This window comes from Furipterus horrens, unplaced genomic scaffold, assembly GCF_987537825.1.
Source record: "Furipterus horrens unplaced genomic scaffold, mFurHor1.1.pri manual_scaffold_13, whole genome shotgun sequence".
Taxonomy (NCBI): domain Eukaryota; kingdom Metazoa; phylum Chordata; class Mammalia; order Chiroptera; family Furipteridae; genus Furipterus; species Furipterus horrens.
In genome coordinates this window covers 58,062,083-58,126,631 of record NW_028327183.1, presented here as the reverse complement: position 1 = coordinate 58,126,631, position 64,549 = coordinate 58,062,083, and the positions used below count along the sequence as shown (strand labels likewise).

Genomic DNA, 64,549 nt, shown 5'->3' with positions numbered 1-64,549 from the left:
ACCCCCAACTGAGAGAACAAGATGTTCGCCAGGTGGGCCAGAGACTGGTCCTTCCTTCACCTGGGTTTATATTAGTTGCAGATGTGGGACGGCCTGAGCGTCCAATTACTTTCCAAGTTTCCGCCTGCTGAGTAGGGAACGGGGGCGGTCTACCCACGTCCAATCAATTCTTTTCCTCAGGATAGACTGACAGGCTAGTCTTCCTTACAGCAACTGCCCCGACCCCGTTCTGACCTCTTTGGTGCAAGTCTCTTTTTTCCTCGGATCCCAGCCCCAATCAGGATCAGAAAGGGATAGGAGGGTTTTCCCTTCACTCATCTTGCTCTCACTGCGCCCACTCAGTGCGATACTTTCTCCTGCTGCCCTATTGTCTGGCGCCGAGAATCTGCCTCCAGGAAAGGAAGCTCCATGTTCCAGGCAGAAGCTTGGTTACCAAGGCAATGCCCTCCCCACCCCAATTTGGCCATTGCTCAAGGCAGATGGAGATCTGCTCAGGTGGCCTCTCCTGATCTTGACCTTTCCTTCTGCCAGTGGTCCGGCCTCCCTATTTGTGTCCTTAAGACGTACAAACGGATTTAGTCCTGGCAACCAAGCCACTTTCCAGATGAGCACAGTGATACAGACAAGGTTGGTGACAGGAGAGAAAAGTGGGGGAGCTGCGGTGGGAAAGAGGACTCCACGCTGTGGCCATCTTACACCATGACCCACAAAGCCAAGTGCAAAAACATTCTCTGAATGTCTCAGTGACCACAAAATGCAACTGCAGTTGCCTTAGGTGGTGAGAATGACTTCTTTTCCTTTTTTTTTAAATCTCACCTGAAAATATGCTCATTGATTTCAGAGAGGAAGGCAGAGAGAGATCGATGTGAGAGAAACATCAATCTCTTGTGACCCACAACCCTTTGGTGCCCGGGACATTGCTTCATCTAAGCCCTCCCACGGTTGATTCCACTTTCAGATACATCTGTTCAAGCTGTCCAGCCAGGTCTGGTGAGCTGTCCATCCTACTGAACCCTTCCCTCCTCGAGAAGACGATGTTACTGAATGTCATCAGGACACCTTTACCTGGTGCTGAGTCAGACCAGTGGAGCTGTCCCTGATGAAACCTCTAAGTAGAATGCACAGCTCTCTCTAACTCTTCTTCAAGAACCCATTCAGCTGGGAATGAACCCTGCTGATGTCTGTAAACAGCTCTTCGTGCAGTGAGGAGCATGGGATGAAAAGAGATGTGGGGGAAAACTGTCAGGGCAGTCTTGCTCTGAGAAATCACCCGGAGGGAGACCCCTGTGGGATTAGGCAGTGGGTTTATTGAGGGAAAAGGGGGGGAGGGTGGAGCTCCAGGACCAACTCAAGGGCATGTAGGAGTAAGGGGAATGGGAGCTCTTGGTCCTCTTCGTGGATCAGTAGGAGTCCCACCTGTACTTCTGCAGGCACCTTTTTTATACTTGTCAACCACACATTTTGGTGAGGGTGAGTTTGTTTATCAACATATTTAGTAGATTATCTACATCTGATTGCTCAGCCGCCGCCCCCCCCCCCCACACCAGGTTAGTTAACATCGGGCTAGGTTCATTACCATTTCCCCTGAGAATTGTTTCAGGCCATCAACATATCTTTTGGGAACTGCTAAATCCAGGGCCACGTTGATTAGCATATATCAAAGTCCAGGTGCACATGATCTGAGAAAAACTGCAGTCATTTTAAGAGACATCAGTGTCTTTTAGGGTGGCAGGATCTGGCTACAACCTCATTGAAATTAACAGTTTCAAAAACATTTCTGTGGGAGAAAATGTACCCCCTAACATGAGAAAACAAGACAGATGTGCAAGGAATCTGGAGATGGTTTCTTGGCTTGGGCAAATGGGGGAGTGTTATATAGTTACATGTGACTTATTGGCAAGATTCTAGGTTTCACGTTATTGCGAGATAGAGTCAGAGAAGGATACTGTGTATTTTTAAATATACAGCATGGCTCTATTTTATGCTAAATTGAATGATAAACACTGTAAATCACGATATTTGAGTGGCATTTTGGGGGGGGGGATGACAAAGCCTTGCACCTTAAAATTTCTTTAAAATTCTTACTTTCTAATATGATCAGTTGTGTACACTGTACACTGTGTGTGGTAATTTGGTAGCACGTTAGTGGGTAAAGACACATGCTAAGCATTTTATCAAATTGGCCATGAATTGTGCAGGTTTTGAATGATCCCGAGTTAAAAATCTAGCCACTCTAGAACTGATGACTAAACAGATGGGCGTTAGTTCTTCCCTAAGATCTGGCCACGAGGGAAGCCTCAGTTGCCCCCATCACTCAAGACGAAGATATCATAACATTCACTATGTGATGAACTTTGCAAGATACACTTGAGGTGTGTCCATTTCCCCTAAGATAATTTCCACACGTTTTGAATGGGCAGGAAGCTCTCACTGGCTCATTTGAGCTTTTGATCACCTAGACCCACACAACTCTAGCTCTTCCCTGCTTTTCTAAAGGTGTTGTTGGCCCAGTGGGTTTTGATATTCCAAACTCTGAAGAAATTTGAAAGTATAATAAAAATCTTTCATTCCCTGGCTGGCATGGCTCAGTGGATTGAGTGCCAGCCTGTGAACCGCAGGATCACTGCTTTGGTTCCCCATCACAGCACATGCCTGGCCAGATCTCAGTTGGTGGCGTGTGAGAGCCAACAACAGGTCAGTGCTTCTCTTCCTTTCTTTCTCTCTCCTTTCCCCTGTAATAATAAATAAAACTTTTAAAAAATATTTTTTAGTAGTGTCTCCTTTGCTTTCTGTAATTTGGTCTCCATGATGGTAGGGACATAGATGTTTTTTTTTTAACTTGTATATTTAAGAAAAAATGTTATGCTATTACAGTTGTCCTAATATTTCCCCATCGCCCTGCCCCACACTCAACCCCACACTCTTGTTTATGTACATGGGAAATGGGGACTGTATTTTTGGGGGTTTTAAATTATATTTTATTGATTATGCTGTTACAGTTCTCCCTGTTTTTTTTACTGTTCACCTCAACCCAATAAACCCCTTCCATCTGAAAGTCCCACACCCCTTCGTTCACATACAGGGGTCATGCCTGTATGTTCTTTGGCTTCACCCTTTCCTATACTGTTCCTAATATCCCTGTGTATTTTGTACCTACCAGTTATGCTTCTTCGCCCTTGCACCATTTCTCCCCATTCCCCCTGCAAGTTTATAACCCTCCAAACGATCCCCATTCTTATTACTCACTCTATTTGTATTCTGGTAGTTTCCTTCATTTATTTTTGTTTTTGAGCTTCTGTTGTTGATAGTTGCCAGTTTGTTGTTATTTTAATGTTCATAGTTTTGATCTTTTTCTTAAATAAGACCCTTTCACATTTCATATACTAAGAGCTTGGTGCTGATGAATTCCTTTATCTTTACATTGTCTGGGGAGCACTTTATCTGCCCTTCCATTCTAAATGATAGTTTTGCAGGATAGAGTAGTCTTGGTTGTAGGTCCTTGCTTTTCATCATTTTGAATACTACTTGCCAGTTCCTTCTTACCTGTAAAGTTACTTTTGAGAAACCTGCTGATAGTATTATAGGAATCCCTTTGTGGGTAACTCTCTTTTCTCATTGCCTTTAAGAATTTCTGCTTATTTTTAACCTTTGGCATTTTAATTATTTTGTGGATTGGTGTGGTCCTCTTTGGGTGTAGGTTGTTTGGACCTCTGTGTTTCCTGGACTTGTATGTCTATTTCCTTTTCCAAATTAGGGAAGTTTTCCTTAATTATTTTTTCACATTGTTTTCAATTTCTCGTTCTTCCTCTTCTCCTTCCAGCACCCCTATGATTCAGATGTTGACACATTTAAAGTTGTCCCAGATGTTCCTAAGCCGCGCCTCATATTCTTTAATTCTTGTTTCTTCATTTTGTACTGACTGTTAGTTTTTCTTTATGTTACAGGTGATGGTTATGAACCCAGCTTCGTTCCCTTCACCATTGGTTTCATGTGGATTTTCTTTTGTTTTATTGAGCTTAGCCTTCATTTCTTCCCTTATGTGTTTGCTGTACTCAACCATGTGTCAAGTCTGTGAGCATAGTTATCAGCAGTATTTTGAACTCCGTGTCTGTCAGGTTGGTCATCTCCTTGTTTATTTATCCCACTGGAACCTTGTTCTGCTTAACATTTGTGCTATACCACCCTATCTCCTCAACTTGCTAGGCTTCTATGTTTGCCTCTGTGCTAGGCAGAGCTGTTACATCTGTTATGTTGTAAGGGGTGGGGCCTTATATATTCATTACTGTGGGGCAACATGTTTCACCACATTGTGGTGCTGTGTGTGGGGAAGGGAGTGGTCTGAGAGAATACAATCCTACTTGCCCAACTATCGCCCCCTTTCCAGTCATTTCTTCCTTTACCCGTATGAAACTGGTGCACCTCTCGCTGTTGCCCTGCTTGTGGTTTGGAGATTGGGTGGGTTCTAGGCCCACATGGGTCCTCTAAACAAAGACTCTGCTGAGAGACTGGAGGTCTATTCTGCTCCAAACCCCACTCGGTTTCAGTCATAATTAATGAGGCTTTGTTTTTCCCGGTGCTGGAACCGTGACCAGCACAGCTGATCTGGGGCTGGGATCGTTCCCATTGTTCCTCCTGACTTTTATAATATATGATTGTGCTTCCTGCTGGCTGACCACAGGCATGGCCTTCCTCCTGCTGCTGCCACCACTGCCACCAGTACCAGTACCAACACAGCCACACTACGCCTCCTTCACCCCTTAGCCACTCCTACCAGCCTGGATGAGTATTACTCCTTTTTATCTTTGTTGTGCTTCCATGCAGTTCAATTCTCTGATAGTTCTGGTTGTTTTTACTTTTGAGGTAGTCATATTTCCTCTTATTCTTGTGACAGGTGGCGAAATGTGTCTACCTATGCCTCCATCTTGCCTGGAAGTGCCTGGAACTGTATATTTATAATACACTCCTGGATCTCCACCTTACAAGTATTCTTGGCACATAAGAGATTTTTTTTTCTTTTAGAGAGTAGTGCAAAAAGAGGAGAGAAACAATGACATGTGAGAGAAACATCAATTGGTTTTCTTTTGCACACCTGTAATAGTGGACCTGGCCTGCAATCCAATTATTTCTCCAGACCAGAAATCGAACCAGCAACTTTTCATTTGAAGGCCAACACTCAAAGCACTTAGCCACATAAACCAGTGCATCCAGATAGTCTATGATTGTTTTTGTGAATGGTACATGAATAAAGTCTGATGTTTGTAAGTGTAAAATATTTCGATGACTTAAATTGGACACCACATTAAATTTAAAAAATAAAATTTGTGAACTGAATCAAGTCTATCCGTGTTCTGGGTGGCACCAAATGAAGACTCCTAAGCAAGGATCACCTCAAAAGGAGACTACTGACTTCACTTTTTAAAATATTTCTTCGTTTATTTGAGAGGGATGTATTGATAATTTTATTCCACACATTGAGGATTCATTGGTTTTCTTATATGTGCCCTCAGCAGCAATCAAACCCAAAACCTTGTCATATCCTGGAAGTGCTTTACCAACTGAGCCACTAGGAGGGTTCCATTTTCAGGTCAGGTGATAAGTACACTGTGATCCGTCTGTCCCACTGCAGCACATCAGTAAATTAGCAACTGCACTGAAATAGGAGCCAGTCTAGTATTAATCACCACCAGCTCACTACCATTTGGTGATGGAAGGAGGGGGCAAGGCAGCAGGGACCAAGGCAGGGCTTCAGGGGCCTTCGTAAGCAGCCATTTACCGAGGTTGCCAGAAGCATCTCTAAGAATTAAATATTGGGGTGGCTGGTGTTGCTCACTGGACTGAGTACAAGCCTGCAAATCAAAGGGTCACCGATTTAATTCTCAGGACACATGCCTGGGTTGCAAGGTAGGCCCCCCATTGGGGGCGTGCTAGAGATAAGCACATATACATGTTTCTGTCCCTCTTTTTCCCCTTTTCTTCCTTTCTAAAAATAATCTTTAAAAAAAATTTAACATGTTGTACCAAATAGTAACTTCCCATTTATTAATATGTGCTTTAGTATTTTTCAACACACCAACATTCTGATATTATTTGCTTTTTATTATTGGTAATAGATCACTATCATCACAACAATGAAATGTTAAGTAAAACATGACTAAGGCTGTGGGTGAGGAATATATCGGAGAATGTGTCCATTTGACCGAAAGTACTTTATTTTCACAAGAATTCCTGCACCCACGGTATGGGTGGGGACAGTCTGTGCAGTTAGAGGATTTTTCTCCGGTAACTGAAACAGCCCTGCTGAGAGGGGGTCCTTACGTAATCTCTGTTGGTGAAAGTCTAGGCTCACCCTTCTGGCCTGAACATTCCCAAGTCCGGAATGTAGGGCTTGAAGGGGCAAGTGGCCTCAAATCTTGGACAGGTTTGCTGGGTTCCTGTGGGTGATTTGTACTCCCACCCACCAACTTTTGACTCTCATTTTAACAGGACAACCTGTATATGTACCTTTTGCACGTGAGGAGTGTTACAAAGGACATTGGTCTCCCTTTATTACAACTTACATTTAAAAAAAATTAACAGTCCACTATGAGAAACTCTGACATCAGATACAATTACCATTACTGTTTAATGCTGGGAAAAAAAAAAGTGTTCCCATTACGAACCACTCAACTCTACTGCTGCAGGGAACCTGGGGGTTGGGTATCGGGAAAACCACACCCACAGATGGTGACAACCTGACATCTGGACTAGATCCAGGTGGTGTGACAAAGTGACAAGGTCCCCATGGAGCCCAGCTCCCCCTCTTCCTTTCACCTTCCCCTCCTTCACTTTACTATCACAGAGATGGAGACACAGATAATAAATTCGGTATCCAAGGTCATAAGACAGTTTACTGGTCTGCACATGCTCCCAGATACTAGACCTGTAGTGGGTCTTGCTTTCCACAGAGCCCTGCGGATACAGCAGAAGCAAATGGTGAGCACTGTGTGGCCTGCTCCCGGCACGCATGTTCCTAAGACCCATGTGGGCAAGACTTCGGTATTGTCCTACCGTTGAGCTCGCATGTCAAGTCTGGCACTGATTCCTTGGCTCAGAACTCATTTGTCAGGTGTGGATTCTGAGAATCATGCCCCTTTGCCAAGTGTGCACCCCCCTCTGGTGTCATATAAGGTTGAAGATCCTGCTGAAGGTTTTTGTGCACTTGCCACACTCATAGGACTTGTCTCTCATGAGGATCCTCCGGAGGACAAGGAGGAAGGTCCAGATGAACGCTTTGCCACACTGACCAGTTATATGGCTTCTCCAATGTGTGGTAAGTCAGGTGCTCCGACAGGGACAAGCGTGGCCTGAAGCTCTTCTGGCAGATGGAGTTCTAGGGCTACACCCTGGTATGCAAGCAACAGCGCTTCCTGATTCAGCAGCTTTCCCTAAAAGCCTTGACACACTGGCACATGTACGGCTTCTCCCGGGTGTGTGTGCTCTGGTGCAGTTTGAGGTTCACTTTCTGGCTGAAGGCATTTCCACTGTGCCCACATACATACAGCTTCTCTCCAGTGTGTGTCCTATGGTGTACGATGAGGCTATTTCTCCAGGGGAAGGCCTTCCTGTAGCTCCTACAAATGTATGGCTACTCTCCGGTGTGCGTCCTCTGATGTATTAAGAGTCTACAGTTGTGGCTGAAGGCCTTGCCACAACCACCACACACATATGGCTTCTCCCCAGTGTGCATCCTCTGGTGTACTTTGAAGTTCCATCTCTGGCTGAAGGCCTTGCCACAGTCCCTACATGTGTATGGCTTCTCCCCGGTGTGAGACCTCTGATGCACAATGAGGCTCATCTTTAGGCGGAAGGTCTTGCCACACTCCCCACAGAGGTATGGCTTTTCCCCGGTGTGCGTCCTTTGATGCACTATGAGTTTCCTCTTCTCACAGAAGGCCTTACCACAGTCCTGGCATGTGTATGGTTTCTCCCCGGTGTGTGTCATCTGGTGCTGAATTAGGTGGGCTTTCCGGGTGTAAGTCTTTCCGCAGTCCCAGCAGGCATACAGCCTCTCCCCAGTGTGTGTCCTTTGATGATTAATGAGGCTCCCATTGTGGTTGAAGGTCTTGCCACAGTCAGTGCACACAAAGGGCTTCTTGCCCGTATGTGACATCTGATGCACTCTGAGTTTCCTGTTGTCACTAAAGGCCTCACCACACTCCTGGCAGGCGTACGGCCTCTCTCCAGTGTGCATTCTCTGATGATTAATGAGGCTCTCTTTGTGGTTGAAGGCCTTACCACACTCACCACACACATATGGCTTTTCCCCAGTGTGCGTCCTCTGGTGTGCATTGAGCTTCGCTTTCTGGGTGTAGGCCTTCCCACACTCTGCACACACGTACGGCTTTTCCCCAGTGTGTGTCCTTTGATGCTCTAGGAGTTTCCTATTCTCACGGAAGGCCTTGCCACAGTCCTGGCAGGTGTACGGCCTCTCCCCAGTGTGTGTCCTCTGGTGATTGACGAGGCTCACTTTGAGGTTGAAGGCCTTACCACAGTCACTGCATACATACGGCTTCTCCCCGGTGTGCGTCCTCTGGTGTGTTTTGAGCTTCCATTTCTGGATAAAGGCCTTACCACACACCCCACACACATATGGCTTCTCCCCTGTGTGCGTCCTCTGATGTGTGTTGAGCTTCCCTTTCTCAGGGAAGGCCTTGCCGCATTCCCCACACACATATGGCTTCTCCCCAGTGTGTGACCGCTGATGCACAATGAGGCTCATCTTGCGGATGAAGGCCTTGCCACACTCCCCACACTTGTAGGACTTCTTCTCAGCAATGGGTTTGGAAGGTGTGCCAAGGCCTGAAGCACCTAAGTTCTTCCCACACATGGTGAACGGGTGTATCCCTGCTCTTCTCCATTCTTCCGATATTGGTAGGTCCGACATGAGGATTTGCTGGACAAATGCCTTATATTCACGACATTCAGGGATAAATGCTTGGGACGTGTCCAAATGCCATAGACTGTTCCCTCGCCCTCCCACCTGGTCACCCTGTGTCCCCGCTCCTTTATAGCCACAACCACAGGCATCATCTCTCATAGATCCTTCTGCCAGCACCAAAACAGAGGGTCTCTCGTCCCAAACATCCTCCTGTGGGTCCAGTTCTTTCAGGTCAGGTCTAGTCTCCAAGTCTGAGGGGAGAGGAAAGAGAGGACGACATCCATGTAGTTAACAACACAGGGAGGGAGGACATTTCCAAGACACAAAGCATAGCCTGAGAGCAGGGTACAGCCTGTCATGGGGACAGAAGGAGAAGGGAAGCGGTGAGCTGAGACGGTGAGGTTGAGGGAGGTGAGCAGAGAGCAAGAAAGGTCCCCTCGGAAGTGGGTGCAAGGGTGGCCAGCAGAGCTCAGAGCTGGGGGAAGACCCCTGGGTAGAGAGGAGGAAGGCAGATCCGAGGCTCCCGCAAACTAAATGAGGGTTCAGGGCACCAGGCTCCTTGCTTCCAGGCCTCATCGTGCACGACCCCCGCCCGCTGTGCTTCTCAAACAATTGACTCTAGTGAGAAATGATGAAGTGGAGCCGACTCACGTGTGGCTGTGCTGGTTGTCCCCTGTCTCCCCACCGCCCAGCCAAGCTCCCACCTTCCTACGCTGCTCGGGGGTGGCCTGGCCCTGGCTGCTGGCTCCTCACCGTCCTCTTCCACATTCGTACCTCCCCACTGACCACAATTGCTCCAACCCCCTCCCGTGTGTATCCGGTGGATTCCTCAGTCTCTGTTTCCAGCCTAGGGGCTGTCAGGTTTCTGGACTCTACGTGGACACCAGGATTCCTCCCAACATGTATTTTATTTTATTTTACAATAATTTACTTATTTGTTTGTTGGTTTATTTATTTGTAGAGAAAGGGAAAAGAAGAAAGAGAGGGAGAGAAACATTACTGTGTGGTTGCCTCTCACTCGCACCCCCAGCTGGGGACCTGATGTGCAACCTAGTCATGTGCCCTGACTGGGAATCGAACCAGCGACACTTGGCTTGCACGCCAATGCTCAGTACACTGAGCCACACCAGCTAGGGCCCCTCCCAACATTTAAAAGCTGATATCTTACACCAAAATCTCATTGAAAAATTTAATATCCAGCCACACAGAGCCCTCCTTCCTAGAAGGCAGCAGAAAAAGCGGGAATGGTAAGAAGTTGTCTCCATCCCACATTTATCCCCCAGTGGCTCCACAACATCTGAGTCTGAGACCCCTCCCCTGAGTCCTGAGAGCTGGAATTTCACTCTCCTCTCTGCTGACACCTTCCAAATGGATGCCCCTGTCCAGACCCCCGACTCAGAGCTCTGCTGAGAAATAATCCAAGAACTACTGAGCGCCCCTGCCCTGGCTGGTTTAGCTCAGTGGATTGAGCGTCGGCCTGCGAGCTAAGTGTCGCTGGTTCGATCTTCCAGTCAGGGTACATCAGAGAAGGAAAACTCTGACTCCAAGAAACCTCCGCTGCCTTGCGGCATACCTCTTCAGGGGAAGGGCTAAGGGAGTAAACCCTGACAGAAAATCCGGAGCTGGAGTCCCTAAGGCGGTTTGACGTTGTAGTCAACACCGGCAACTCCTGCGGCGCACCTGAAGCCAAGCTGTATTGACTCCGTCTTTCCCTTGGACCCTTCAGCTGCGAAGAGAGGGGGGGTCTGCTGCATGGGCAACAGCAGACCCTCCATATCACCCTGCCCAGGCTCTGTAGCTTCAGCGTCATCGCAAGATGTCGATTCAACATGGGAGGAGACAGATACCGTGTCACTCCCGAGTCGGACTGCACAGCCATTCTCAGCGGTGCAGATAGACTCTTAAGAAGCTACACCATCGTCTCTCGAGACGGACGGCTGCCGACGACGACGACTGAGCGCCCCTCTCTGGAACTGCAGCCTAACGCATTGGATGTGAAAATTGAGATTTTGAGACCTCCAGTCCCAAATGATATGAAGAAAAAAAGACCCATCAAACAGACTTAGGAAACTAAGTCACACATACAATGACTGACAGCATATAATTCCACTCATATGTGGCAACTAGACTCTTCAAATTGATAGAGAATGAAAATAGGATCTGAGTACCAGTATTCGAGGAGGGGGAGGGGAGCTCTTCTTTGGGGATGACAGATTGTCAGTTGGGGGCAATTAAGAATTCTGGAGGTGGATGGTGGTGATGGTTGAACAATAATGCGATTGTCCTTCATGGCACAGAACTGTGCATGTCAAAATAGTTAAATGGTCAAAAAATAGTTAAACTATTAATGTTATTTTATGTATGTTTTGCAACTATGAAGAAGAAACTTTGGCCTGGCTGGTGTGGCTTAGAAGACTGAGGGCCAGCCTATACATGGAAAGGTTGGCAAGTTCGAATTCCAGTCAGAGCACATGCCTGGGTTGCAGATCAAGTCCCAATTTGTGGGCTGTGCGAGAAGCAACCTATTGATGTTTCTCTCGCACATCAATGTTTCTCTCCTCTCTTTCTCTTGTCACCCTGTCTAAAAATAAATCAATATGAAAAAGAGAACGAAAATAAATATATAAAAAATTTTATTTTTAGATGAAAAAGAAGGGAGAAGGAGGAGAGAAACATCAAGATCCAAGAGAAACACAGCCTCTTTGTGCATTGCACACCCCCAACTGGGGACATGGCCCGCAACCCAGGAATGTGTCTTGACTAGGAATCGAATCTATAACCCTACCCTTCGCAGGCCAGCATTCAAAGCACTGAGCCACAGCAGCCAGGATGAAAAATAAAATGTTTTATAATTTAAATGTTTTATAATTCCACTGGTGTGGCTCAGTGGAATGAGTGCCAGCCTGTGACCAAAGGGTCACCGGTTCGATTCCATGTTAGGGCACATGCATGTGTCCCCAGTTGGTGGAGTGTGAGAGATAATCAAACATTGATATTTCTATCCTGCTTTTTTCCTTACTTGCCCACTCAACGAATTAAAAAATAAATGTTTAGAAAAACATAAAAAGAAAAAAATGAAAGAAAAGTAAATTTTAAAAAAGAGATTTAGCTCATTACAACGTTCTTTCAAGATCTACACACTGACAGCTCCCAGGGTGGGAGGTGATCTACATGAAGGCAAAGTCCTCACGGGTCCCACTCCCACACTCTCTGACTCACTGAAGGCACCTTATAAATCTTCCCTAAGTGTCGGCCAAGTGCTGCCATGGTACAAAGTTCTGGTTGGATCACACAGCTTTTACAGTTGGGAATATTGCAGCTTTAGAATGGAGCCACCCAAAAGGTCACCTACCACATTATATCACGTGATCCAATCCTTGAGTCACTATCCGGCCTCCTGTGACTATTTTATCCAGGAGAAAAAGTATGACAAGTACATATTTACTGGTATTGTGACCCTGAGGTCTGGGAGTGATGCCAGATGTCAGAGCAGGTAGTGGCCTGGGACATAGAGGCTGAGGGTAACATTACAGAGGGAAGAAAGCAGGATATTGATGGTGCGTGTGTTTGGGGCCCATGGGTGTGAGAAACGCTAGGGACATAACTGGCCTGTCACTGCACAGATGGGACAGAGAAGAGCCTGGTTTATGAATATGGTCTCATGTATAATCCCCAAAGAAAGTAATAGAAAAACTGGACTTGCTCAAATTACAAACCTCGACTCATCAAGAAATGCTGCTGGGCACCTAGATATGCACATTCAAAGGAGCGACCGATAAGTGGTGATTCAAGGAGATGTGCCTGTGGGTGGTGGGCACACAATGTGATACACAGATCATTTATCATACAAATGTACACTTAAACCTGTAAGATCTTATTACCCAATGTACACAAAATAATTTTCACTTAAAAAAAAAGAAAAACAGTGATGTCAGCTCCTTTTAAATCATTCACAGCAAATAACTCAAAATGGAACAAAGACCTAAATAGAGATCTAAAATTCTAAAACTTACAGACAAAATGGGAGTAAGAACCTTCATGGCCTTTAAATAGGCAACTGTTCTTCCATTTGTCACTGAAAGCACAGGCAACAACAAAAGAAATAAGTTGACCCCATCAACATTAAAAATATGTGTGTTGGAAATGATGCTACCAAGGAAGAGAAAAGACAACCCACAGAATGGAAGAAGTAGTTACATAGCACATCCCTCATTAAGGTAAAATTAACAACAAAAGAAAATGTAAGGAACATTCAAAAGTGAATGACAAGGAAGTATCAACACAATGAAAAGAAAACTTGAACCAGACATTTCACCAAAGAGAAGAGACGGCTGACAAATGAGCACCTGGAAAGCCCTCAGCACCAGCGGCCAGCTGGGCCGTGGTAAGACCACTCACCAACCAGAGTGGCTGCAGTGAGAAAGGTTGAGTGTATTCAGTTCTGACAAGCACTGCCCAGCGCCTACTGGTGGAAGTAAAAATGAGACAAGTGCTTTGGGGAAAGGTTGGCATTTCTGAAAAAGTTAAATATGCACCGTTGTATGACCAACCAATGCTCAACAGAAAGGACATCTATCTTGTGTCTCCAGGAAATTGTCCAGAACTGGACACAACCCATGTGTTCACCATTAAGTGAAGGGAAAAACACATGGCGGTTTCCATGAAGCAGAAGAAAACTCTGCAATGAAAACAACTCAGTTACGGCCCCAGCCAGAAGTGCCATTGACAGGAGCATCGTCGCGAGCACAAGACTATGGGTCAGATCCCAGTCAGGACCTGTATAGGAGTCAAGAGACTGATGTTTCATAGTCTCTCTCTCTTTCAAATCAATAAATATATCCTTGGGGTAGCATATCTTTTTTAAATGTAAAAAAAAAAAAAAAAAAAAAAGAGAAGGGAACTATTGAATCCTATAGACATAATGAATGAACCTCAAAAATATGATGCCAGGGATTTCCGACCAAGATGGAGGCCTAGACAGACACGGTGTGTCTCCTTCCACAACTAAGAAGGAATACAACTACCTGAAAACTAGAGACAACCAGAAGTTCCAGAAAATCAAGCTACATGGAAATCTAACAAAGATATAAAGAAGAAATACTCATCCAGACAGGTAGGAGGGGTGGAGAAGAGGCGGAGGAGGGGCGGAAAGGATGCAGTGTGATGGCGGAGGCAGCAGCGGTGGGAGCAGCAGCTATAGTAGCAGGCTGGTAGAAAGCACAGTCAACATTTAAAAAAATTTAGAGGGACAACTGAGGAGCACTCCCAGCACCAGACCACACCGCACAGCTTACAGTTCCAGCGCCAGGGACAATAAAGCCTCATTGAACTGACTGTGCAAAGCAGTGGGGGTTGGGGCATAGTCAGAAACTGCCAGTCTCTTAGCAGAGCCCACTTGTTTAAAGGGCCCCCACTGTCTTAGAACTTCTGCAGACCTACCCACCCTGCGAACAACGGTCAGGGCAATAGCTAAGGAGGCTCCAGGCCCATACGAAGTGGCAGAGGTGCCTGGAAAAGGGGCAAGTGCTAAGCAAGCGGCATTGTTCCCTCTCAGACCCCTCTCCCACACAAAGTGCCACAACATGGTGAAACCAGTCACCCTGCACTGATGAATACCTAAGGCCCCGCCCGTTACAATATAACAGATGCGACAGCTCTACTTAAAACACAGAAGCAAACAAACACAGGAGCCCGTCAAGATGAGGAGACAGAAAAGTATGGCCCAAAAGAGGGAATGGCTCAAGGTTCCAGTGGGAGAACTAAGTGACAAGGAGATAGCCAACATCACAGACAAGGAGATTGACGACCTAACAAATGCAAAATTCAAAATACTGGTGATAAAGATGCTCACAGGCCTCACAGATATGCTTAAGTATGGCAAATGCAAAAGGGAAGAAGAAAAGGCTATACTAAATAAAATGTTAGGAAATCCACACAAAACCAATGGTGTAGGGAAGGAAACAGGGGATCAAATCAATGATTTGGAATATATGAAAGGAAAAAACAGTCAACCAGTACAAAATGAGGAAACAAGAATTGAAAAACATGAGGAGAGACTTATGAACCTCTGGGACAACTTTAAACATGTCAACCTCTGAACCATAGGTGTGCCAGAAGAAGGGCAAGAAATCAAAAGCTTATGTGAAAAAATAATGAAGGAAAACTTCCCAAATTTGGCGAAGGAAATAGACATACAAGTGTAGGAAGTACAGAGTCCCAAACAAGCTAGACTCAAAGAGGACCACACCAAGAGACATCATAATTAAAATGCCAAAGGTTCAAGATAAATAGAGAATCTTAAAAGCAGCAAAATAAAAGCAGAAAGTTAACTACAAAGAGGTGCCTGTAAGACTATAGGCTGATTTCTCAAAAGAATCTTTGCAGGCAAGAATGGACTGACAAGAAGTATTCAATGTGATAAAAAGCAAAAACCTACAACCAAGATTACTCTGTCCAGCAAAGCTATCATTTAGAATGGAAGGGCAGAGAAAGTGCTTCCAAGACAAGGTAAAGCTAAAGGAATTCATCATCACCAAGCGACTATATATGAAATGTTAAAGGGACTTATTGAAGAAAAAGAAAATCAACGCTATGAACATGAAAATGACAACAAACTCATACCTATCAACAACTGAATGTAAAAAATAAAAACAAGATCCAACTAAGGAAACCAGAATATGAACAAAATCATAGATGTGGGGATCATCTGCAGGGTTCTCAGCTGGGAGGAAGATGGGAGAGAAATGAGGAAATGGTGCAGGGACAAAGAAGTACAATTGTAGGTACAAAACAGACAGGGGGAAGTTAAGAATAATATAGGAAAGGGTGAAGCCAAAGAACTTATATGCATGACCCATGGACATGAACAAAGGCGGGGGTGAGACTCCTGGAGGGAGGCAGGTACTGGGAAGAGAGGCGCAAAGGCAAAAGAAATGGGGAATAATGTAACAACTTAATCATTAAAATATACTTTAAAAAATTTAATTAAGTTAAAAAAAATGCCAAGTATAAAATGCCAGATAAACAAAAAAAGGAGTAAATGTCATATATTCCAAAGATATAAAATTCTACAAAAGGCACAGTAACCCACAGTGGTCACCACAGGGTGGAGGGTGGTGGGAAAGGAAAAAAAAACATTTGTGCTAATGGACGTGTGTAGTCTACGTCACAAAGAATGATTTCCCAGTTAATATGATGTCAAAGTGCATCAAATCATTTGTGGTACTACTCGCAGTTTAATTGTAGGGCAGCTAAACATCCAGAAAAGCTGTTAATCAAATGGGATAGTACATTAATTATTAAAGTTTGTTTTTCCAGAACAATATTGTCCAGAAATATCTTCCTGCATCAGTGACTACAAAGAGTGCTCATGCTTTAAGAGCATCGTAATTTTCATGTTGACACACATTGACAGATTAGGACAGTCTGGTAGGTGAGCATCTAGTGCATTTCTCTTCATTTTTCTTCCTATAAAAAACTGTGATTATTTTTAGAAAAAATTTTAAAGTACCTACTCTAGAAACAGAATGATTTGAAGTTTGGTTGAATAAACCAAACTGTCTTCCAAAAGAGTTGTTACAACTTCATTCTTCTACAATGAAGAGGCCCTTTCTCTACAACTTCATACTACATGCTGCCATTAGTCTATTTTTTATACCTCACGTCAAGAGCCAAGATATGCTTTAGATGGAGAGAATGGGCGGGGAGTTAGAGGGGGAGAATGAAAGAGAGAAACATTGATGAGAAAGAAACATTAATCAGTTACCTCCCTTGTGTGTCCCAACTGGGGATCAAACTTCCTACCTAGATATGTGTGCCCTGACAGGAAATCACACTCACAACCTTTTGGTGTAAGGGAGGACGCTCCAACCACTTGAGCCATACATGGCCAGGCCTGGTATTCTTTTTCATCTCTGTGTACCTCATGGGCAAGAGCTGTACTTCTGTGACTCAATTGCTACTCTTTTGACTATCAGTATGGCTTATAAATCTTTTGCAAAGTTTAACTTCATATATTTCTACATCTGTGAATTGCATGATGATAAGCTGGGTACATCTCTCTATCATTCACTTGGTCTTTTTCTCGTTTTTCCCTAACAGCTGTTTATGTATTTATAATCCTCTGTTCTACATGCAGTAAATACTCTTCTCCACTTCATCACCCATCAACATTGTTTTTATATTTATTTTCTTTTTTTAAAGATCTTATTTATTTACATTTAAAGACAGAAGGAGGGAGTAAGAAAGAGGAAAGAAACATTGATGGGTTATTGCTTGTCTGTTGCACGCCCACATGGGAGAACCTACCTGCAACACAGGCATGGTACGTGAATGGGAACTGAACTGGTGACTTGTAGATTGACAGCCTGGTGCTCAAACCACTGAGTACACTAGCCAGGGCTCAAATTCATCTTCAGTTTCAAGTAACTTTATGCTCTATCTACTCAGATCTGCCCATCTTTTTTATTTCTGTGACACCCTGAGCGACAGGCAGGTGTTGAATAATGCGGCAAAGCTGCCCCTTACCCAGTGAGACCAGGTTCCAGTAGATCTCCATCATCACGTCTCTGTACAGGTCCTTCTGTGCAGGCTTCAGCAGCTGCCACTCCTCCTGGGTGAAGTCCACCATCACATCCCTGAACGCCACCAAGCCCTGCGAGAGGAAGCGCACACCAGTCACCGCAGGGCCCTCTGCACAGGATTCGGGAGACATAGCCAGAAGGGCGGAGAGGATCAGGAAGGCACCAAGGATGCATGTGACATGGTGTCTGAAGGGTGCAGAGATCTGAAGGGCCTGACCAGTCAGTGTCCTCGCTGCCTAAGTGCACTGGATGGTCCTCAGACTGACAAATAAACTATGGGGCTGTTCACCAGGAAGACAAACAACCTAATTAAATAATGGGCAAAGGGCCTGAATAGACACTTCTCCAAAGAGGACATATGCGTGGCCAACAGACATAGGAAAAATTGTCAATGTCACTAATCATGAAAGAGCTACAAATTTAAACCATGAGATATCTTCTTTCATCGTGAGCTGGGGATTAAACTGAAAACTTTTGATGCACAAGACGATACTCCAGCCACCTGTGACACACCCCCAGAGCAATAATTTGTTTAAAAAAAAACCCAGATGAAAATTAAAAATGAAAATATCAGATGGTCATCCCTGCTCAGAAGCTTGACCCTAAAAAACAAGGTACGAGAGAATTACATGACTCACCAGGGCCTTCTTGGTCAGCGGCTGGGTGGCCATCCTTCCAGTGACCATGGTAACTGGGAGACATGCAAGTGGGGTACAGTAGGAGAAAGAAAAGGCACAGTGAGAGACCATGTCAATCTCTGAGCCAAATGTAAACATGCAAATGCACACACGTTAACAGTGAACACATGCAGGGCTCCCATATCATCCAAGGGATTCACAAACATTCCCGATTTAATCCTCCTGAGACCCTACAAGGTGGGGGCTATTTCCACTGACCTTCTACCACAGATGAAGTAATTAAGTCCAAAAAGATAAGCTATTCATCCAAGAACACAAGGCTGGGATTAGAACTGGGCTAAGTACATGCCATATGGTAGATGTTCACCTCACAAAAACATACTCACACTCTCCCAACACACCATGTGCCCACAGCCAGTCCCACAGTTTGGATGGATGAACAAGACCCTCTGCCCCCACTCTGGGACCAATTGCTGGCCCCAGGAAAGAGAACACACACCCAGCACCAGCCCCACCCTCTGGGTCATTCCTAGGTCTCCTGGGGTAACTGTGGGGCTCAATGATGAGATATATAAGGGAAGCGAGGAGCTACGACTGCATTGCTTGGAATGTCGCCCCAAACACAAAAGACCTGATTCAATCACTGGTGGTGGCTGAGGACTAGGTTGTGGGTTTCACCCCTGATCAGAAGCCTGGGTGCCAGCGGGTAGAAACTAATTAGTTTCACCATTTCTTCACCTCTCTATAAAATCAATAAACATATAAATGATGTTTATTATAGCACTGTTCCTAGAAAAAACACCAAGCACCCAACCCTGGATATACGGATACATTATGGGCGTCCAGTCTGAAATTCCAGGTCACCTCCCAGAAGCAGTTGTTCTGTTAGGTTCTCGGGTGCAGGGACTTCAGGAGTTTATAAATAGAAATTTTTTAAAATATGTATTTATTTATTTTTAGAGAGAGGGGAAGGGAGAGAGAGAAAAAAAACGTTGTTGAACGAGAGGCACATCAACTGGTTGCCTCTGCACAACTCCAACCTGGACCGTGCCTGCAACTCAGACATAAGCTCCATCTGGGAATCGAACCAGCAACCCTCCGGTTCACAGGCCAGTGCCCAATCTATAACCACACCGCCAGGGCTTAAAACGAAATTTAATTTTTGTAAATGTTGTCTTTCTGAACCTGTAGCTTCTGACTCCTGTCCCTGCACAGGAGGTCAACAACATGGCACTTGGGGGAGGACAAGGAAGAAACCAGATGTGACGTACCCAGGAGGCACAGTGTGCCCAGGACCCTGACATTTGTAGACATCCTTCAAAATGTCTTCGTATGTTTCATATTATAAGATAAAACACGAAATCTAATCCAGTCTGGACTACACTTGTTCTTACAGTGTAACCACAACTCTTAATTTCTACTTTAAATAGGACGACATGAAGGTACAGTGGCCCTGGAAGTCACATGTGCACGGAGCTGCTGATGGCATTGCCCAGTGTGGTCTCGGGTAGGTGGTTTCAGAGCCTGGGGTGGGAGTTGCTTGGGCTTCTCCTCCTCTGCCCAAGCTCTCTGACATTTCCTTCCTTCCTTTGTTTATAATAAGAAACAAGGATTTGCTATTTGTGGGGTGGTTGGTGTGGGTGCCCAGGAAACCAGATGCCTGGGTGTGGAGTTGGATTCACTTAGTCTCTTCCTCAGTTTCCCCGTCTGCATATTGAGGCTGGTGAGGGTCCCTACCTTACAGTTACTGGGAGGCCTATAACATGCCCAGAACCAAAACCTGAACACCAAGCACACACGCCCTGAACAACCCACCCCGTCAGCATGGGGCGGGGTCTCTGACCTCTTTCTCAGCCCCGCCCCTTGCGACCACCCACGCCCCGCCCCCCCAGGGCCAGGTGAGGCTCTCAGGGCAGGAAGCAGGTGGGCTCGGGCCGGCAGGCGGGCAGCTCCGCCAGGCCCCCTGTGCAGGAGGGCAGCCTTCCCCACGCTCTCGGGAGGGGCCCCCACACGCACCGCACACACGGCAGCCACCCCCGCAGACGGAGCGCAGGGGCACACGCGGGGGAGCCTCGGACAGGACAGACGCACCCGCACGCGCAGACACACTCACCCCCAGACGCGCAGACAGGCGCCGAGGAGGAGACCAGACACGGCGGACGCCTGGATGGGGCCTCAGGCTCAGTCCCCGCGGACGGACACGACGGCGGACGCGCTCACAGACGCGGGCACAGAGGGACCCGGGGAGGCCAGACAGGAGCGGACACACACACGAGCAAAGGGAGACCCAGGAGGCCCCCGGGGCACACGCGGGGACAAACACGGAGGCACACTCACAGCGACGGCCCGGGGGTCTCAGCCCCGCGCGCACACACTCAGCACCGTAACCGAACCACCCCGCTCCGTCCCGCACCCCCTCCCGCATCCACACGCCCCTTCCCAGGGCCCCACCAGGTCTCCTCAGGCCCTTGGCCAGCGTAGCCGGACTTAACACGTGGCTACCTCACGAAACTGCCTGCCGTCCTCTAGGACAGTGCCCCAATAGTTCGCACTGCGCCTGCGTAGACCAGGCGACTACACTTCCCAGAAGCGTCCGCGCGCCGCCATCACCCCATCCCATCCTCCTCTCAGAGCGACAGTTACGTGACGTGCGCCTGAGAGGCGGGCGCAGCACTTACGTCCGGAAGCCGCGGTTGTGGGGAGCTCAGCGGCATCGGGGGAAGGTCGCGCAGTGGAGCGGAGCGGGAGGAGGACGACAGAGCAGGGACAGGGACAGAGAGCAGCGGGGAGGGCGGGGAGGGCGGCGGCCACAGACGGGGAGGGGGAGACGGCGGTGCAGGGAGAACTGGGGGCGGCCGTGGAGCAGAGCGAGGGGAAGGGGGGAAGGGGGAGGGGAATCCCAGAGGAGGCGGGGCCTCGGTGGAGGCGGGAAAAGACGCGGCAGCCCCTCCGCACACGTCCTGCGTCCAGCACCGACCCTAATCGCCATGCTGACAGGCAAAAAGGTTGTAAAGCGTGAGAGACGCAAGAAATCAAGTGTCAGTCCGTCCCGTTAGGTGCCGGCTCCTGTTCTGGGCGTGTTTTCGTTATAGAACCTAAGCGGGGGATCCGCTTACCGCCGCCCCCATTAGGAAGCTCTAGAGACAGAGGCCGTTGGGAAGGAAAGAGGGTTTTCATTCCAACGCTGCGGAGTCCGCGACAACGGCAGACTCTTGTCTGACATCCCACCCCCTCCGGAAAACCGAGGGAAACACCCAGGCGTCCGCAGCCGCCCCGCAACAGGAGGCAGTTTCCGGAGCTGCTTCTCCCCATCAAAGTACCGTATTTTGGAGGCGCACGTGCCGCTGAGCACTGTGCCCGGCTGCTCAGCTTGCTCCGCGCTCTGTCCAGTTTGAAGCTCCCTCCTGGAACCCACTGGTGAGGCCGCTTCCAGAGACACACGGTCCCACTGTGAGAAACGCATACAATAGAACACCAAGACACAGGACTTCAGCAGCAAAGCACAGTTGGGCGCACAGCCAGCCAGGATCATGCGAGCTCAAGCAAAAGTGCAAACTGGTTTTATCCTACCGAGTAGCACCCCCTTCCCTCCTCCTCCCCCGTTTTCCATTAACTGGATACTCCAGAGTTACACTCTAACGCAATTAACTAAGGGTGGTGGTTAACTAAGGGGAATCGGGTTCTAGGTTTGCAGCTCTCCCTTGAAGATTCCCTAACTTGTTTGCCGAGTTTCCCATTTCCCTGTGTTTGGTGATGAATACCTTCCACCCTTTGATCTCAGAGACATTTGTGATGAGCTGAAGAAGGTCATTTCCTGGCTTGTAGAGTGATATATTCCCTTTGTTTTACTTTTGACTCAAAGTTAGACTACCTGATTCAAGATTCAGTTAGCCTTAGCTATTAAGTATCTCATACTGGTTTGAGAGTGACCAATTTCTTTGATCCCTACCCCGCCAACTCACCGGACACTACGTTCCAAGGGTGGATAACAGAATAGCCCTTCCTTCACCTCGGTTTCTATTAGTTTCAGGTGTGGGAACCTCTGAACGTCCAGTTACCTTCCAAATTTCCATGAGCTGAGGGAGGGGCGGTATAATCACGACCAATTGCTTCTTTCCCCAAGGACGTACTGACAGGCTAGTCTTTGTTCCAGCACCTCCCCCTGCCCCGTTCTGACCTCTTTGGTGCGAGTCCCTCCCTTCCTCTGATCCCATCCCCAATCAGGATCAGAACGGGGTAGGCGGGCTTTTCCCTTATCCATTCATTTTGATTCCACTGCGCCCACTCAGTGCAATACTTCCTCCTGCTGCCCTCTTATCTGGCTCAGGAAAGAATGTTCCACGTTCCAGGCAGAGGCCTGGTTACCAAGGCAACGCCCCCCCAACCCTGCCCCGACTTGGCTATTGTTCAGGATATATGGAGATCTGCTCAGGTGGCCTCTCCTGATCCTGCCCTTTCCTTCTCCCAGTGGTCTGGCCTCGCTATCTATCGGTGTCCTTAAGACGTACAAACGGGTTTAGTACTGGCAACCAAGCTACTCTGCAGATGAGCACAATGATACAGACGAGGGCAGTCACAGAGAGAACTAAGTGGGGGAGTTGGGGTGGATAGAGGCTTCCAGGCTGGGGCCCTCTTACACCATGACCCACAAAGCCAAGTGCAAAAGCATTCCCTGAATGTCTCAGTGACCACAGAAATGCAACTCACTGCCACATGAAAGGATGGTCTATCTTCCCAAATGTCCTCCTTTGGGTCCGATTCTTTCATGTCAGGTCGTCTCCAATTCTGAGAGGAGGCGGAAATTTGAAGACACATGTAGTTAACAATGCTGTGAGGGAGGAACTTTCTAAGACACCACACAGCACAGCTGGGGACAGCTGTCTTCTTTATAGTAACTGGGAATATGCTCTAGTGTCACCTGCGCGAGGGCTTCCCTGACTGCCAACACTGAACTAGCCCCTCCCATCACCTCTTACCCCATCACCTGTGATCTCACTCAGAAATGAGCAGTGGGGGCTTTGTGAGACAAAGGGCTGTGGTTCCCTCACTGTTGGACTCCCAGCGCCTGGATCAGGGCCTGGCACAGAGGAGGCGCTCAGGTACTTGTTCACTAAGTGACTCACTGTTCGCCTGAAGCCTCTCGTCTCTTGAGATTCCTGCTATCAGAGGATGCAGAAATTCTAGGTGTCCATGGATTAGGCATCCACTGTCTCATGTCTTCAAACAGCCTCTTGGCCACCACTGAGCAGGAAAGAGAACAACGCAGACTCCTTCTTGACCCAAAGCCACCAACCCCGTCCACAACGTCTGTCACATGAACTTCTCTGTGCCACACTGAATTCTGCAGTGAAAAATGTCAACTTCACACTTGCCTCTCCTCCCTCTCCACTTCTCACCCTCTCAGCCCCTCTGGGAAGCGGGTGATCACCTGTAAGAAAACATTCTTTCTAGGCAGCTCTTTCAGAAACTTTGACAAAAGGAAAATTCCCCAATGATATTTCATGCCACGGGGAGTGTTTATTGGGTAAGTGAGCATCCATGATAAAGGAGATGGAAAATCTTATTGAACCTACTGGTGCGTGCATGTGTGCGTGCGTGTGTGTGTGTTGGGGAGATGGACAGAGGTAACTTCCCGCTAATATTTCTCCCTGGTTGTGGGCAAACAGCAAACCCCAGGGAACCCTGTTCTGATTAGCAGGCAGGAGACATGGTGCGACCATTCCGAAGCCAGGAATCCAGGGCTGTGAGGGGTACGTGGCCAGGGGCAGGCTTGCTGGGTTCGCGGAGTTCCTGTTGTCTATTTGTGGTCCCTCCCCCTAGTCATTGACTCTCATTTGATAGGAGGACAACTGGTCCCTGCATCTTTGCACCTGACAACTGCTTAAAGTAACATGGGTGCGGCTTCACAAAAAGTTTTATTAAAAAAAATTTTAACAGGCCATTATGAGAAACTGGTATCTGAAGAGTCTACTGTTACTTCCCAATCCTGAAAACAATATTTTCTCTCCTCATGAACCACCTGGTAACTTCTACATCTTTGACCTTCAGGTCTTCCAGCTGGTGTTGCAGGAGAACGAGGGGCTGGGTGTGGGGAAAACCAGGAAACACACAGATGGAAACAACCTGACATCTGGACTACACCCAGATATGTGTGACAAAGTGACAATGTCCCCGTGGAGCCCACCTCACGCTCTTCTTTCCTATTCCCCCTCCTCCACTTTACTGTTGAGGAGATGGAGACCCAGAGACATTCAATGCGTTGTCCCAGCTCACAGGACAGTTTACTCCAGCTTGGTCTGGAGCGATGGTGGCCCTGGCCACATCCCAGATACTAGTCACATAGGACGAATTGCTTCCCCAGGGCCATGTGGACACTCCAGAAATAGCCATTGAACATGGTGTGGCCTGTCCCCAGCGCTCATGTTCCTCAGATTGTCTGGGCAGGACTTCTCTTGCTTCTACCCATTGGCTCCAAAGCCAAGTATGGCGCTGACTCCTGGACTCAGGACCCACCTGTCAGATGTGGATTCTGAGATCCCACCCATATCTGCTACGTGTGCATCCTCCCCTGGTGTCACGCGAGGCTGAAGTTCCTGCAGAAGGTTTCCCCGCACTTGCCACACTCGTGGGGCTTGTCTCCCATGTGGATCCTCTAGTGGACGGGGAGCAGGAAGTTCCTGAGGAAGGCTTTGCTGCACTGGCCGCACGCACGGGGCTTCCCCACAGTGTGGTGGGTCTGGTGCTCCTGCAGGGACCAGCCTGCCAGGAAGCGCTTCTGGTGGGCAGGCAGAGGCAGGGCTGCTCCCTGGTGTGCATGTGCCTGTACTTCCTGGAGAATTCTTGCCGATGTCCTTGTTGGACTGGCTGAGCTTGTAGGGCTTCTCCCCAGTGTGCACGCGCTGATGGTTCCAGAGAGAAGATTTGACGCTAAACGCCTTGCCGCACTGGCCGCACTCGTAGGGCTTCTCCCCGGTGTGCACGCGCCGGTGCTCCCTGAGCGAGGACTTCTGCCTGAAGGCCTTGCCGCACTGGCCGCACTTGTACGGCTTCTCCCCAGTGTGGGCGCTCTGGTGTGCCACAAGGGACCTGCGCTCTGCAAAGTGCATCTGGCAGGTGGGGCACTCATAGGGCTTCTCACCCGTGTGCATGCGCTGGTGCCCCCTGAGCGAGGACTTCTGCCGGAAGGCCTTGCCGCACTGGCCGCACCTGTAGGGCTTCTCCCCGGTGTGGGCGTGCTGGTGCTCCTTCAGTGAGGAGTTGTGCCTGAAGGCCTTGCTGCACTGGCCGCACTTGTAGGGCTTCTCCCCGGTGTGCACGCGCTGGTGGACAGTAAGGTATGACTTACAGAGGAACTGCTTCCCGCACGTGGCGCAGGGGAAGGGCTTCTCCCTGTTGTGTCTTTGTTGGTGCATCTTCAAGGATGAGTTACAGCCAAAAGCTTTGCCGCACTCTGCGCAATGGTACGGCTTCTCCCCGGTGTGGCTTCGTTGGTGCTTCTTAAGGCATGAGTTATAGCTGAAAGCCTTGCCGCAGTCCTCACACGTGTAGGGCTTCTCTGCACGGAGTTGCAGGGGAGGGCCAAGGCCTGAAGCACCCGAGTTCCTGTGCACGGAAACGGACAGCATCACCGCTTCCCTTGATCCTCCCAGCCTCTGTGGGGCTGGCATGCTCCTCCGGCGCACGCATACCGTAAATTTACAACATTCATGGGCTACTGTTCGAGGCCTGTCCAACCACCCCAGAATACCTGGGCTCCCCTGTTGCTGCCGCACCTGGTCACCCTGTGTCCCCAGTGCTTCACAGTCATACCCTAGGGATCCATTCCTCATGGGTCCTTCCGCCACCACTGTAACAGAGGGTCTATCTTCCGAAATGTCCTCCTCTGGGTCCGATTCCTTCAGGTCAGGTCTAGTCTCCAAGTCTGAGGGGAGCAGGAAATCATGACGTACATGTAGTTAACAACGTGGGGAGGGAGGAACCTTCCCAAGACACATAGCACAGCCTGAGAGCAGGGGACAGCCTGTCGTGGGGACACAGGGAGAAGGGAAGCAGTGAGCTGAGACAAAAGGCTGAGGGAGGTGAGCAGAGAGCAAGAAAGGTCCCATTGGGAGTGGGTGCACAGAGGCTGGGGGAGCTCAGAGCTGAGGGAAGACCTCTGGAGAGAAGGAAGAGGAAGGCAGTTCCGAGGTTCCCGCAAACTGGGAGGGTTTAGGGCACCCAGTTCCTCACTTCCGTGCGTCATGCAAGCGCCCAGCCCGCTGTACTTCTCAAAGGATTGACTCTAGAGAGAAATGATGAAGTACAGCCGACTTATGTGTGGCTGTGCTGGTTGTTCCATCTCCCCACCGCCCAGCCAAGCTCCCGCCTTCCTACGCTGCTCAGGAGCGGCCTGGCCCTGGCTGTTGGGTCCTCACCCTCCTCTTGCACACTCATCCCTCCCTGCTGACCACAGCCACTCTGCCCCCTCCTGTGTGTGTCCCATGGTTCCTCAATCTCTGTTTCCAGCTTAGGGGGCTGTCCAGAGTTCTGGACTCTGTACGTGGACCTCACGGTTCATTCCAGAATTTGAAAACTGAGATCTTACACAAAACCTCATAAAAATAGTGAACATCGGCCATACAGAGCCCTCCTTCTTAGGAGGCAACCAAAAAAACACGAGTGGCAAGCAGCTGTCCAGGGACATCTTTCTGTATCGGTGACTATAAAGATGCTCATCTTTGAGAACCTAGTGATACAGCCTGATATGTTCAGTCAATCTCGTAGGTGGGCATCCAGGCATTTCTCTTGATTTTTCTTCCTATGAAATATTCTGCTCACTTATAGGAAAAACTTCAAGGATAGATTCCAGCAATGGATTCGTTTACAATTTGGACGGTAATGCCAAGCCGTCTTCCAAAGAGCTGACTGAACATTATGCCAGAAAAATGAACAGCCCCTTTCCCTAAGCCCTCATAACACAGGCTGCTATTACTCCTTTTTTCTAAGCCTCATCCAAGGATATCCTTAGAAAGGGAGGAAGGACATGGGAGGGAGGGAAGAGAGAGAGAGACAGTGATGTGAGGGAAAAACATGCATTGGGTGCCTCCCGCATGTGCCCTGATGGGAAAATCAAATGGCAATCTAGGTATATGCACTAATGGGGATCAAACCTGCAACCTATTCACATACAGCATGACACTACAACCAACCAGGCCACACTTGGCCAGGGCTGTTATTCTTTATCATTTCTGTGTACCTCATGGGTGAGAACTGTATATCTGTGACTCAAGTGGTACTTATTTGACTACTAGTAAGGTTTAAAAATGTTTTTATAGAGTGTAACTCCATGCATTTTTACATCTGTGAATTGCAATGCCCCTAAGCTTGGTCCATCTTTCTATCATTCATTCGGTCTTTTTCTTGTTTTTTTTATTTTTCTAGCAGCTCTTTGTACATTTGTAATACTCTATTATACATGTGGTAAATACTCTTCTGCACTTCATCACCCATCAACTTTATTTTTAGCTTGCAGTAATTTGAATGTCCTACATGTCAGATCTGTGCATCTTTTCTATTTCTGTGTGAACCTAAAGTGATAGGTAGGAGATGAGTAACACAGCAAAGCTGCCCCTTACCCAGAGAGACCAGATTGCAGTAGGTCTCCATCATCACGTCTCTGTACAGGTCCTTCTGCGCAGGCTTCAGCTGCTGCCACTCCTCCTGGGTGAAGTCCACCATCACGTCCCTGAATGCCACCGAGCCCTGCGAGAGGAAACACACACCACTCACCACAGGGCCTCCTCCCAGGGGTCAGGAGACACAGCAAGAAGGACCGAGAGGATCAGGAATGCACACAGGATGCATATGACTTGGTGTCTGCAAGGAGCAGAGCTCTGAAGGGCCTGACCACTCCATGTCCTCACTGCCTAAGTGCACTGGATGGTCCTCAGGTAGACAAATAAATTATGAGGCTGTTCACCAGGAAGACAAATAACACCATTAAACAATGGGTAAAGGACCTGAAGAGATACTTCTCAGAAGATGACACACAGAAAGCCCACAGACACATGAAAAACTGCTCAGCATCACTCATCATCAGAGCTGCACATTAAACCCACAATGAGATATCACCTCACACCTGTCCAACAGAAACACCTGTAACAAACCCACAATCTAGTCAATACCATCATGACAGGAGCCTGAGCACTGGCAGTTCTCGGCAGTGTCCGGAAAGCTGGAAGGTGCGATCTGTGGTAGAGTCCTTGTGGGGAGATTCTGGCTTGTGGGAGGTGAATCTAGACCTTAGACTTAAGCAGCAGGGAACACCAAGGACCTGATACCATGACCCTGCACATGAAGTAAACGTGGCTCAACTGCATGGTGAATGACAACAAGAGGACATGACAATGTCCTCACCACAGCACTGATGACACTGTCACTCCCTACACAGGTGCTCTGTTCCAGGTCTTACTCTAAGCCATGTTGCTGGTTGAGATTTGTGCTGAGTTCCTGTGCTGAACTGCTAACCCCTAGCACCTCAGGATGGGATCTCACTTGGTAACAGGATCATTGCAGGTGTACAGAGTTAAGATGAGGTCACACTGGAGAAGGGTGGCCCCTAAGGCAACAGGACTGATGTCCTTATAAAGATGGGAACTTTGTGCACAGACACGTACACAGGGATATGCCACATGAGGATGGGAGTTATGGTGCCACAAGCCACAGGACTAGCAGACACTGAGAGAGACACTAGGAACAGACCCTTCCCAGGTGCCTCAGAGGGGGAAATGTCCTGCTGACGCCTTAGTCTTGGACTTCTGGGCCTCAGAACTGGGGAAAGACAGATCCCTGTTGTTCAAGCCTGCCCATCTGTGGTGCTTTTTTATAGCAACCCTGAGGCCCAAGGAGAGGAACCAATCTGTCATGGACCATGAACCATGGCTCAGCCTCTCTGAGAGGAGGATGCACCTGCTGGCCAATCCTTCTGTGTTCTGAGTACCTTCCAGGGATTATGGGCTCATGCTGTCTCCTCTTCTTGGGGCCATCACCACGTGATGAGGTAGCAGTACAGGTAAGCAATGATCAACAGTCTGGGCTCAGGAGCCAGCAACCAATTCTGAGTCTTCCATCCAAACCCCAGGCTGTGTTTCCTTGGACAACTCTCTTAACCTTTCTGAGCCTAGTAGATCAATGGACCCCCTAGTAACAATGCCCTCCTCTGTAGCTGTTATGAGTATAAATAAGGTCCCACATGTGTGATTCCACATGTAGCATGGCTGAAAGAAGCTCAGTGATGATAATTAGTGTTGTTTATCATGTGATTAATTGGACGTTTTATGTGTAGGTTATATATGTTCTGTATTATTAATAATTATTTTATATTATTATTTGCTGCATTCATCTATTGGAAAGTCCAGCTAATAATTTTTTTTTTAAACTCCGTTGTTGAAGTATGACTGGCATACAAAAAGCTGCACATATTTAAGGCACATAACGTGATAAGGTTGAAGTGAATACACATCTCTGAGATCATCAACTCTAACAAGGCCACAGACTCATCCACCACCTCTCATAGCTTACTCCAGCCCCCCCTTTATATTTGTACTTACTTCATTTTAATCTTTAAAACATAACTGCTGCTGAAAGTCTTACATAAGTTTTTCCGCCTAAATGAACTCACTAAAATTTTTACTGAGCAGGCCCCATGCTTCAAGCCTGGACTCTGACGGGCTGAAAACGAGAGTTGGTCCGAAGCATCTGAGAGCCCACATCAAACAGCATGTTTGTTAGAGGGGAGACACAGGGCCCCCCATAAAGAGTTGGTAGATACCCATGCAAATGGGGTTGCCCTCTAAGTGCTCCCAACCCCTCGGCGCGCTCTGCGTGCAAATGTCTGACACCTCGCATTCCAGGGCTTCATCTGTTCTGGATTCTTGTCTAATGTCACAAACCACTTCTCCATTAAGAAGAAACTCACCCACTTCCAAAGAGCTGAAATTAGGCTCTAGTTTTAAAAAATCCTCACCTGAGGATATTTTTGTTGATTTGAGAGAGAGGGGAAGGAAGGGAGAGAGAAACATCGAAGTGAAAGGGAAACAGCAGACGGTTTGCTGCCTACAAGTATCCTGACTAGGGATGAAACCCTAAATCTTGTGGTATACAGGACAATGCTACAACCAACTGAGCAACTCAGCCAGGACAGGCTCTATTTTGACAAAAATTAGAATGTAATTACACTAGAAGTGATTAAGACAAAAAAAAAAAAACTGAACCATCATATCCCAATCACACTGAAATGAGAACCATCAGCAAATCCTTCCAAACACTGAGGAAACCAAACCAACCATCACAGAGAAGGTAACAGCGGAGACATCATGGTGCAGCCACCTTGGAAAACAGTCGGATCGTTCCTTAAGTGGTTAAACGTATCATATTAAATGACCCAAAAACTTCACTCCTATGTCCGAGAGAAATAAGCTGAAACAAAAAACTGTAGGCAAATCTTCACAGCTGCATTACAAATAACAACCAAAAAGTGGAAACAACCCAAAGGAACATCACATGATAAATGGATAAACACATGGTCTACTGTACAATGCAATATTAAACAGTTGTGACATCGCTGAAGAATGGAGGAGACCTCAGTACAGAGTGTAAAGGAAAAAGAAACTGGTGACTCTCAAACCAGTAGGAAATAATTAGCAGCAAAGGATAAATGTAATCTTGAATTAGGGGGTCTCTGAGCCAGAGTCAACAGTATTAGCACACTTACAAGTCAGGAAGGGACATTCTGCAGCTCAGCACAAATGCCTCTGAGATCAAAAGGGAAAGATATTCATTACCAAACACTGGGAATGAGAAAATGTAGCTATATAGCTCAGCAAACAAGTTAGGGAATCTTCAAGACAGACCTATAACCAGATTACCCTTAGTTAATTGCTACCCTCAGTTAATTTAATTACATTAGATTAACTAAATGAAGTATCCAGCATGGAAAAATGGACTAGGAGGAAGAAGGGAGCTACTATCGTTAGTATAAAACCAGATTGCTTTGTCTGCTTCAACGCACATGCTCCTGGCTGTGCCCAGCTCTGTAGACCCATTAACAAACAAATGCCTCGTTTACTGCTTAAGTCCTGTGTCCCGGTGTTTTTTTATGTTTTTTAAATTTTTTAAAAAATATGCTTTATTGATTATGCTGTTACAGTTGTCCCAATTTCTTTTCCCTCTGTTTCCTCCATCCAGTGACCCCTCCTCCCTCCAGTTGTCTCCCCCTAGTCCATGCCCGTTGGTTGTGCATATAGATCTCAACATCTTGCTATCTACTCCACTCCCTCCTACTATGCTTAATTCCTGTACCTCACCATCCCTTTCCCCCTTTCCCCTTCCAGCTAACCTCCCCCAGTATGTTCCCCATACTATAATTCTTTTCCAACTCTTGTTGCCTATTTAGTTTGCTTTTGTTTCGATTCCCTAGCTTCTGTTGTTGGATGTTATGACAGTTTTCATTTGAATGTTCATAGTTTTGATCCTCCTTATCCTAAACAAGTCTCTTTAACATTTCATATAACAGTGGTTTGGATCTGATGAACTCCTTCAGTTTTACTTTGTCCTGGAAGCACTTTCTCTGCCCTTCTATTCTGAATGACAGCTTCGCTGGATAGAGTAATCGTGGTTGTAGGTTTTTGTTTTTCATTCCTTTGAATATTTCTTGGCAGTCCCGTCTTGCCTGCAGAGTCTCTTTTGAGAAACCAGCTAATAGTCTTATTGGGACCCCTTTGTACATAACTCTCTTCTCTCTTGATGCTTTTAAGATTCTCTTTTTATCCTTAATTTTTGACATTTTGATTATAATGTGTCTTGGTGTGGTTCTCCCTAGGTCCAGTTTCTTTTTTAACTCTCTGTGCTTCCTGATGACCTGTAAGTCTATTTCCTTATCCAAGTTAGGGAAGGTTCTGCTTCATTATTTTTTGACACAATTTTTAAATTTCTAGTTCTTCTTCTTCACCTTCTGGCAACCTTGTGATTCAGATGTTGGTCCGCTTATAGCTGTCCCATAGGTTTCTGAGCCTCTCCTCATTTTCCTCACTTTTTGTTTCCTCTTTCTGCACTGGCTGACTGTTTGTTCCTTCCCTATGTTCCGATTTGTTGATTTGATCCCTGGTTTCTTTCCCTCACCACTAGTTTCGTATGTGTTTTTGTTCATTTCAGCAGGACTAGCCTTCATTCCTTCCCCATCTTGCTTAAGATCTGCTGTTAGGTCTGTAAGCATTCTTATAACCAAAGCTCTGACCTGTGCCTCAGAAAGATTTCCTATGTGCTGATCTGTTGAATCAGTTATTTGCTGGCTGGTCAGCTGCGTCACCGGGATTTCTATCATGATCTGTGCCATGCTGACAGTTTTGTATTTACCTTTGCTTCCTGGGTGGAGCTGTCACACCTCCTACGCTATAGGGAGCGGAGCCCCATGTACTTGTTACTACCAGGCGACCCTTCTCACCATGCTGTATTGTGGGGGCAGGGTCCAAGATGGATTCTTGCTGTTTACTCTCTGCTGAGAGACCAGGAGCTTCCTCCTCCATCCCCATGCCTTCCGGCCTTTCCAGTCTAAGGCAATGGGAGTCTGCCTTCTTCGGCGTTGGAATCACAAGCTGACAGGTCTGGTCTGCAGCCGGGCGTGCTCCCCAGGTGCTTCTCGCCTCCCCTTAAATACAGGTGTCTGTGCTTACCGCCACCTACACAGCTTGACCTCTCCGCCCCGGCTTCACCCCTCCTATGCATCCGGACGAGGACCACGTCTTTAAAACTTCATATGTTGGGCTTCCATGTAGCTTTATTTTCTGGAACTTCTGGTTATTTCTGGTTTTGCGCTACTTGTAGTTCTTCTTAGTTGTGGAGGGAGACGGAGCATGTCAGTCTAGGCCTCTATCTTGGCCGGAAGTCTCTCCAGTGTTTTTTATTGTGAGCGTTTCTCAGAAGGGGAACCCTAATTGCACAAGATGCTGCTCCCTATCCGCCAGGAGGTTTCAGGGGGCAGTGAGAGCTGCCAAGGTGGCAAGTTAAAACAACCTGACTTCTCCAAGGCAGGAGCTGCAAGAGAAGGCGCACTGCTCAAGGTCAAGTATTAACAGTCAGCTACCAACTGTAAAGAAGTCAGCATGCATTGCCCTGACAACTGTTAGGTTTCGGCGTCTCAGTAGATGTAGAAAAGGCCAGCACACAAATGCTGAACGAGGTGGATTATTAAGAATGTGAAGCAGTGGGCTGGCGTTGGGGTAGACACCAGCAGCCAGGGTCAGGGTGGAAGGAGTTTTAAGGAGTTCTGAGGCTTGGAATATGTAAGCAGTACAAGACAGGCTAAACTGCCCCCTTGTACAACCAGTAGGTTGACAGTTGGAGAGCTGCTATCTCCTTATAGTTGACAAGTCTATGGCAGCTAGGTGCAGGGGGAGTTGAAGAGACATACTGCAGATGGCTCGAATGGGGAAGCAGGAATCGATTCTGAGAACAAAGAAGTTGCTAAATTCCTGTCTACAGATAAGAATACCTTTGAAGGCCAGGGGCAGCAGATTTACAGGGGTGAGGCAGTCCCTGTCACCCGCAGTGACTATGGGGGCTTGCTAAAACCAGGCCTGGCTTCCCAGAATCCCGAACTTATGCCTAACTAAGAACAAGGGGACTAAGGCCTCAGGGAGAGACCCTAGCAGCTATGCAGGAGGAGGAGCGGAAAGGCAGAGCTGTGTTTTCCAGAGGGACACATGAAAGAGGTTCAGAAAGTAGCGAAGGAAGCCCAGATTGAAACCAGAGCTGCATAACAATCAACACAGCTTGTGACCGAGGCTGCACGTTGCCGGTGTAAGCTGGGGGACTGGACGCCTCTATGGGAGACTGGAAGCTTTGCCCCTTTGCTAAACATGGCAGCTGGAAGAGGGGCAAAAGCAGATGGCTGACAGTGGCCCTCATTGGTTTAAAATCTGGACACTCGCACTGACTTCCAGGGCATGTGGGATTCTGGGACAAGATATCCATCTTTTATATTTTAGATATTTAATTAATTTTTTTAGCAAGAGGGGAAGGGAGAGAAACATCAACGTGTGGTTGCCTTTTAAGTGACCCCAACTGGGAAACTGGCCCGCAACCCAGGCAGGTGTCCTGACTGGGAGTTAAATGAGAGACCCTTTGGTTCATAGGCTGGCGCTCAATCCACTGAGCCACACCAGCCACGGCTGGGACATGACTTTTAAACAGAAGGTGGCAGATGCTCCCTCCCTTCGACATGGGTCTTTCACTCTCTTGGCTTCTTGGCTTCTTGGGCTCTTGCTTTGACGGCAGGGATGAGAACACTTGTGAGACTGGCAAATGCCGAGCCCACTGGGAGCTTAGGTCCTGCACAGCTGGAAGCCAGCTCCCCAGAGGAAGGGCCCACACTGGGATACATGCCTCGCCAGGCTCTGGCCCTTGCGATGCTACAACCCAGTGCAGTGCAGCACAGCACATCGGTCCTGGACTGCTTTCTCTCCCTCAACCTAATAGGAGCGCAGAGAGACTGAAAATGGCATGTGGAGGTGAGAGCTAGGAATTTCCTCACAAACGGAGCTTCTCCTGCATGACCCTACAGAATGATCTGGCAGCGCTCCCCAGACCCTGAGAGTCAGCTGCTACAAGACAATGGCAACTCTAAAACCCACAAGTACATACCCCAAAGAGGATGGAAACCTCTTTGCTTAAGCTCCAAAAAAGAACAGGTAAGTACAAATGGGGAAAGCCTGGGCGTGGCTTTGGTGGCAGTCTTTCTGGGTGCAAGGGAGGTTCTGTGTGTTGTGGAAAAGAAGTGATCAGAGCAGGAATGCTCCCAGCCCACCCAAAGGGGAATTCTATTAATTAAATCCTATTTCCTTCCATACAAATCTTTGTGTTATGTGTATACACAATGACAACTGCCTGGACCCTATGCTGCCCCTTTAAACTACTACAACATAGGTGAACATCAAAAACACGATGCTCACCATGACTGGTGTGGCTCAGTGGACTGAGCGCCAGGCTGCGAACCCAGAAGTCGCCGGTTCGATTCCCAGTCAGGGCACATGCCTGGGTTGCGGGCCAAGTCCCCAGTTGCAGGTGTGCGAGAGGCAATGATCAATGTTTGCTTGCACATCAATGTTTCTCTCCCTCTTTCTCTCTCCCTTACCTTCTCTGTAAAAATAAATAAATAAAATCTTTAATAAAAAAGTGATGGTCAATGAAAGCAGCCAGATACAAAAAAACGTTATTCCATTTATAAGAACTGTCCATCCCTGGCTGGGTGGCTCGGCTGGATGGAGCATCGCCAATACAACCAAAGACTGTGGGAGCCGTCCCCAGTTGCAGCATATATGGGAGGCATCTGGTCAATGTCTCTCTCTCTCTCACGTTAATGTTTCTCTCTCAAAAATCAATAAACCCTCGGGTGAGGGTTAAAAAGAAAAAAAAAAAAAGAGAGAAAAAACGTCCAGAATAGTGGAGTCCAGAGGCAAAAAGTAAATGACTGGTTGCTAGGGGCTGGGTATTGATGGAGAAAATGAGAGTGATGGTTCCTGTTTGCAATGATGGAAGTACAGGGTGAGGTAAGAGCAGGTCTACAGTTGTTCGTATGAAAAAAACACAATATGGAATAAATAACAATACAGGTATAAACTCTGTTTTGTGTAATCACAGCTGTAAACCTTCTTTTACCCCAGCCAGTATTCTGCAATTGAATGTGGAAATGATTGCACAGCCAAAAACAAATGAATTGTACACGTTGTGGAGTATGGGGTACCTCTCAATATAGACATAGATAGAGAACACGACAAAACAAAGCTCACAGGTAAAGAAACTAACATGTTTATAGAGCAAAACAAATTCCAGGTGGATAGAAAAGATTCAAAAGTTCACTGTTAACACCCAAATGATTAATGGAAAAAAGGTGTATGTGTAGATGGCGCGAGGCCTGCCATCTCCGCTGAAAGACAATGGGGGTGAGAGAGACAGATTGGACTTTAAAAATATGCAATGCTTTTGGACTTAAAAATGTATAAAGTAAGTTGCTGTCCTAAGTGGTGTGGCTCAGTTGGTTGGGCATCATCTTGCAGGAAAGGTCCATTCCCAGTCAGGGTACATGCTTAGGTTATGGGTTAAGTCCAAGGTTGGGGAACATACAAGAGGCAACTGATCGATTTTTCTCTCTCACTTTGATGTTTCTCTCCTTCTCCTTCTGCCTCCCCTCCCCTCGATCTAAAAATAAGTAGTCTTTAAAAAAACCCAAGAAGAATGCTAAGATTCCGTTACACTGATTTGTCTGCCCACAGAAATGGCCAATAAACATTTTCTACAATTCAAACCTCAGTAACATCATAAATGAGGCTACTAAGTAAAGGATCCTGAGAAATCCTTGCTACCTACCACGTGGAAGATTTATACAAGTTATCATTTAATCCAACGAGTGGAATTAGCACCAAACTATGGCCAACATGAACAGTTACAGCCCCTCCCACCCTCCCACACACTGGTGGGAGCATAAACAGTTCCAGCCCATAATTACAAAGACTTCAGAGAGGTCTTAAAAATACCCACCCCAATATTCCTCAGCAAGGAATTGTCCCTAAAGAAGTGACACAAAATACAGGGGAAAGATTTATGCCCGGCCCTGGCCAGATGGGTCCCTTCGTTAGAGCATTGCCTTGTACTCCAAAAGGCTGTGGGTTTGATCACAGGCTGGGGCCTGTGCAGTCAATGTTTCTCTCTCACATCTATGTTTTTCTCTCTATCTTCCTCTCTAGCTAAAAATCAAAGAACATATCCTATGGTGGAATGAAATAAAATCTTTTAGACCCAGCTGGATATATATACAATTCATTGATTTGAGAGGGAAGGAGATATCAGTTTGTTGTTCTCTTTATTGATACATTCACTGACTGATCATTTTATGTGCTGTGACCAGGAATCGAACCCATAACCTTGGTGTATCAAAGATCATCCTCTAAATAACTGAGCTACTGGGTCAGGGCCATGTATAGAATTTTTCTTGTAAAATATTTCTTCCATAAAAGGAAATTTAGAGAAAAACACCATAAATAGCCACCCACTAAAACATCATAAAACATCATGGTGAGAGATAAGCACATGCACAGGTTCCCCCACCACAGGCATCCATCTCCCTCCTCCTGGATATTTAGCGCCATCTGTCTACTACTAAAGATCCCTTGGCAAGCACACACTGTCAGGGGCCTCTACAGGGACCATTGTCACACTTGATAGTATCGTGTTTAAGCTGCCCCTTCCCAGGTGCTCACCAGTTATCTCCTGAGAGGTCCCGGGTAGGAAAGGTCATTCCTGAGCTATCCTTTCCCATGCACTTGACAAAAGCCAGTGTCAGGATAGTACTCTCCCTCCTCAGGGTACAGCCCCAGGAGACCAGGATGGGGCCCTGATGTGGGGTTGGTGCTGCATGGGTCATCCTTGCCTGGGAGCCTGACCCTTAGGAAGGAGGTTCGAGATGCTGACATGACTCACCAGGGCCTCCTTGGTCAGTGGCTGCGTGTCCATCCTTCCAGTGCCCATGGTGACCGGGGGATGGGCAGACTGGGTGCAGGGGTAGAAAGAGAAAGGCACAGTGAGAGACCAGATCGAGGCCCGCTCCAAATGCAGACAGCAGAGACAGACACACCCACTAAGAGACAGGCAGACAGGGACATGCACACATATTAACAGTGAACATATAAGGGGCTATGGCCTCCAAGTCACTCGACAAAAGTCTGATTTTATCCTCCTGACACCCTACAAGATGGGGGCTATTTCCACTTACCACATTTACAGATGAGAAAACTGAGGCCCAATGACAGAGCTGGTATTGGGGCTGGGCTCTGTATGTCCAGATTCATATGCTTGGTGCATTTCACACTCACACACTGCCACTCCCCGAACACACAAAGATGTGCACACTGCCTATCCCATGGCCTACAGGGAGGAACAGGACCCCCTGCTTTTGCCCTGGCTCTGAGTGCTGGTCTTGGCCCCTAGATGACATTCTAACCCACCCGCACTTTTCAGGGCTCCCCCAGATCTTGTGGGGTTACTTTGAGGCTCAACAGACACATGTAGCAAGCCTGGAGAAATGTGGCACAAAATAAGAACTCAGTCCAGCCTTGCCTTGGTGGCTCAGCTGGTTGGAACATTGATCCATACACCTAAAGGTTGCAGGTTTGATCTCTGGTCAGGGTGCACACCTGGGTGCGGGTCTGGTTCCCTGAACCCTGGTCAGGGTGTGTATGGTAAACATCTGATCAATGTTTCTCTCTCTTCTTCTCTCTCCAAAAAAGTCAATAAATACACAAACGATGTTTATTGTACCACTGTTCCTAGAAGCAAAATACCAACTGAGAAACAAACCAACCCCGGATAGGTGGGTAGAAGGCCAGGCACACAGGCTGGAATAACAGGTCGCCTCCAGGAAGCAGGACTACAGTGACTTCCTAACTTTTTAATCAGAATTTAATTTTTACAAATGTATTCTTTCTGGATGTATGGTTTCTGACTCCTATCCCTACAGCACGAAGTCAACAACAGGGTTTCCCTTTGCTGTACAAGAAGCCACCAGAGCCGACATACCCAGGAGGCACAGTGGGTCCAGGGCCCCTATCACCTGTAGGTGCTCTTGAAAATATCATCATTTCTTTTAAAATTCTTAGAGGAAAAGAAAATCTAATCCAGCCTGGACTATATTTGTCCTTATAGCAATGCAATCACAGCTCTAACTTTTACTTCATTTAAAGGAGGCCATGAAGGCCCAGTGGCCCTGGAAGTGGCATGTACATGGGGCTGGTGAGGCCTGAACCCAGTGTGGCCTCAGAGCTGCGGCTGCAGACCCTGGGGTGCCAGCTGATCCTGTTCCTCCTCCTGTGCCCAAGCTCTCTGACATTTCCTTCCTTCGGTGGTTTCTAAGGAGAAACAAGGGTTTGTCACCTGTGAGGTGGTAGGTGTGGGGGCTCAGGAAATCGGATGCCTGTGTGTGGAGTTGGGGGATTCACTTAGTCTCTTCTTCAGTTTCCCCACCTGCATATTGAGGCTGGTGAGGGTCCCTACCTCACAGTTACCGGGAGGCCTGTAACATGCCCAGAGCCACACCCTGAGCACCCCACACACGCCCTGAACAACCCACGCCGTCAGCAAGGGGCGGGGTCTCTGACCTCTTTCTCAGCCCCGCCCCTTGCGACCACCCACGCCCCGCCCCCCCCGGGGCCAGGTGAAGCTCTGAGGGCAGGAAGCCGGTGGGCTCGGGCCGGCAGGCGGGCAGCTCCGCCAGGCCCCCTGTGCAGGGCAGCCTTCCCCACGCTCTCGGGGGGCCCCCCACACGCACCGAACACACGGCAGCCACCCCCGCAGACAGAGGCGCAGGGGCACACGCGGGGGGAGCCTCGGACAGGACAGACGCACCCGCACGCGCAGACACACTCACCCCCAGACGCGCAGACAGGCGCAGAGGAGGAGACCAGACACGGTGGACGCCTGGATGGGGCCTCAGGCTCAGTCCCCGCGGACGGACACGACGGCGGACGCGCTCACAGACGCGGGCACAGAGGGACCGGGGAGACCAGACAGGAGCGGACACACACACGAGCAAAGGGAGACCCAGGAGGCCCCCGGGACACACGCGGGACAAACACGAAGACACACAGTGACGGCCGGGGTCTCAGCCCCGCGCGCACACACGCAGTTCCGTCACCCGCGCCGCCGCGCTCCGACCCGCACCCCCTCCCGCATCCACGCGCCCTTCCGGGGACCCGCACCTGGTCTGCTCCGGCCCCAGCCCCGGCCACAGCCAGAGCCGCCACGCTACCCGTCAAGGAAACGACCGGCTTCCGCTAGGACCCCAATCGTACTGCGCCTGCGCCGCTCGGCAGCCGACACTCCCCTGAGGCCCGGGAGCCGCCCGCTCGGCCTGCCCACGGAGGGAGCGCTGCCGACCTGAGGGAACCCGAGCGGCTCCGCGGCTGCATGTCCCAGAGGCCCCCGAGGCACCGGGATCAGGAAGGCGGGGCTGAGGGGAACTCGCTGGGGCGCGGGGAGCCGGATGGAGTCAGTCAGGCGCAGCGCGGGCGGAGGGAGGGGAGCAGAGGGAGAGAGGACTGCAGGGACGGGAGGGGGTCTCCCGGGCAGTTGCCTGGCTTCCGGCTCCCTCCTGGGACCCGCGTGCTGGGCGGGCGCCCCCCGAACACTTGGGCTGCTCGTTAGTGTCAGGTGTGGGACGGCCTGTATGCCCAGCTCACTTCCCAAACGCCGGCGTGCTCCCGGAAGGCCCGCCCTTGACCGTCGCTTCCTTTCCCCGGCGGAGGCGCACCTGCCCCTCGGCCGCCGCTGTGCCCTATCGCGCATGCGTGAGGCAGGACGGCTCGGAGCCCGAGGCTGGGAGCCGCAGGGGGGCGCCCGAGCTCGGGTCCTTTAAGACCCCCACGCCTGCTGAACAGCGCGAGCGAAGGAAGCTCAGGAGGACGAGAGTCCTCGACGTTCTGTGTGCTGGGAAAGGGAGCCTCTGCAGCTCTTTCCCTAGCTGAGGAAGAAGGGCCTTGTAACTGGACGGGGGAGCACGGGGGTACCTAGAAGCTGGCTAAAGTATATAACCCCTGGAGTCCCGATAGTCCGGGCAATCAGATGAGCTGGGCGCCCGCTTGCAGCTTTTTGCTCAAGCGTGTTTCATAAATAAACTTGATATCTCCTTTCCACTCTGAATGTTGTCTCTCGCTTGGATTCTCCTCTTGTGGGCAAGGCAAGAACCGAGGAGGGGAGACCTTGACTCGGGTGTCCCCCAAAAGACCTGTGCCTCCCTTCCCCTGGTCCCTCTTCCAATCAGGGTCCCTTCTGCGTTGCCCTGGGTAGCCACTGGAGACCTCTTCTCTGAGAGAGAGGATCTGGGTCCATTCTCTGATGATCAACTTGTCTTTTCTTAATATCCTTGAGAAATGGTGGTTGCCACGGAAACACACATCGCCCTCCAGCGGACGGGGATTACCAGTAATAAGAAATCGGTGCTACCATTCACTTCCCTTGATTGCTAGAGAAAAAGGAAAAGAGGGAGGAAGGGGGAGAGAAAAAGAGAGAAAGACATCGATTTGCTGTTCCACTTATTATGCATCAATTGGTTGATTCTTGTAAGAGCCTTGGCCAGGGACTGAACACCCAATCTTGGTATATGGGGATGATGGTCACACCTACTGAGTCAGGAAGAGGGTCCCAATTTCAGGTCAGGTGAGTAAGTACACTGTGCTCTGTCCCACTGGAGCACTTAACCCTCGAGTGGTCGCGTGGATTACAATAGTCATCAATGCAAAATAATCATCAGTTTTAGTCCAATGCGACATGGCAACACTGCATGCACTCAAATTAATAATCTTCTAAATATGTTGCATCACCTTAGTTCTGGCCAAGCGCCTAAGACGTGCATTTTACCCGGAATTCTGCGACAGAGAGTTGGATGACACATGTCATCCACACGACCTCTCAGCAGGGTTAAGTAAATTAGCAACTATACAGAAGTGGAAAGCAGTCTGAATACTAATCACCACCAGCTGGCACCCTTTTGTGGTGCGCAGGAAGGGCTAAGGACCCCAGGCTGCGGCAGGGCCTCTGGCACCTCAATCAGCAGCCATTTACTGATGTTCACAGAAGCATCTCAATGGAGTAACAACCTGTACAAAAGTAGTACTTTTTCTAAGATTATATATATTTATAAAGTTACATGTAAAAATATATATACTTTTTAAAAACAAAAATACCGACTATGAAGACGTGTTGGTGGATCCCTGTCTTCGGACATCTAAGGATTGCAGGACAAGAAATGTGGACGTGGAGAAAACTGTGGCCAGCTTGCTCCTTGCAGGCTCAACAACCATCCCATATTGGGGAAAAATTAAAAAGCAGAAACAAAAACAGGAACAGATTTAACTTAATGTAAAAATAAAGGGGCATCGTCGTCGGCAGCCGTCCGTCTCGAGAGACGACGGTGTAGCTTCTTAAGAGTCTATCTGCACCGCCGAGAACGGTTGTGCAGTCCGACTCGGGAGTGACACAGTATCTGTCTCCTCCCGTGTTGAATCGACATCTAGCGATGACGCTGGAGTGTCCTCTCCAGTGAAGCTGAAGCTACAGAGCCTGGGCAGGGTGATATGGAGGGTCTGCTGTTGCCCATGCAGCAGACCCCCCCTCTCTTCGCAGCTGAAGGGTCCAAGGGAAAGACGGAGTCAATACAGCTTGGCTTCAGGTGCGCCGCAGGAGTTGCCGGTGTTGACTACAACGTCAAACCGCCTTAGGGACTCCGGCTCCGGATTTTCTGTCGGGGTTTACTCCCTTAGCCTTTCCCCTGAAGAGGTATGCCGCAAGGCAGCGGAGGTTTTTTGGAATCAGAGTTTTCCTTCTCTGATGTGCCCTGACTGGAAGATCGAACCAGCGACACTTAGCTCGCAGGCCGACGCTCAATCCACTGAGCCAAACCAGCCAGGGTTAAGAAGCCTCAATACCTCAACAATATTCTGTAGTAGTGAGCTGCCCCAAAGGCATAGCTATTATCAGTGTAAATATCGGTTATTTGATTTTTGGCCAATTGACAAATATGAGTTAAAAAATTAATTAGGCTTGCTCTGAATGGTGTGGCTCAGTGGACTGAGCGCCAGCCTGCAAACTGAAAGGTCTGTGTGACTCCCAGTCAGGGCGCATGCCTGGGTTGTGGGCCAGGTCCCCAGCTGGGGGCATACAAGAGGCAACCAGTCCACGTTTCTCTCACGCATCAATGTTTCTCTTCCTCTATGTCACCCTCTCTCCCTAAATATAAATAAATAAAATCTTTTTAAAAAAATTGTTTAATTTGTTGGGCAGATCTTATTCAGGTAAATAAGAACTTTATTATGTCTTCTGTGGAAGTTATTGCACATTCAACTTGATAACATTCCTGTTTATTTTTCAAATATTCATCTGTAAACCCAATTAAATCAGCACAATCAGGGAGTTTCCTATAAACCATTCTTAGGAACGAGAAGGTGGTCATGACAATTTGATTTTAACAAGGCATATACAGGCTGCGCCATTAACCAAAATTTGGAATTCAACCATGACAATATCCAGTCAAACCTGAAATCCTGTAAGCTGCTTTCTTACTTTTGGAAGAGGAGAAGACAGAATTCCTGTGAGTCTATCAAGGATACATATCAGATAACCAAAGTATTTTACCTGGGGTAAACAGAATCAGAGCTTGTCCTTTGATACTCTATTGTGTTCTTTTGGAAATCTAGTAATTTCTTAGAGTATAAATTATCTACATATTAGATTAGAGTGGAATCTCTAGGAAATTTAACATCATCTAAATCAGCTTTTAGTATCTAACACAATAAGTAAGATTCTCCCGTATATCTGGGGCATTACTGTCCAAGTAAACTTATCTTCCCAGGTGAAAGAAGAGGTGTATACAAATAGAACATGGTTGTTCTTATTACTTTGATATACCTTCCCATGTAACTTCAAGAATCTCAAATAGGCCTAGTTAGTTTAAAAACTTTTATTTTTTTTCAGAGATGGGAAGGGAGGGAGAAAGGGAGGGAAACATTATTGATGTGTATCCTGGCTTCCTTCCCATCACTTGGTTCCCTGTATATTTTTCTGTATTTCACTGTGTATAAGCTTTACTTCCTTTATCTTGTGGCTGTACTCAATTAGTTTTCTGATCACCAGGGTTTTGAACACTACATCTGATAGTTTGGCTATATCTATTTCATTTAGTTATTTTTCTGGGGTTTTGTTTTTCTTTCTTTTAAGCCATATTTCTTTGCCACCTCAACTTGGCAGCCTCTCTGTTTCTGTGTATTGGGTAGAGCTGCTTTGACTCTGTGTCTTGGTAGTGTGGCATAATGCAGTTGGTGTCCTGTAGGGTCCAGTGGCAGCTTCCCGTCACTCAAGCTAGGTACTCAAGGTGCATCCTTTGTGTGGGCTGAGTACATCCTCCTCTTGTAGTTGAGTCTTGATTGCTGTTGGCAGATCAATGGGAGGGATTTACCCAGGCCAGTCAGGAATGGCTGTGACTACTGACCACCCACCTCCACCCTCTGTGGAGGATCAGCTGTGCATGGGCAGGGTGGTGGTGCTCTGACATGGTCTGTAGCTGTCCACTGGGTGCACCGCCTCCGGGGTTTCCCTGCTGGTGCAGGTTAAGTTCAACTGCTACCTGTGTTTCTGCGATTAGGTAGAGCTGCTTTTACTCCGTCTTAGGCGCGTGGGCCTTGTAGCAAAGGGATGTGTAAATTGTGTGGGGAGGAGCCTTAGGTAATTGCCAGGGCAGGGCACCCCACCTCACTGCCTTGTGGCTGTGTGTGTGGGATGGGGTGCTCAGAGAGGGGACAATGCTGCAGCCTGGCTTTTGTAAGTTTGTCCAGCACTTGCCCTGTTTGCAGTCACTTCACCCACTTCTCATATGCGATTGGTGCCTTTCCAGCTGCTGCCCTGGGATATGCATACTTTCTAAGACCCTGTAGGCCCTTTAAGTGGTTTCTTCAGCTGCCCCAACCCCACCGGTTTTTACAGCCAGAGGTAAAGGGAGATTAATCTTCCTGGTGCTGAGACCTTGGACTGTGTGGTCTGACCTGGGACTGGAATCGCCTACTCCCAGGATATCCCTCCTGAATATTTTTTAAAAATTTTGCTTTATTTTTAGAGAGAGGGGAGGGAGGGAGAGAAAAATCAATGGGTGAAATATCAACTAGTTGCCTCTTGCACTCCCCAAATGGGGACATGTCCCACAGCTCAGGCATGTGCCCTGGCCGGGAATCGAACCTGCAACCTTTTGGTTCATAGGCTGTTGCTCAATCCACTGAGCCACACCAGCCAGGGCTCCGCTGATTTCATTTTTATTCATCACAGGTGAATGTAGGACCCTCCATTCCACTGCTGCCATCTCTCCACACCATACCACTTCTCCACCTCTCCTGTTTGGATGTATGTGGCTTCTTTAAAGCCTTGGTTGTTGGACCTCCACAGAGCTCTATTTTTTGCTGGTTCTGGGTGTTATTTGTGTGTGTGTGTGTGTGTGTGTGTGTGTGTGTGTGTGTGTGTGTGTTTAATTTGATGTATTTAGTTTTAGAGAGGAGGGAATGGAGGGAGGGAGGCAGAGGGGGAGAGAAACATTAATTGCAAGAGAAACAGCAATTGGTTGCCTTTCACACACCCCCAACTGGGGACCTGGCCTGTTACCCAGGCATGTGCCCTGACTGGTTATCAAACTGGCGACCTTTCAGTTCTCAGGCTGGCACCCAATCCATTGAGCCACATCATCCAGGGTTTTGGTTTTTTTTTGAGATCTGGTTGTAATTTTTTGTATGGTTGTGCAAGGAGGTAAAGCATGTCCACCTACGTATCCATGTTGACCAGAAGTCCTAGGTAAGTCTTTCCAGCCTCTCTGGGTTTCAGCTTTCACACCTGAGTCAGACACCCCAGGGCGTGCCACATCTAGCCGTGACGGCTTTTCCCTTTACTCCGACAGAAACCATGGGTGAGGCTGAAGTTGGTGTTCCTCATGTGTGTAGGCTGCCATGAGGGTGACGGGTTGCCTGTGGCTGGAGCGGGAGTCGGCACATCGCTGTGTGCAGGCCAGACTGGTGTGAGCTTGCTGGCTGAGGGGAAGGGTTGGAGGCTGTGAGGAAAAGTTAGAAAAAAAAAAAAGTTAACAGGCCACTATGAGAAGCTTATATGGTATATGATGCAATTACTGTTACTTCCCCACATGACCGACTTGGCAACTGCTGTTGTTGCAGAGAAATTGGGGTGGGTGTGGGGAAAACCAGGAAACCAATGGATGACAACAACCTGACCTCTGCACTTCCTGCAGGCGTGTGTGACAAAGTGAGAATGTCCCCATGTAGCCCACCTGCCCCTCTTCCCATCTCTTCCCCCTCCTCCACTCTATTCTCCAGGAAATGGAGACCCAGAGACACCAACTGAATTGTCCAAGCGCATATGTCAGTTTCTTGAGCCTGGTCTTGAGCCACAGTGCCCCTGGCCATGCTCCCAGATACTAGACCTGCAGCGGGGCTTGCTTTCCACAGGGCCCTGCAGATGCTATGGAAGCAGCTTGTGTGTATGGTGTGGCCTGTCCCCAGGGCCCTCATTCCCAATACCCGTATGGGCAGGACTTCTCTGGAGTCTTACCTGTGAGCTCCAATGTCAAGCCTGGCACTGGTGCAAGGGCTCAGGACCACCCCGTCTGGTGTGAATTATGATATTCCATGCCCCTTTCAGGTGTCCCTGAGGTGGATGTTCAGGCTAACGATCTTTTCTCACTTGACACATGCACAGGGCTTTTCTGCCCTGTGGATCCTCTAGTGTAGGGTGGGCGAGAGGCACCCAGTAAAGGCCTTGCTGCACTGGCCGCACCTGTAGGGCTTCTCCCCAGTATGGCGGTGTGTGTCCTGCAACGAGTGCTCGGCAAAGTGCATCTGGCAGATGGAACACTTGTAGGGCCTGTACCCAGTGTGCAAACACAGGTGTTATGAGAGGAATAAGTTCTTCTGAAAGTCTTGCTGCAAACGCTGCACTGGCAGGTGTTTGCCCCCACGTGGAAGCACTGGTGCTGGATCAGTGAGGCCTTCTGACTGAAGGCCTTGTTTTGCTGACCAAATGTTTAGGGCTGCTTGCCCATGTGGGTCCCGTGGTGCAGCATGAGTGACAAGCTCTTGTTGAAGGTCTTCCTATACTCTGAGCATGTGAATGGCTTCTCGCCTGTGGGCGTCCACTGGTGCTCCATCAGGTGTGTGCTGTGGCTGAGGGCACTCCTGCAGACAGTGCGCTTGTACGGCTTCTCCCCATTTTGTGTTCTTGTTGCACAATGGGCTGAGCCGTTGCTGAAGGCCTTGCAGCAGTCCCCACACTTGTATGGCTTCTTTTCTGCACAGAGTTTGGAGAGAGGACCAAGGCTTGAAGTACCTGACTTCTTCTCACACATGTTGAACAGGTGCATCCCTGCTCCTCTTGGTCCTTCTGATCTTGGTGGGACCGGCATGGGGCTTTGATGGACAAATGCCTTAAATTCACGACATTCAGGGACTAATGCTTGGGACATATCCAAACGCCACAGACAGGTCCCTGGGCTCCCCTGTTGCCACCCCGCCCAGTCACCCTGTGTCCCTGTTCCTGCACAGGCAGTATCCTGGGCACCATTTCTTGTGGGTCCCTCTACCACCACCGTAACAGAAGGTCTATCTTCCCAAATGTCCTCTTGTGGGTCCGATTCTTTGAGGTCAGGTATAGAATCCAAGTCTGAGGGAGTGGGGGGGAGGGAAGAGATGATGACACACATGTAGTTAACAAGGCAGGGAGGGAGGACCTTCCTAAGACATGACAAGGCACAGCCTAAGAGCATGGGACAGCCTGTCGTGGGGACACAGGGACAAGTGAGATAATGAGGTTTAGGGAGGCGAGTAGAGAGTGAGAAATGTCCCCTTGGGAGTGGGTGCAAAGGCAGCCAACAGAGTTCAGAGCCAGGGAAGACCCCTGGATAGAAAGAGGAGGAAGGCAGGCTTAGACGAGGGGATCCAAGGCTCTGCAAATCTACCTATCAACTTTATTTTTAGCTTCGAATAATCTGAACGTCCTACCGAGTCAGATCTGTGCACCTTTTAAAATTTCTGTGTCGTCCTGAGTGACAGGCAGGTCATGGGTAATGCAGCTAAGCTGCCCCTTACCCAGCGAGACCAGGTTCCAGTAGGTCTCCATCATCATGTCTCTGTACAGGTCCTTCTGCGCAGGCTTCAGCTGCTGCCACTCCTCCTGGGTGAAGTCCACCATCACGTCACTGAACGCCACCAAGCCCTGTGAGAGGAAGCGCACACCACTCACCGCAGGGCCCTCCTCACAGAGGACAGGAGACGTGGCCAGAGGGCCAAGAGGATCAGGAAGGCATACAGGATGCATGTGATGTGGTGTCAACAAGGTGCAGAGCTCTGAAGGACCTGACCAATCCGTGTCCTCGGTGTCAAGTACACTGAATGGTCCTCGGATGGACAAAGAAACTATGGACTGTTCACCACGAAAACAAACAACACAATTCAAAAATGGCCAAAGGGCCTGAACAGACACTTCTCTAAGAGTAACATACCTGTCATGTACTGTGATCCATGGTGCACCTTCCCCTAGTGGAGGCCCCACCTGCTGGCTAATGTCTCTGTGCTCTGAGTGCCCCATAGGGACTCTGGGCTCACGCTGCCTCCTCTGTCCTGAGGCTACCACGACATGACAAAAGAGCACTACAAGCAGCCAGTGGTTTAGAGTCCGGGCTTGGTACTCTGCGACAAAATCCTGGCAATCAATCTGTGTTTCTCTTACACATCGATGTTTCTCTTCCTCTTATTTCCCCTTCCTTCCCTTCTCTCTAAAATATAAATACAGTAGTACTCTCTAGATCGCGGTTCACTTATTGTGGACTCACTGTATTGCGGGATTTTAAAAAATATTATATTTAATTATTTATCGCGGATTTTTCGCTATATCGCGGGATTCTGCGGTACTGTACAGTTAATACTAAAATAAATGTAAGGTTCCTACTTCGTGGATTTTCACTTATCGCGGGGGGGTGGTGGTGTCTAGAACGTAATACCTGCGATAAGTGAGGGATCACTGTAACATCTTTAAACACTTGCTCCTCATTCCATAATTGAAATAAAAAGGAAAAAATATCATACAAAAAGCAGGGAAAAGATTTATGCCCCGGACTGCTTGGGTGGTTCAGTTGGTTGGAATATTGTCCTGTATAACAAAAGGTGCAGGTTCAATCCCAGGGTGCATGCAGGAGACTACAGATAGACTTTACTCTCTCACATCTGTGTTTCTCTCTCTCTCTCTCTCTTCCTCTTTCTCTAAAACTCAATGAATATATCCACTGTGAGGATGAAAAATAAAAGATTTATGCCCTGATATATCGTCGTCGGCAGCCGTCCGTCTCGAGAGACGATGGTGTAGCTTCTTAAGAGTCTATCTGCACCGCTGAGAATGGTTGTGCAGTCCGACTCGGGAGTGACACGGTATCTGTCTCCTCCCGTGTTGAATCGACATCTTGCGATGATGCTGGAGTGTCCTCTCCAGTGAAGCTGAAGCTACAGAGCCTGGGCAGGGTGATATGGAGGGTCTGCTGTTGCCCATGCAGCAGACCCCCCCCTCTCTTCGCAGCTGAAGGGTCCAAGGGAAAGACGGAGTCAATACAGCTTGGTTTCAGGTGCGCCGCAGGAGTTGCCGGTGTTGGCTACAACGTCAAACCGCCTTAGGGACTCTGGCTCCGGATTTTCTGTCGGGGTTTACTCCCTTAGCCTTTCCCCTGAAGAGGTATGCCGCACGGCAGCGGAGGATTTTTGGAGTCAGAGTTTTCCTTCTCTGATGTACCCTGACTGGAAGATCGAACCAGCGACACTTAGCTCGCAGGCCGACGCTCAATCCACTGAGCCAAACCAGCCAGGGGGGCCCTGATATATACATATATATATAAAATTTATTGACTTGACAGAGAGAGACAGAGAGATGTTGTTCTACTTATTGATGAATTCATTGATTGATTCTTGTATGTTCCCTGACCAGGAATCGAACCTGTAACATTGGCATATGAAGATGATGCTCTAACAAACTAAGTTACATATCCCAGGCCATGTGTGTATATATATATATATATATTTATTTATTTATATTATTTAAAGATTTTATTTATTTATTTTTAGGGAGAGGGGAAGGGGTGAGAAATAGAGGGAGAGAAACAGTGATGTGTGAGAGATACATCTATCAGTTTCCTTTTGCCTGCTCCAAACTGGGAACCTGGCCTCCAACCCAGGCATGTGCCCTGACTGGGAATTTAACCAGTGACCTTTTGTTTCGCAGGCTGGTGCTCAATCCACTGAGCCACACCAGCCAGGGCTATATTTATTATTGTAAATTATTTCTTGTATAAAAAGAAATTTAGAGAAAAATACCACAAACAACCACTCACTAAAAAAAACATCAGGGTGCCAACTGGGGATGTTCACTGTTTCCTCCCCAAAGGCATCCTCCTACAGTCCCCCTGGGCATTTAGTGCCGTCTGGCCTCTTCTGGGATCCCTAGTCCAGCATGTCCTTCTTGGGGTCTGTCACACTAGATGGAACATGTTTAAGCCACCACTTCCAGGTGCCCACCAGCATCTTCTGAGGGTCCCTGAAGTAGAACAAGTCACTTCTGAGCAATACTTTCCCATTCAGTTGACAAACACCAGTGTCAGGATTGTAATGTCCCCTCTCAGGGTAGACACAACCCCAGTAGATGGGCTGAGGCCTGCATCCTGAGGGATGCTCGGGGGTCAGAGGGTCATCCCTGCTCAAAAGGCTGACCCTAGGAAGGAAGTACAAGAGGGTGACATGACTCACCAGGGCCTTCCCGGTCAGCGGTGGGGCGGCCATCCTTCCAGTGCCCTTGGTGACTGGGGGACAAGCAGGCTGGACGCAGGGGCAGAAAGAGAAAGGCATAGTGAGAAACCATGTCAAGGCCTGACCCAAATGCAGACAGGACAGACTGACTCACCCTCTAGGAGAGAGGCAGAGAAAGACATGCACACATGTTAATAATGTACACATGTGTGGGGCCAGGGGAACCTACGGCATCCAAAGCACTTGACAAATATCTATGATTTAATCCTCATGACACTTTACCATGTGGGGGCTATTTCCACGCACCCCATTTCACAGAAGAGAAAAACAGCCAAAAAGACATAAGCCACATGCCCAAGAAGACAGAGCTGCAGTTGGTATTGGGATGATGAGGTCTGGGTCCCCGAGCTTGGTGCACCCCTCACACCATGCACTGACACTCTACCAACACACATGCACGGGCCCCAGAAGACACTCCAATACTGAATCCACCCTCCGGGTCTCCTCTAGATGTTGTGGGGTTACTGTGGGGCTCAATGATCAGATACATGTAGGAAGCCTGGAACAGTGGCACACAGGAAGAACTCAGTCCAGCCATACCCATGTGACACAGTTGGAGCTTCGTGCTGCACACAAAAGGTCGGCATCAATCCCTGGTTGTGAACCAGGCCTTGGGTGCAGGTTTCACTGCCCCATCCCAGGTCAGGATGCCAGTGAGAGGCAACTGGTCAATGCTTTTCTCTCTCTTCAATAAACATATAAGTGATGTTTATTATAGCACTATTCCTAGAAACACCAAACAATCTACCAACAAACAAACCTTAGATAGGTGGATAGAGGGTCAGGCATCCATTCTAAAATTCGAGGTGAACTCCAAAGCAGGACTTATGTCCCTGGGTGCAGTGACTTCATGATTTTTTAAACTGAATTTAATTTTTACAAAGGTATTCATTCTGGACATGTGGTCTCTGACTCCTATCCCTGCAATGGGAGGCTAACAACACGGGTTCCTTTTACCAGAAGAGAGTCCACCAGAGCCGACTTACCCAGGAGGCACAGTGGTCCAAGGGCCCCTGACACCTGTATGGGACTTAAAAATATCATAATTTTTAAAAAATTATAAGTGAAAACACATCTCCAATCCAGCCTGGACTACATTTGTCTTTACAGCAATGCAACCACAACTTTAACTTTTACCCTATAGAAAAGAGGCCATGAAGGCACAGTGGCCCTGGAAGTGGCATATGCACCAGACTGGTGACCTCTGACCCTGGTGTGGCCTCAGAGCTGGGGTGCCAGCTGATCCTGCTCCTGCTCCTCCTCTGCCCAAGCTCTCTGACATTTCCTTCCTTCTTTGTTTCTAAGGGGAAACAAGGATTTGCCACCTGTGAGGTGGTTGGTGTGAGTGCCCAGGAAACCAGATGGCTGGGTGTGGCGCTGGGGAATTCACTTAGTCTCTTCCTCAGTTTCCCCATCTGCATATTGAGGCCGGTGAGGGTCCCTACCTCACAGTTACTGGGAAGCCTATGAAGTGTCCAGAGCCATGCCCTGAGCACCCCACACACGCCCTCAACAACCCACCCCGTCAGCATGGGGCGGGGTCTCTGACCTTTCTCAGCCCCGCCCCTTGCGACCACCCACGCCCCGCCCCCCAGGGCCAGGTGAGGCTCTGAGGGCAGGAAGCAGGTGGGCTCGGGCCGGCAGGAGGCAGCTCCGCCAGGCCCCCTGTGCAGGAGGGCAGCCTTCCCCACGCTCTCGGGAGAGCCCCCCACACGCACCGCACACATGGCAGCCACCCCCGTAGAGGCGCAGGTGCACACGCGGGGGGCGGCTCGGACAGGACAGACGCACCCGCACGCGCAGACACACTCACCCCCAGACGCGCGGACAGGCGCCGAGGAGGAGACCAGACACGGCGGACGCCTGGATGGGGCCTCAGGCTCAGTCCCCGCGGACGGACACGACGGCGGACGCGCTCACAGACGCGGGCACAGAGGGACCGGGGAGACCAGACAGGAGCGGACACACACACGAGCAAAGGGAGCCCCAGGAGGCCCCCGGGACACGCGTGGGGACACACTGCGACGGCCTGGGAATCTCAGACCAGCGCGTGCACACAGCCGCCCAGCCCCGCCGCCCCCCGCCCGCACGTCCGCTGGAGCCCACACACTCCTTACGCGGGGCCGCACCCTCCCCTCCCGCGCCCGGCGGCCCTCAGCCATACTCCCCGTGTCCCTCCCTCAGGAAAGGGACGCGCCCCCTGAACACCAGGCCGCACTGCGCCTGAACGCAGGCACGGACTACACTTCCCAGAACCCTCCACTCGGCGGCCGCCGTTGCCCAGGCTCCGGGCTCCCTGCGGTGTGAGCGCCGCACGCTACGCCAGGAGAGGGCGCGCGCGGCTCCAAGGCCCGAAAGCCCCCGTGGCGTCGGTGTCAAGCTGGTGGGGTTCGTGGCGTGTTAGGAGGAAAGACGCACAGGGGAGCGGGGGTGGCGGCCAGTCAGGGCTGAGGGAAGGTGGGAGCGGGGTCCCTGGTGGGCGTGGAGGGAAAGAGGGCGAGAGGGGGTGCAGGGAAGTGGTGAGGAGAGACTGGAGATCGGGTAGGGGGAGGAAAATTACAGAAAAAACGGGGCCATTGGTGGAGGCGTGAAAAGACGCGGCTGCCCCTCCGCAGACGTCCCCGTGCAGCCTTGCAGGGCGTTTGTGAAGCGTGAGGGACGCAAGAGAGCCGGTGGTCGTGACCAGAAAAGGAGTGTCAGCCGTCCCGTTAGGTGCCGGCTCCTGTTCTGGGCGTGTTATCCTTACAGAACCAAAGTGGGGGTGCCCCTGCCCGCCGCCCCCATTAGGAAGCTCTAGAGACACAGGCCGGTGGGAAAGGAAAGTTTTTTTTTTTTAAATTCAGATGCTGCTGGGTTGGGGAGAATGGGAGACTCTCGTGTCAAACTCTGTCCCCTCCGAAAACCCGAGGAAAAACCGAGCTGTCCTCAGTCTGAAATAGAAGTCCGTGTCCAGAGTTCCAGCTCTCATTCAAATTGCCATCTTTTGGCAATGCCAGGCCAGCACTGAGCAGTCATCCAGGCAGCTCAGTTTGCTCCCAGCCACTTTTGGGCTTCAGACTCTTTCCTAGATCACACCTGGGGGGGCCACCATCCACCAGGCTGTTACAAGGAGAGCATCTTTCCTTTCCCTGGATTTATATTAGTTTAAGGTGGGGGACAGTGAGAATGCCCAATGAACTTCCCAAACTTCCCCATGCTCAGGGAGGGCCCAGCTGCCATCAATTGCTTCTTTTCCCCAACTAGACAACAGGCTGATGGCGGACTCAGATGTTCAAAAATTTTAGTTTCAGGTAACAGCTAATAAGCTTAGTAACCAATATGTAAGAAGCTGTTGTTTCAGGAACTGGAGGTCTGACCCACCTTGACTCCAGGAGACCGGAAGCAGTTCCACCTTTGTGCCTCCGGGGGACTGCAGGGAATCACTAGGGTAACTGAGCCCTTGTGCTCCAGGGTGAGGTAACCACCAACCAGGATTCAAAGACCCTAGCTCAGGACACGGATGAAAGAATGCTGCAGCTTTTATCTGATTTAACCTTTTCCCTGAATTCCAAACCCCTTACCTATTCTTTTCTTCTCCTTATAAAAAGGGTCCATTTATAAAGGAATTAAAGACAGTCTGTTAGGATACAAATCTGCTCACTGTCTTCTCAGATCGCCGGCCATCTGAGTAAAGCCCCCATAAAGGTTTAATCCCTGTCTCTGCTTATTGAGTCTGATGGGTGACAGGCAGCAAGGACACTGGCTTTTCCGGCTTAAAGGCTAGTCTTCTGACCAGCACCTCAGCCCTGCTGCCATTCTGACCTCTATAGTGCAACTGCTGCCTTCTGACCCTCAATCAGGTACCAGAAGCCGGTAGGTGGGCTTTTCCCTCTCCAATCATCTTGATAGGGTAGCACTTGCTCAGGGCAATACTTCCTATTACCACTGCCTTGTCCAGAGGGGAAATCCACCTCCAGGCTCTACCTGCAGGGCAGAGCTCCGTTACCCAGGCAACGCGGTCCCGCCTTCTGCCTCATCAATGCCAGGACCATTAGAGATTTCCTCTAGTGGCCCCTCCGGTTCCTCTCCTCTCCTTGCTTTCAGTGGTCTGGCCAGGCATCAGTATCATTAATATCCACAAACTAATTTAATCCTAACAACCAAGCTACTTCCCAGATGGTGGACAGTGACATAAAACAGGGGGACGGGGGGGTCACATGAGAGGAAACTGGGGGAGCTGGGGTGGAAAGGAGACCTCTAGGCTGGGGTCCTCTTACACCATAACCCACAAAGCTAAGCGCAAAAGCATTTGCTGAATGTCTCAATGACCACAATAATGACAACTACAGCCGCCTTAGGAGGCAACTAATGACTATGGTTTCCTCCTTTTTTAATGCTCAGGATAGGATATGTTCATTGATTTTAGAGAGGAAGGGAGAGAAACATTGATATGCCAGAGAAATATCAACCAGCTGCTTCTCACACGCCCCCCAACAGGGGGGACCTGGCCAGTAACCCAGGCATGTGCCCTAACCAGGAATTGAACCAGCCACCTTTCAGTTTGCAGGCTGATGCTCAATCCATTGAGTCACTCAAGTCAGGAATAAAATTTTAAAGAACAAAAAATGTGAGCCCTGGTTAGGTCCTCAGTTAGTGTTGTCCCAATAGGCCTAACAGTAGCTTTTGTTCCCTGATCAAGGTGTTCCAGAGCAGGTCCCCCCCAAATCCCCAGCCTGAAGTTTGGGAATGGGGGAAGGGGACAGCTTTCAAGATGCCTTTGCCTACCTATGGCTGGTAACTAGTGTCTTAGTTATGCAAATGACTTTTCTTCCAAGGCACCAAGGAGATGGGAGGGGTTTTGACTATGGAATGGTGAGGAAAGAGCATAGGGGCCTGTGCAAAGTGCTGTGAATGGTCAGAACCAGTCACCCTGCCCACTGAATCATAGGATGCAGTCAGGTATTTAAAAAAAGCAGCATGTGGTTTTAGAAGAGAGGACCCATGTAGCTTTGAACAAGAAGAGGACAACCATGAGTGATCCAGTGCAACACGGCACATATTTTGCTGGACTGTTATACTGAGGCTGACTGTTACAGAGAGAAAGGTTGGTCTTTCGCGTGGTGCCTCGGTGTAAAACCCAACAACTAGTGTTGAGGAAAACAGGTCTTTATTTACAATATTCCAACCTGAGGAGGGCAGTGAGCCCTGTTCTCCCACGGGACCCAGCACTTCCCTTGCTCCCCAAAAGGTCAGAAGCCAAAAACATGCCCAAAGTACCCCATCCCTTATCTGTCAGCTCTCTCCTTCAGGATCTGGGGTACGATGTCATCAGCCTCTTTATAACAGTCCAGGAAAACGTGCCGTGTTACACTGGTCAAAGCACTGAGCTGGGGTTTGAATGAGGCAGATGTGCCAGAGTTCCTGCTCCCAATCTGTTCCTATCAGTCACTTGTTTCTGCTTTTGTCAGCGCCTCTGGGAGATTCCTTCCTCTCCTTCATCACTTCTTCCTTCTACCCTGTCTCTTTCCTCCTTGGCTTCTTCCCCTCCTGTTCTGTCCCCTGCATTTGTCCCCGCCTACCAGGAGGAAGCAAGGGGAGGTGGGTGTGGCCTCTAAGCCACACAAGCACACACAGCTCTCTCCTAAAAATGTAGGTGGGTTGATCCCCTCCCAGTTCACCCTCCAGTGAGTCCCTTGGGTTGATTCACTGTGTCCAGGAATTTCCTTATGCAGAGTATTAGGGATCTTCGCCTTGGTATCCTCAGCAGAAATCCAGAAATAATAGGGCTCTGAGTGTAATTACCCACTTATTAAGAAACACTTTAGGTATTTTGTTGTTAACAGACGACCATTTTTATATTATTTGCTATTTAGTATCAATAATTGCTATCATCATCAAAAATGAAATAGTAACTACACTGAGTAAGGTAGAGGGTCAGGCATAAATTGGATAATGCGTCTGCCAGACTAAAGGCACCCTTCATTTTTACAAAATTCCAGTCGGCATGCAGTGGGTGAAGGATACACTGTGATCTGAGAGAGGATTGTTCTCCTGTAACTGAAACAGCCGTGTAGGGAGGGGGCCCGAGCTGCAGGGTTCCTGCAGGGGGTGCCCTTCCCCCACCTCTGAGGCTGAGGTCTGGGCTCAGCCTTGCAGTCTGACCATTCTTTCCCAAGACCGGAATCCAGGGCTGGGACGGGTGGGTGGCCTCATACCTAGGGCAACTACCTTCGCTCATGGGGTTTGGGTGGGATTGCGTGCCTACTCCCCTAAAGCACTGACACACATTTTGACAGGACTGCTGCTACCTGTACCTTTTGCACCTGACCACTATTTACAACATGAGTGTCCCTGATTAAAAGATTTCTTTACACAAAATGTAACTGATCACTATGAGAAACTTGGGCATCTAAAACCATTACTGTAAAGAGGGGCAGATGGCCTCAGACCTGGGGCAGGCTTCCTGGGATTTGCGGTCAAAAAACAACTCCCCAAAAATGTTGATAGTCGTTTTGACAGGACAGCTGCTACCTATAGCTTTTGCACTTGACAACTGTTTAAAATAACGTGGTGTCTATTATTAAATTATTATTTAAACAAAATATTGCACTGTGAGAAACTCTGGCATCTGAAGCCATTAGTGTTACTTCCTAACGCTGAACGAATAATTGTTTCTTCACGAACAACTTGGCAACTTCTGTTGCAGGGAAACTGGGATGGGTGTGAGGAAAACGAGGAAACCCAGATGGTCACAACCTGACCTCTGACTAGATTTAGGCCTGTGTGACAATAGGAGAATGTCCCCATGGAGCTAACCTTCGCTTCTTCCTTTCTCCTCTCCCTCCTCCTATTTACTATCCAGGAAATGGGGGCCAACAGACACCTAATACGTTGTCTGAGCCCTTAGAACACTTTACTAATGTCAGTCTGGAGCCACAGGGCCCCGGCCATGTTCCCAGACACTAGACGTGTTGCGGGACTTGCTCTCCATGCAGCCCTGTGGACGCCTTGGAAGCAGCTCGTGTGCATGGCGGATGGCGTGGCCTCCCCCCAGCGCTGACGTTGCCGAGACTCGTCTGGGCAGGACTTCTCTAAAGTCCTAGTCCTACCTGTGGGCTCCAATATCCAGTCTGGCACTGGCGCATGGGCTAGGAACAACACCTTGGGCATGGATCCTTGGATGGAATACACACACTGCTATATGTGCATCCTCCTCTAGTGCTCGTAATGTTAATGTCCCAGAAGAAGGTATTCCTGCACTTGCCAAACACATATGGCTTCTCTCCCATGTGGATCTTGTGGTGGAGGGTAAGTGAGAAGTGCCTAACAAAGGTCTGCCCATGCTTGTACGGTATCTTGTTGAGGTGGTGATGCTGGTGCATTGTCACGGATGAGTGTCTTGTAAAGTGCATCAGGCAGATGGAACACTCCTAGGGCTTCTCCAGGTTGTGCAAGCACCTCTGGATAGTGAGAGTCAAATTCCAGATGACCTGTTTTTCACATATCTGCACGAGAAGTGCTTCTCCCCAGTGTGCGTGTTGCTGTAGTTTGTGGAACGGAGACGCGGAGGTAAAATCCAGCAGACGGAATGAGTGATCAATAACGAATGGAGGGCTGCAGCTCGCTCAGGCTATCAGCGAACACTAACAGTCCAACTGTTCCTTTTATTGAGTTACAAACATTACTAAAAATAGAATCAAGAAAAAAAGAAAAGCTTACGTGCCTAACATACATTCCTTCAGCGGAATGAAGGTAAATGTTAAGTTTGCAAATTTACAAAGCAAAGCAGGAAACCATAGGGGTCCGTTCCACAAGACATGTTATCACTATGGGAAAGGAGACACTGTTCTTCTTGCTTCTTTGATCTCAGAGGCTTGTGATCCGGCCACCAGGAGCTGTGTGCAGCTGCTGGCATCAGGGGGACTCATGTGCGAGTCAGGGCTGGTTGAATCACAAGGCACCTGGACGTTGGGGCTTGTGTGCAAGCCCCCAAATGCATTCCTTCTTGATTTCCTGTTTAGTGCATCCTCTGCTGCAGGATGAAGTGTGTCTTCTGGCTGAAGTCCTTTATGTAGTCCCCGCACACATATGGCTTGTTCTAGGTGTCCATGCACTGGTGGATGGATGGTGAGGCAGGAAGGTCAGGTGAATTGTTTCCCACACACAGCATGCAGGATGAACTTCAACCTGGAGTGGATCCTCAGAACTCTTCTCAGGTGAGTTACAGCCTTGAAGCAGTCCACTGAGGGATGTGGCTTCTCCATATGTGCTTCATCTGGAGCAGTATGAAGTTCATGTTCTGGCTATAGACTTTGCTGCAGTCTCCGAATGTGAAAGGTATTTCCCCAGTATGCACATGCTGGTGGATGGGGAGTTTCGAAGGCTGGGCAAACTGCTTCCCACAGGTGTGGCACAATTAGGGCTTCTCCCCAGACTGAATTAGTTGGTGGCTCTGAAGGTATGAGTTACAGGTGAAAGCCTTGCCGCAGTCCTCACACTTGTAAGGCTTTCCCCTGTGTGCACATGCTGGTGGATGGGGAGGCTCAACTGATGGGTGAACTGCTTCCCACACATGGTGCACAAGAAAGGCTTCTCCCTGATGTGCATCCTCTGGTACAGAACAAGATTGCCTTTCTAGCTGAAGCCTTTTCTGTAGACCCTGTTCACCACGCTTTCTCCCTGGTGTGCGTCCCCTGCTGTACTGTACGCTGAGGCCCTCGGTCCGTGTGAAGACCTTTCCGGAATTCTCCCATGCATAAGGCTTCTCTGCAGTGTGTCCTCTGGTGTGCGCTGAGGCTCTGCTTCCATGTGAAGGGCTTTCCACAGTCCCCACATGAATAAGGCTTCTCCCCAGTGTGCGTCTTCTGGTGAACAATGAGGCTACTGTTCTCATTGAAGGTTTTGCCACAATCCCAGCAAACATATGGCTTCTCCCCAGTGTGCGTCCTCTGGTGTCTAATGAGGACCTTATTCTGTGTGAATGCCTTTCCAATGTCCCTGCATGCATACAGCTTCTCTCTGCTGTGCGTCCTCTGGTGCAAGACTAGGTGCGCTTTCTGGTTGAAGGCCTTGCCACAGTCTGCACATGTGTATGGCTTCTCCCCGGTGTGAGTCCTCTGGTGCAGAATGAGGGTCCTCTTCTGGATGAAGGCCTTGTCACAGTCCTCGCATGTGTATGGTTTCTCCCCGCTGTGCATCCTCCTGTGCAGGATGAGGTTCCTGCTCCGGCTGAAGGCCTTGCCACAGTCCTCGCATGTGTACGGCTTCTCCCCGCTGTGTGTCCTCCTGTGCAGGATGAGGTTCCTGCTCCGGCTGAAGGCCTTGCCACAGTCCTCGCATGTGTACGGCTTCTCCCCAGTGTGCATCCTCTGGTGCAGGATGAGATTCCCACTTTGCCGAAAGGCCTTGCCACAGTCCTCGCATGTGTACGGCTTCTCCCCAGTGTGCGTCCTCTGGTGCAGGATGAGATTCCCACTCTGCCGGAAGGCCTTGCCACAGTCCTCACATGTGTATGGCTTCGCCCCAGTGTGAGTCCTCTGGTGAACAACGAGGTTACTGTTCAGGCTGAAGGCCTTGCCACAGACCTCGCAGACGTATGGCTTCTCCCCAGTGTGTGTCCTCTGGTGTAGGATGAGGTTCCTGTTCTGGCTGAAAGCCTTGCCACAGTCCTCACATGTGTATGGCTTCTCCCCGGTGTGAGTCATCTGGTGAACAATCAGGTTCCCATTCCGGCTGAAGGCCTTGCCACAGTCCCCGCATGTGTATGGCTTTTCCCCAGTGTGCACACGCTGGTGGGCAGTTAGGCCCAATACCGAGGTGAATGTCTTCCCACAGGTGGTGCACGAAAAGGGCTTCTCCCTGCTGTGGAGTCTTTGGTGGTTCCTCAGGAATGAGTTATAGCCAAAAGCCTTGCCACAGTCCCCACACACAAAGGACTTCGTCACTGTGAGGGGTTTCGAAGGGGAACTTAGGCTTGAAGCATGTAAGTTCTTCCTAGGCATGGCGGACGGGTGCGTCCCTGCTCCTCTCCATCCTTCAGATCTGGGTGGGGTCGAAAAGGGCCTTTGCTGGACAAATGCCTTAAATTCATGACTTCGAGGGGCTAATGCTGGTGACATGTTCAAATGCCACAGATAGGTCCCTGGGCTCCCATGTCGCCATCTGGATAGGTCACCCTGTGTCCTTGCTCCTTCATAGGCACAACCCCAGGCACAATCACTTGTAGCTCCTTCAGCCACCACCGCAACAGAGAGTCTGTCTTCCCAAACGTCTTCCTGTGGGTCCGATTCTTTCAGGTCAGGTCTAGTCTCCATGTCTGAAGGGTTGGGTTGGGAAGAGAGATGGCATATGTGTAGTTAACACAGCTGAAACATGATAAGGCACAGCCTGAGAGCAGGGACAACCTGTCATGGGGGCAACAGGAGAAGGGAAGAAGTGAGCTGAAACAGTGAGGCTGCGGGAGGTGAGCAGAGAGTGAGAAAGGTCCCCCTGGGAGTGGGTGCAAAGGCAGCCAGGGGAGCTCACAGATGGGTGGATAGCTCCCTGGAGAGAAAGAGGACGAAGGCGGGCTTGGAGGAGCGGATGCAAGAATCCCGCTAACCGAGAGAGTGTTCACCGCACCCGGCTCGCTCCTCACTTGTAGGCCTCGTCCTAACTCTCCCAGCTAGCTGTGCTTCTCAAACCACCCGCTTTTATTAAAAAGGATAAAATAACACCCGACTCACAAGTGGATGTGATGATAGTCCTGTCTCCCCAACCAACCACCCCACAACATACGCTGCTCAGGAGTGGCCTGGCCTTGGCTGCTGACTCCTCACCCTCCTTGTGCACACTCGTCCTTCACTACTGACCACAGGAGATCCAGTCCCCTCCTCTGTGTGTCCTGTGGGGTACTAATATCTGTTTTCAGTTTGGGGCTGTTCTGAGTTCTGGACATGGACCTCACAGTTGTACCCAACGTTTGAAAACTTGCACAATAATCTCATTGAAACAGTGAAGATCCTGCCATATGGAGCCCTCCTTCCTAGGTGACAGCTGAAAAAGCGGGAATGGGAAACAGCAGTCGCCTTCCCCCACTGAACGCAACACTGGCCCCACAACACCCGAGTTTTTGACCAGTCCCCCCAGTACGAGAGCCTGGAATTCAGTCTCATCTCTATGCTGACACCACCTAAATGGATTCCCCATCAGGACCTCCTGTCGGAGCTCTGCTGAGGAATGATCCAAGGACCGTGAGCCTCCCCTATGGGGTATCGCAAAGCTAATGCACTTGCATGCAAGACCTGTGATTTTGGAACCTTTGCTCCCAAATAACAGAGGCCCATCAGAGACGCAGAAATATAAGTCAGACACAAATGGCCGACATCATATGATTCCACTCATATGAGGTAAGTGGAATCATCAAATTGATAGACTGAAAGTAGGACCTGGGTGCCGGGATTCGAGTAGGGGTATGGGGATCTGCTGTTTAGAGGAGATAGATCGTCCGTCGTGGGAAGATTATGAGTTCTGGAGGTGGATGGCGGTGACAGTTGAACTTAATGTGAATGTACACATGACATTGAACCGTACTCATAAACACAGTTCAATGGTCAATTTTATGTTATGTATATTTTGCAACCATTAAGAAAATGAAAAATTTAAATAGAAAAAAAAAAAGATTTAGTAGTCATCTTTGACTTACTACTTCCCACCACCATCACAGTTAACAAATGCCACCTCATATGAAAACACTGCGAACTGCACCAGAACTACCCATGACCCTTTGTGCCAACACAGAGCGCCAGACCCACTCTTACAACGCACGGTCCGCTCCATGGGAAGAAAGTCTCAGCCGTCAGATCAAACCCACCAGCACTTTCTCAGTGCATGGTGATCACAGGCAATGTCTTCCTTTCCCCTGAGTGCTTTCTGCCATCCACTGCCCCTCTTCTTTGTTTCTCTCTGATGTCCTTGTCCAAGCCCAGTGCTTCCAGCCTCAGGGCCTTTGCACCTGCTGTTCCCCTGGCCTTCCCATGAGCGCTCATCCTGAGGTCCCAGTGAGCCTTTGTTCCTATAGGTAGGCCTTTTCTGTCCACACTATGGTGGAAAGGAAGCTCCCGCATGCAAGTCTATTGCCTCCATCACTGTGAGCACTCGTTAACATTACACTTAACTGATCTGCGTACTGCCAGCTCCACATGGGGAAATCTGTGAGAAGAAACCAGAGTAACTCTTCACGGCCGTCGGTTTGGCAATGTTCCCAGCGATGTGACACCGAAAGCACAGGGAACAACAAAATAAATAAACTGGACGACATAAACATAAAACAATTGTGTTTTAAATGATGCCATCAAGGAAAAGTCTCCCAACAGAATGGGACAAACAGTTGCTAAACAGCCATCTGTTAAAAGACTTGTATGAGAATTAATAAAAACAGAATATGTAAAGAACTTTCCATCGTTAAGGTTATGGAAGCAACAACCACCCCAAATAAACAGGCAAAAGACTGAACCAGACACTTCACCGAAGAGAACAGACCGCTGACAAAGGAGCACCTGGGAAGCCCTCAGCACCAGCTGTCAGCTGGGCCGTGGTAAGACCGCTCACCAACCAGAGTGGCTGCAGTGAGAAAGGCTGAGCATACTCAGTTCTGACAAGCACACGGAGCAGTGCAATGCCCAATGCCTGCTGCTGGAAGCAAAAGTGAGACAAGTGCTTTGGGAAAAAGGGTGGCATTTCTGAAAAAGTTAAAAACGCACCATTGTATGACCAACTGTGCTCAATAGAAAGGACATCTTGTGTCTCCAGGAAATTGTCCAGAACTGGGAACAACCCATATGTTTATCAATCAAGTGATTGTATAAACACATGGTCGTGTCTCCATGAAGTAGACTGTTACACTGAAATAAAAAGAAGTTAACTATTGACCTGGCTGGGTGGCTAAGATGATTGTCTGGAGCATTGTCCCTCGAAACAAAAGGTTGTGGGTTTGATCCCCAGTCAGGACTCGTACGGAGGCAACTCTAATTTCTCTTGCTCTGTCTAAAATCAATAAAATTTTGTCAGATGAGGATTTAAATTTTTAAAAAGAGATAAATGAAGCTAACTATTTATATGTACAGAAAATATATTGAACCTCAAAAAAAGTGAAGCCAAGGGTAAGAAGTGAAAGAAAAAAAAAAAAAAGGAGTACGGGCTACATAATCCCATATATATCATCATCTAGAAGAGGCACACTAAACAGCAGTGACATAAAGCAGACCACTGGTCACCGTGGGAATGAAGCTGGCCGACAGGAAAGAGAAAGTCTTTGGGTTACTGGACGACTCTGCTGCATCACGACAATTACTTCCCGGGTGAACATGAATGTCAAAACGCATCAAATAGTTCAAATCAACTATGTATAGTTAATTATAGGTCAGTTGAATTTCCTGAATTGCTTTAAAGAAATGAACTCATACTCCACTTCTGAAAGTTAGTGTTTTTCCTGAACAATACTGTCCCAGGACCTCCTTCTGTGTCAGCGACCACAAAGAGTGTTCAGCTTTGGAGAACGTCGTATTTCCACTGAACTGATACACCCTGATACGTTCAGTCAGTCCTGTAGGTGAGCATGCACGGCACTGCTCTTGATTTTTCTTCCTCTGAAAACTGCACACTTACTGGAAAATTCTAAATGGATATATCCCAGAAATGGAATCGTTTATATTTGGTTGATGATACCAAACTGTCTGCCCAAAGAGCTGTACTTTATGCTCCTAAAATGAAGAGTCCCTTTCCTAGAACATCATATCACAGGAAGCTGTTACTGTTTTTTTTTCTTCTATAACCTCACCCAAAATATACTTAGGGAGAAAGGGAATGGGAACAGAGAGTGAGAGGGGGAGAAAGGGAGAGGTTAGAGGGGCAAAATGGGGAAAGGGGAGATCGAGAGAGTGAGAGAGGGGCAGTGGTTAGAGGGGGAGATGGAAAGAGGGGGCGAGGAAG

General features: G+C 48.9%; 3 protein-coding genes and 1 non-coding gene across 4 annotated transcripts in view; 1 reads left to right on the top strand and 3 right to left on the bottom strand.

The window, feature by feature from the left end:
- Nucleotides 1–7,411: 7,411 nt before the first annotated feature.
- Nucleotides 7,412–40,442, bottom strand: LOC149995620 (uncharacterized). The gene is given in 5 exon segments (XM_090259274.1): nt 7,412–8,799; nt 25,015–26,058; nt 27,752–27,878; nt 37,647–37,715; nt 39,920–40,442. Coding segments are annotated over 4 exon segments (2,607 nt in total). The 5' UTR covers nt 37,695–37,715; nt 39,920–40,442.
- A 1,458-nt stretch (nt 40,443–41,900) lies between these two features.
- Nucleotides 41,901–42,028, top strand: LOC149995619 (small nucleolar RNA SNORA38). Its single transcript, XR_016507939.1, has one exon. It is a non-coding gene; the product is annotated as a small nucleolar RNA SNORA38 (small nucleolar RNA).
- Nucleotides 42,029–43,659: 1,631 nt separating this feature from the next.
- LOC149995618 (zinc finger protein 135-like) lies at nt 43,660–47,967 on the bottom strand. The gene is made up of 4 exons (XM_090261469.1): nt 47,846–47,967; nt 46,314–47,420; nt 45,520–45,798; nt 43,660–44,140 (listed from the first exon to the last, which is right to left on the bottom strand). Exons 1-2 carry the CDS (start codon nt 47,946–47,948, stop codon nt 46,786–46,788), a joined length of 738 nt encoding a protein of 245 aa, XP_090117595.1. The 5' UTR covers nt 47,949–47,967; the 3' UTR covers nt 43,660–44,140; nt 45,520–45,798; nt 46,314–46,785.
- Nucleotides 47,968–58,170: 10,203 nt separating this feature from the next.
- Nucleotides 58,171–64,549, bottom strand: part of LOC149995617 (uncharacterized) — a 12,764-nt gene continuing 6,385 nt past the window's right edge. The window contains exon 3 of the mRNA XM_090259754.1: nt 58,171–60,896. Within this exon, the coding sequence (XP_090115880.1) occupies nt 59,245–60,896 (1,652 nt within the window). The 3' untranslated portion in view covers nt 58,171–59,244. The remainder of the gene's footprint in view (nt 60,897–64,549) is intronic.

Excerpts from the sequence above, each read along its gene's own strand:
- LOC149995618 (XM_090261469.1), bottom strand. The coding sequence starts at position 47,948 with ATGGTGGACTTCACCCAGGAGGAGTGGCAGCAGCTGAAGCCTGCGCAG. Across the intron at positions 47,421-47,845 it reads CTGGAACCTGGTCTCGCTGG|ACTTGGATTCTATACCTGAC; the intron begins GTAAGGGGCAGC and ends CCACTCCCTCAG.